Source organism: Lithobates pipiens, unplaced genomic scaffold (assembly GCF_037356315.1).
Source record: "Lithobates pipiens isolate NorthernLeopardFrog02 unplaced genomic scaffold, aLitPip1_a1.2 Scaffold_3, whole genome shotgun sequence".
Classification (NCBI taxonomy): Eukaryota; Metazoa; Chordata; class Amphibia; order Anura; family Ranidae; genus Lithobates; species Lithobates pipiens.
In genome coordinates this window covers 191,645,597-191,717,685 of record NW_027507790.1, presented here as the reverse complement: position 1 = coordinate 191,717,685, position 72,089 = coordinate 191,645,597, and positions in this window count along the sequence as shown.

Below are 72,089 nucleotides of genomic sequence, written 5' to 3'. Positions count from 1 at the left end.
TTTTCTTGCCTTAAAGGAGAATTATCACACTGGTTTGATATAATCCATGTCCTTAGTCTGCTTGTCTTAAGCAAACTGTTTGTGGGCTTTCTTGTGCATCATCTTTAGAAGAGGCTTCCTTCTGAGATGACAGCCATGCAGACCAATTTGATGCAGTGTGCGGCATATGGTCTGATCACTGACAGGCTTACCCCCCACAACCCTTCAACCTCTGCAGTAATGCTGGCAGCACTCATATGTCTAATTCCCAAAGACAACCTCTGGATATGATGCCGAGCATGTGCACTCAACTTGTTTGGTCAACCATGGCGAGGCCTTTTCTGAGTGGAACCTGTTCTGTTAAACCTCTGGATGGTCTTGGTCACGGTGCTGCAGCTCAGTTTCAAGGTCTTAGCAAACTTCTTATAGCGTAGGCCATCTTTTTATGTAGAGCAACAATTTTTTTTTCAGATCCTCAGAGAGTTCTTTGCCATGAAGTGCCATGTTGAACTTCCATTGACCAGTATAGAGTGATAACACCAAATTTAACACACCTGCTCCCCATTCACACCTGAGACCTTGTAACACTAACAAGTCACATGACACCAGGGAGGGAAAATGGCAAATTGGGCCCAATTTGGACATTTTCACTTAGGGGCTTACTCATTTTTGTTGCCAGCAGTTTAAACATTAATGGCTGTGTGTTTAGTTATTTTGAGGGGACAGCAAATTTACACTGTTATAAAAGCTGTATACTCACTACTTTATATTGTAGCAAAGTGTAATTTCTTCTGTGTTGTCAAATGAAAAGATATAATAAAATATTTACAAAAATGGTAGGGATGTACTCACTTTTGGGAGATACTATATATATATATATATATATATATATATATATATATATAAAACTATATATATATATATATATATATATATATATATATATATATATATATATATATATATATATATATATATATAACTATATATATATATATATATATATATATATATATATATATATATATATATATATATATACATATACATATATATATATAACTATATATATATATATATATATATATATATATATATATATATATATATATATATACAAATACACTGCACCTAACTAACCTGCCTGCCTAATCCAGCTCAATCTATCTCTGCCCACAGTCACACACTATACATGGCCGATATGTAAGCAGCCTTATATAGCGTGGAGCGTGGACTTAGTCCCCCTGAGCCATGATGGGCTTATTGACATATATATCCCTCAAACACTGTTTTCACAGTAAAGTGATCGCTGGGCTGCAAAATAACTATTGTGATTTACAGCAAAATGCAGATTTAATGTTCATGAGTAAAAAGCATCCTGAATGCATAAACTGTGAATTTACATCCGATGCAAAAATACAGACAGAGTGTGTACACGAGGAAATTTGCTTTTTTTAGTTACCGAAGAGCTGGACAGGTCTGCAGAAGCAGCTGCTGCATCAGATGGCCTTGTGCAAAAATGCAAGGGCAGAAAAATAATCTGGTAAACTGTTGGAGGACAGCAAACAAGGACTCTCTATCTCTGTTACCGTATTTCACCATAAGGAATGGAAACCTGTATATTGGAAAGAATGTCAAAGCTTTAGAAGAAAATACTGCTGCCGGATACCCTGTTTATCAATTTATTGTATTTATATTCCTCATTCCTCATCTATAATGAGCAATGCTTAACCTCCTTGGTGGTATGATTATGTCAGATTTTTTTCTTTCAAAAAAAGTTTTATTATTTTGTATATGCGAAAGTACAAAACAAAGTCAGATACAGTAATGAACAGAGTTAACTTGGTAAACGAGAAAAGTACAGGATCATACAAATCGTGCCATGAGGCCAAAAGTTATCCAGTACATCAAGAAGGTTGCACATAAGAGAAGCTGGATTGAAGACATAAGTAAACTGCTTGAGCAGGTAAGTCTGATAAAACCATGTCATATGTGCTAACTGACAGACCGTACGGCGAGTGCTAGGGGCGGGGGGGGAATTAGCACTCCCCATTCGCCCCCTAATCTTCACGGCAGAGCAGAGAACGGGAGACCTCCCCAGCCGCCCCAAAAGGGATCTTGCTGCGACTGAGGGCTCCCCCCGTCCTCCATCCCCCACGAGTTTCCCAGCCTCCACCCCAAAAGGGGAGACAAAACAAATGGGTACCCCAGCGTCCCCCGAGAAAGAGGGACGGAGGGCTATCCCGCTACAGCATCTCCACTCAAAGCACAGTAGTGCTAAACATGTGTAGGCCTCATTACCATAAAACAAAAAACAGTGGAGGTGAGGGACAGGGGGAAATACCCCCCCTCCCACCCCAAAAGTGTGTGGCACTGGCAAACCAAAATCGGGTCGGCTTAAACCAACAGGTAGCAGGGATAGGTGGAAGATAGAGAGATCAGCAAGGAAGAGGAAGTAGGGGAAGGTTAGAGAAAGAGGGTGGAAGGTAGGGAGGGGGGGGCGTGTGGGACACCCAGCAGCGCAATCAGCCAGAGAATTTATGGCCCGGGTATAAGGGGATGTGGCAATGTTTGGCCCATGGTTCCCAAATAAGTTCAAAACTGCGCTTCTTGTCCTGAATGATACTAACTATTGGCTCTTGCGCCATGATCCAGGAAATTTTATGTTTTACCTCAGAAAACGGGAACGTCATTTTTTCCCAGTGAGTTGCTATTGTAATTTTCGTGCCTAACAGGATGAAAAAGATCAGTGTTTGTGAGTGCTTGGATATACCTTCAATTTTGAGGTTAAGTAGCGCTATGTCGGCGTCTGAGGGATCTGGGCATACGTAAGTTTGCGTAGTAAAGCGAAGACTTTGTTCTAGAGACCCCTCAAGCGTGGACATGACCACCATATGTGGAGTAAGGTACCAATATGGTTGCACTGTCGAAAGCACATCGGGGATGCGTCGGGATACATTTTTGCGAGGAGATAGGGAACCCTATACCATCGGAGAAGGACTTTGAGACTAGCTTCAATCAGAGACACATTCATTATGCCTCTGTAGGACCGTTGGAGACAGGAGAACCATTTGTCCTTCTCCCATTGCAGGACTAGGTCCTTTTCCCATGCCAGGGCATAAGGCGGTTTATACAATGTCGAGGCCAGGGAGGAATAGATGATGGAGATCCCTCCCCTCTGATCAATGAAATCCGAGCACCATGCTTCATAATTCGTAACTCTTAGGGGGACTGATTTATCCGGCCAGATAGAGTGGAGAAAGTGAGAAATCTGGGAGAAGCGGAACCTTTCCTCATTAGGCATTTTTAATTTCTTGAGGCAATACGTGAGGGAGAAGGGGCCTGAGGGGGTGAAGAAATTCCCTATTCTGAATAATCCTTTATTGAGCCACCACTTGAAGGCTAGAATGTTCATCCCAGGATGGAATTTAGGATTGTGGAAAATATGCGTTCGTGGGCGTATTGGTGAGATCAGGGCCGAATTCTTGTAAAGTTGGTCACAAAGGGACAGAGAGTGGGAGAGTGTGGGGGCCAAAACTGGAGGTCTCATTTTGGGGGGGGACCAAAATGAGGTAGTCAATAGTGTGTCTAGGGACTGCCTGTCTTTCCATAGAAACCCAATCAGGTTTAGCACCTCGGGCATTGACAATAGAAATCTGGGCCAGCCTTGCTGCTTGATAGTACCACCAAATATTAGGTAGGGCAAGTCCTCCTTGTGATTTGAGACGATATAGGACGTGTTTAGAGCATCTCCTTCCTTTGGTACCCCATATAAATTGTAGTATGCTAGTTTGGATTTTGTGTAATTGTGACTTGCGTATCAGGATAGGGAGTGCCCTGAGTAAATACAGAATGCGTGGAAGGAGAGTCATCTTTATTGAGTTGATGCGACCCAGCCAAGAAAGGTCATGCTTGGACCAGGAAGCTAGGTCAGAAGAGAGTTTTTTGAAAGCAGCGGGAAAGTTCGCAGGGAAGAGGGTTTCAAATTTAGGCGTGAGATTGACGCCTAGGTATGGGATGTGTGTCGTGCACCAATGAATCGGGAAGTGGCCCTGAATATTATTCAGTAGTTCAGGAGGGACCGTGATATTCAGGGCCGTGGATTTGGAGATATTAACGAGGAGCCCTGATACTTTACCAAACTGGTCTAGCAGGGAGAGTATGTTGGGCCTTGAGATCTGCAAATAGCGCGCATTTGTGTTCTTGCCCCCCGCAAAGGACACCCTTTATATTAGGGTTATGTTTAATCGCAATGGCTAAGGTCTCAATGGCGATAGCGAAAAGGAGGGGGGAGAGTGGGCATCCTTGTCTGGTCCCTTTTTCTATGGGGAATGGATCAGAGTAGCAGCCCTGCAGACGAATCCACGCACTGGGGTTTGAATACAAGGCACGTAAGATCCCTAGGAATCGTGGACCAAAACCCCAGAGTTCAAGGACATTGAAAAGATAGGGCCAGGTCACTGTGTCAAATGCCTTTTGAAGGTCAATTGATAGAAGGTACCCCACTTGTGGAGGGCCTCCGTCCTATTGTGAATTGAGGAGGGAAATAATATCAATTGCTCTTCTAATTTGGTCTGGTCCCTGTCTCCCCGGGATGAAGCCCGTCTGGTCTTTGTGGATGTATAGTGCAATGTAGGAGGAGAGCCTGTTGGCTAAAACTTTCGTCAAGATTTTGAGGTTATTATTGATCAGGGAGATCGGACGATAATTAGATACTAGAGTCGCGTCTTTGCCCGGTTTGGGTATGACTGATATATAGGCCAGGTTCAGGGCTTCATCCAGGGGAGATTCGGATCTGATATGGTTGAAGAACCTGACCATATATGGGACCAGTTGGGTTGCAAATTTTTTATAATATGCTACTGAGAAACCGTCGAGACCTGGAGCTGAGTTTGCTTTAAGTTGCTTAATTACCTGTGTAACTTCAGCTTCCGTAACGGGGCTATCTAGGAGGTCGGAGTGTTCCGTAGAGAGTTTCGGAAGAGGGATAGTATTCAGTAATTCCTCCAGGGGAAGAGGAGATTCTATGGTGTCTGCTTTGTACAGTGAGGTATAGAATTTCTGAAACGCCTCCATAATCCGGCATGGATTTTGGGTTAGGTCCCCTGTTGGCGTTCGTATCTTGGGGAAATGATAAGTGTGAGGCCTAGGGGACAGTTTTGCCGCCAACTTGGCTCCAATTCTGTCTTTTTGGGAGTAAAAACGAGCACCGGACCATCGTAGCTGTTTTTCAGCCTCGGTGGTCAGGGCCAAGTTTAAAGCCACCTGGGTGGATTCTAGGGACTCGAGGGAATCCTTGGTGGGGTTTTGTTTGTGGGATTTACTGAGGGCTTGATATGTCCTGTGGAGGTTGGAGATGTCCGCCGCTCTTTCTTTTTTGAGTCTTGAGGCAATCTGGATGATTTTCCCCCTAATCACTGCCTTGTGGGTAGCCCACAGGGTTACCGGGGACATTGAGGCTGTATTATTGATGCTGAAGTATTCTAGGATTTCGTGTGCAAGGATTTCACATTGAGCTGGATCGCTTAAGAGGCTCTCGTTTAGTCTCCACGTGAAATGCTTGGGAGAATTGTGTGAACGGAGCAAATATAAGACAACTATAGAGTGGTCTGACAGGGTAGTATCTCTGATGACTGCTTTCTTGGCATCAGGTATGCCCTGTGATTGGATGAAGATATGGTCTATTCTGGAGTAGAGGTGGTGAGGGGCAGAGTAATGTGTGTAGTCTTTAGATCTCAGGTTTAATTCCCTCCATATGTCCACCAGGCCCTGTGCCCGAAGAGTAGGGGCTATTTTGGTACTTTGCTTCGGGGGTCTGCTTGTACTTGAGCCGCCTGGTCCAGATTTGTCTATAGAGTGATCGAAAGGGATATTTGTGTCACCTCCCATGATGATTTTCCCTTCCAGCTGAGGGCCAATGGTGGACATCATGGATGCGAAGAAGGATGCCTGACCTTTATTTGGGGTATAGTATGAGACCACTGAATAGCCCACGCCTTCAATCGTGCCCTTGACCAGGATGTACCTGCCTATTTGATCCCTCACCACCTCCGAAGGAGAAAATTTTAGATGTTTAGCGAAGCAGGTGGCTACTCCCTTGGTCTTATTTTGTGCATTAGACAAGTAAAACTGGGGATAAGAGCCGTGTAGGAAGGGGGGGTTGTACGAGGATGGGAAATGGGTTTCCTGTAAAAGGAGAATATCAAGTCCTTGGGAACTGTAATGGTTGAATAGTTTGCGTCTCTTAATAGGAGAGTTCATCCCTTGGACATTAGGAGAGGCAACTTTTAGTGGGCAAGGATTAGTGATGTCAGAGTGCATTGATCAGAGGGAAAACAAAACGCATCATTTTTAGGGACCTTACCCCAATCAATGGAGGGGAGCGGAAGAGCTCAAAGAGTGTAGACCACGGGCTTCGATGGATCATCTGATGGTCAATGACCACGTCACTGGGTGTCCCACGGGAAGGGAAGGGGAGAGAAGGAAGAAGAAGAGAAGAGGCCGACTCTGTGGAAGAAAAACAACATAAGTCAAGTGTAACATGTTTATCAATCACATATGTAGTAACACAATGTAAAGTCATGAGATCAAGCAAAAGGTATGAAAAGAGCATTTCTGAGTAGGGTATAGTATGGAAAAGAAAAAGAAAAACACACAAAAGGAAAATTTGCGGCTTAGGTTGTATCCAAGATCCCATACGGGGGGGGGGGCAGCCGCTGTCCCTGCCCCTAGGATCTCCCGACCCTGGGAAATTCCCATGGGGGGGCCACAGAGCGTGGTTTCCGGTTGGGCCCAGAAAAATAAACAAGAACCCACTCCGGGACACTGGGAGGCGAAGTGCAGCCGCTCCGGCCATTCCGCCAGAAAAAGAAAGGAATGGGAAGTGAAGGGCCTGGAAGAAAAAAAAAAGGGGGGGGGGGGTTGGGGACTAGTTAGCATTATATAATGTGTGTAAGCGGAGAAATTAAAAAAAGTCTATAAGAAATGAGCTGGAATGACCAGGACAGTCTAAAAGAAAAACTAGGGCTTGAGTAGAGCAGGCCCTAACAGGGGAACCATATTATGAGTGAAGAGTCTGCTTTAAGGTGGGCGTCCGTCTTTAGATTGTTTTGCTTGCTGCTTTTGCCATAGTGGTCTGATGGGGCTAGAAGGAGGGGGTCTCTTGGTGGACATCGGGTTTCTTGCGTCAGGTGTCGTGGCTGGAGAATGAGATATGAGGCCGAGTTGAAGTAAAAGGCGTTCCCCTTCTGCAAAATTGGAGAAGTTGTACGGTTTGTTCTGGAAGGAGAAGTTCAGACGTAATGGAAAAGACCATCTGTAAGCGATCGATTTTTGCAACAGGACTTGTAGGAGAGGCTTGAGCGATCTCCGTTTTTGTATCATGTATGGCGAGAGGTCAGCGAATAGTTGTATCGGGTGACCCTGGATGGAGAGGTTTTCCGCTTCCCTGGCTTTGCGCATGACCTCTTCCTTCACTTCGAAAAAATGGGGTTTCACCACAATGTCTCTGGGTAGGCCATCTTGTCGTGGAGGTTGGAGAGCTCTATGAGCTCGGTCTAGCTCCAGGCGGTGGTCAGGAATATCAGGAATTAAGTTTTTAATGAACGCACGAACAACTTTATCTGTGTCTTTAAATGATTCAGGGAGGCCTCGGAGCCTAAAATTGTACCTGCGAGATCTATTTTCGAGATCATCTAATTTTGCATATGCAATGTCCAGTTGTTCGTGTAAATCCTGGATCCTGTCAGTGTTTTGATTAGCTACGGCTGCCATTTGGTCAGTTTTGAATTCAATTGCCTCAATTCTGGCTCCTAAGTGGAGTAGGTCAGCCTGAATGGTTGATTTTTTTTTGTGATGCAGTTTGGGCAAGTCCTCTGGCTAGCATTTTAGAAAAAGTGTCCATCAGAGATGAGAAATCAGTAGGAGTAATATTGGGACGGATCCTTGGATGCTCAGGGGTGTTGATTATATCCTCCATGGGAGAGAGGGGGGGCCCGTCCAGTGCTCTGCTCAGCAGCAACTCTGTGGATGCGGGCGAGAGAAATGACGGAGCCTGGGAGTTGGCGGGATAGGTCCCGTCTAGCGGTGCCTCCGGGCATACAGAGGGGTTCCCCGGGGCCGTGTGCTGATGGCTGTGTTCGTTATTCGGCCGTCCTCTGCTGATTATCGCTGTGGGGGGAGATAAGGCTGGAGCTCTCAGGGGATGCGTCCGTCCATCGAGCTGCCGCACATGCGCCTCCGATTATGTCAGATTTTTGCGTCTCAAAGCGGTACATTGTTTCGCATGTAAATTTGCCGTTTTATATTGTAAGCCTGTAATTCTTAGGAATAAGTCACTTACAGTGGTTGTAAACCCACTTTAAAATAAAAAAAATAACACCTGCAAGATAAAGGCATAATGAGTTAGTATGCTATGCATACTAGCTCATTATTTAATACTCACCTGAGATCAAAGCCCTCGCTGCAGTGCCTGTACACAGCACCAGCCGGTGACATCACTCCCAGGGGTTACTTCTGTGTATCACGGCTCTGGCTCTGTGATTGGCCAGAGCCGCAATGACATCACTCCCGCCATAGGCGTGCGCAGGGGGTGTGCTAGGTGTGCCCTAATCACTATGTTTCAGGATGACAAGTGGGGGACTAGTAAGTATATAATTCAGTAAAGCAATGGCACATACATACCATTGCTTCAATTTGTGTCAGTGCGCATGTGCCGATGACGTCAGCACATTCAAATACAGGGGATATCTCCTAAACCGTGCTGGTTTAGGAAATATCCTGGGTAGCTACAGGTAAGCCTTATTATAGGCCTACCTGTAGCAAAACGTGGTCTGTAAGGGTTTACAACCACTTTAAATTTGTCCAAACAAGAGTCTAGTAGACATCCCGGGTATGATAAAGTTTGAAATACAAAATCATAAATTATAATATAATAAATAACTATAAATAATTATAACAAATAATAATATAATAATAATACATTTTATTCAATAATTTAATCAAATCAAAAACACAGAAATTTGCTCAGTTGCAGAATTGTCGCTGTTGTTACTTTCAGTGTTTGATGACGAATTTCCCCACAAATCACTATCGCTCAATTCTGCAAGTGATTCTAATTTACTATCGCTGTTGGGATGCTTTTTGGTTGCTATGGAAATTCTCATGTTTCCAGGCAGAAAGAACACTATATATAATATAAAAGTGCATGCAGGGCACTGGACAAAGCACTAGAGACAAAAGGGAGGTGAAATGATTTCATACAGTAATGTAATCTGATTACAGTGAACTGTATGCGTTTTGTTTTTTGCACTTTTTGAATTTGGCACCAGGCTCTGTCCCCATGCGTCACAACGTTGGCAGGGAACGGAGCCCTGCACATCGTACATCGGGTGGAGGACATCGCAGGATCCTGGGGAAAAGGTAATTAACTTTCCCAGGGTACTGCAATGCAATCCCAAGTGTGGCTCGGGGGGGTACCGTTTTCGGTAATGAAAATTCAACCACCGAGCCACACTTGAGAATACTGCCAGGGAGGTTTTTCAAGAATCATACTTGCCTAGCTGGATGCAGCATCTGTCCCTCGCCAGCTCTAAGAGAACCGAGTGATCAAACACAGTTGCTCGCTTATGCCACATACACACGATCGGACTATCCGGGGGACTTAGTCCAGCGGACAAACCACCGGACTTTGCAGCGGAGGTCCGCTGGACTTTCCGAACGAGCGGGCCTGCCAACACATGACCAGACTTTTCCAGTCCTGGAGCATCCTCCAGGACTGTGACATCATAAGGGGGTGGGGGGTCACCATGTGACATCACCCAGTGACCCCGCCCCTTGTCCCTATATAAGTCGCCGCACAATGCGTTCCTGTCATTGCGGCCAGAGAGAGCGTCAAGTCAACATCTCAAGGAGAAGAAGAGAAGAAGAGAAGGTGGTGACAGAAGACCAGGCCACCGCTAGTAAAAGAGCTGGAAGAAGAAAGCGGAGGCCCGGCAAGACGAACCGAAGAGGGGGACAAGACCCCCAAAGTCGGAAGAAGAGAAGAAGGTGACAGAAGACCGGGCCACCGCTAGTAAAAGAGCTATAAGAAGATAGCGGAGGCCCGGCAAGAAGAACCGAAGAGGGGGACAAGACCCCCGAAGAGGGGGACAAGACCCCCAAAGTCGGAAGAAGACCCCCGGACGGCGGCGGCGATGACGAAAAAGAAATCCGGATCCTCCGCTAGTAAAAGAGCTAGCAGAAGATAGTGGAGGAGTCCGGCGAGAAGACCCCCCCAAGACGGAAGACCACCGGAGCTGTCCAATAAATTATTTTAAAAACATGTGTTGTGTTTTTTTCTTTACACTTTCTTTCACCAGGTGAATGGGTAGGGGTACATGGTAAACCAATACTCATTCACATAGGGTGGGGGGCCGGTATTTGGGCCAGATTCTGATAAGATTCCGATAAGCCCCCCGCCCGCAGACCGCGACCAACGGCCAGGGTTGTCGGGAAGAGGCCCTTGTCCTCATCAACATTGGGACAAGGTGATTTAGGGTGTGAGGGCCCCCTTCCCAAAAGCACCCCCCCGTGTTGAGGGCACACGGCCTGATACATCTCAGGAGAGGGGGCGCTCGCTCGTCCCCACCCCCTTTCCTGACCGGCTGGGCTGTGTGCTCGGATAAGGGTCTGATATGGACTTTGGGGGGGACCCCCATACCGTTTTTTCCACGTAGGGCTTCACCTTTAAGTCCATACCAGGTGATAGGGCCAGCGACGTGTCAATCTCGCCGATGGAGGTGCCGATATTGTCCTCCTTCGCTAGTCCCATCTACCTGGAGCCGCATTCAAAATGAACGGACTTTTCTCCGTGTGTGGGAAAGTCTGTTAATTTCAAAAGTCCGGCGGACTAGCACACAGCCGGATTGTCCGCCGGACTTAGCAGTTTTTTTTGAGTCAAAACTTCTTTCTAAGTCTGACGGACTTTTGGAAAGAAAAAGTCTGCCGGAGCCAACATATGGGCAGATTGTCCGGCGGACTCTGGTCCGCCGGATAGTTTAATCGCGTGTACGCGGCGTTAGTTCTCAGAGCTCTGTGAGCAGCGAGCTAGTTACTGGTGATCTGGACAAAAGCACCTCTCACTGGTTCCTTCACACACACTGATCCCTTCGGGAGGGTGGGGCTCTGAGCTCTAGCTCTGGCTCCTATATGAAGTTAGCACACACGTGTGCCATTAGTGTGCTTGCTTCTTACTAAATCTGGTGTAAACCACCACATTAGACAGTGGCATGGGCTCGCCCTGTCACAATATATATATAAATATATATATATATATATGTATGCCTTAATTGTTCATGCTATAAATTCAACAAGGTGTTGGAAACATTCCTCAGATTTTGGTCCATGTTGACATGATAGCATTACGCAGTTGCTGTGGATTTGTCGGCTGCACATCCATGATGCAAATCCATGATGCGAATGGATTGAGATCTGGTGACTGTGGAGGCCATTGCAGTATAGTAAACTCATTAGCATGTTAAAAAAAAAAAACGTTTGAGATGATTTGAGCTTTGTGACATATCCTGCTGGAAGGAGTCATCAGAAGATGGGTACACTGTAGTCTTAAAGGGGTGGACATGGTCAGCAACAATACACGTAGGCCATGGCATTTAAACAATGCTCAATTAGTACTAAGGGGCCCAAAGTGTACCAAGAAAATATCCCCCACACCATTACGCCACCAGCCTGAACTTTTGATACAAGGCAAGATGGAGTCCTGCTTTCATGTTGTTTACGCCAAATTCTGACCCTACCATCTGAATGTCACAGCTAAACGCAAGACTCATCAGACCAGGCAATGTTTTCCCAATCTTCTACTGTTCAATTTTGGTGAGCTTGTGAAAATTGCAGCCCCAGTTTCCTGTTCTTAGCTGACAGGAGTGGCACCCGGTGTGGTCTTCTGCTGCTGTAGCCCATCTGCCTTAAGGTTTGATGTGTTGTGCATTCAGAGTTGGTATTCTGCACACCTTGGTTGTAACGTAACGAGTGGTTAATTTAGTTACATAGTTAGTCAGTTTGAAAAGACACAAGTCCATCTAGTTCAACCACAAGTTATTGTTGCCTTTCTATCATCTCAAACCAGTCTGCCCATTCTCCTCTGACATCAACAAAGCATTTTTGTCCAAACAACTGCCGCTCATTGAATATTTTCTCTTTTTGGACCATTCTCTGTAAACTGCAGAGATGGTTGAGCGTAAAAATCCCAGTGGATCAGCCTTTTTTGAAAAACTCAGACCAGCCCATCTGGCACCAACAACCATGCCAAATTCAAAGTCACTTAAATCCCCTTTGCTCCCCATTCTGATGCTCGCTTTGAACTTCAGCAAGTCATTTTCACCACATCTAGATGCTTAGTGATTGCTGCCATGTGATTGGCTGATTAACAATCTGTGTTACCAAGCAGTGAACAGGTGTACCTAATATATATACAGTATCTCACAAAAGTGAGTACACCCCTCACATTTTTGTAAATATTTTATTGTATCTTTTCATGTGACAACACTGAAGAAATGATACTTTGCTACAATGTAAAGTAGTGAGTGTACAGCTTGTATAACAGTGTAAATTTGCTGTCCCCTCAAAATAACTCAACACACAGCCATTCATGTCTAAACTGCTGGCAACAAAAATGAGTACACCCCAAGTGAAAATGTGCAAATTGGGCCCAAAGTGTCAATATTTTGTGTGGCCATAATTATTTTCCAGCACAGCCTTAACCCGCTTGGGCATGGAGTTCACCAGAGCCTCACAGGTTGCCACTGGAGCCCTCTGCCCCCTACCCACCTCTGAGCACCGTTCCTTGGTTCCACCCCTACCCACCTCCCAGAACTACACCATTTAAAGAATACAGAACCAAGTAACATTTGTGGCACTAAGTAATTTGTAGGGAATGTAATGTGTTAATGATAACAGGAAAAGCAGTAAAATAGATCCCCTGCAGCGGGCAACAATAGATCCATCCCACCCCCCAGCAACCATGGACCACTCCCAACACCCTAGACCTGTAGCAGCAACAACAGATCTCACTGCAGACAACAAGAAATAGACCCTCCGGGAGCCAGAAACAGTAGACCCCTCCCAGCAACAACTGACCCCCCAGCAACATAAGACCCCCTGTAAAAAGAAATAGGCCTCCCCAGCAACGATAGACAACCAAGACCCCCAACCACCACCCCCACAGAATTAGATCCCCTCCAGCGAAAATTGACCTCCAGCAATAACTCCTTCTCTCCTGCAAAAACAGATCCCCCTTGAAGCCAGTATCAATAGACTGTGCATCACAACCAAGCACTCATTGCCATTACATACATTCAGTGCTTGCTGGAGGTGCTGGAACTGCGTTCCCCATATATATATATATATATATATATATATATATATATATATATATATATATATATATATATATTAATACACTAATACACTGCCTGAAGTGTATTAGAAACAGAGATAAACAAAGATAACACCAAAGACACCAAACTGTGGTCACATAGATGGGTTTCACACATACATCTTGTGCTTAATCAATGATTAAGCACAAGATGTATGTGTGATACATGTGTACGTGACCACAGTTTGGTGTCTTTGGTGTTATCTCTGTGATCAATAAAAGGCAATCAGAAGTTCTGGATGTGCAGCCATTTCTTTCTTCTTTCCAAGTTCCCCACGGAGGCGGGCCGGGGCTGGCACTCCAGGAGATATTCCAACTAGTTCTATCTCATACACCTGGAGCAGTGGTTCTTTTTCTTGTATCCATCTGTTTTTGCCAGACAGGATGGAAACGGATGGTGGCAGGTGTCAATGGACATCCACCGTTCCGTAGAAGAGACTGGAGGGTCAGATCAGGTCTGTCTGAAAAAAGAACGGACAGTCCGTGTGAAGGCCTAAAGCTTCACCTCATTCACTGTAAATACAGCCCAGTGATTTCATTGGAAGATTTTCCTTCTATTCCTATTCTGGGGACAACCCAAAATTTGGGATGGATTTTCTTTCACTTTCATTCTCAGTGATAACAAATAGAGAGGGTGAATCCCCTTTCACAGCTGTCAGAGAGGTTACCTTGATGGACACTGTGTTGGCTGCCCTGGTGTACGCCAGTGCGCGCTGACGTGCACACTCCTGTGGGCACTAGTGTGCATGAGTGTGCCTGGTGCGTGCCGATGTCCAGGCATGTTAGTGCGCTAGCACGCTTAGCCCGGTGGGCACTGGTTTGCATGATCTTGTGGGCACTGGTGTGCGCACTGGTGTTTGGGCGCATGCCCTATTTAGGTGTGCAGTGCACTCTGATCGGTGCTGCCTGGTCATCAGCTCCCTGTGTCTTTGCTCCTGTTACCTGTTCCTTTTGTTCCTGACGACTCGGCTTGCTACTTGAATACCCCTGACTTCTGCCTGCAACTGACCTTGGCCTGTTTGACTCCGCTTCTGCCTGCTCCTCTGTACCATGCTGCCCGCCTATTGCCGAACCCAAACTGCACCCAGACCTGCCTGCTCTGCTCCAGCTCAGCACCTGTTGCCTGTGCTCCAGTCTATCTACCTGCTGTTGAAGATCACCATGGGTGGCACAGTGGTGTAGTGGGTAGCACTCTCGCCTAGCAGTAAGAAGGGTCGCTGGTTTGAATCCAAACCATGACACTACCTGCCTGGAGTTTGCATGTTCTCCCTGTGCCTGCGTGGGTTTCCTCCGGGTACTCCGGTTTCCTCCCACACAAAGACATGCAGGTAGGTTATTTGGCTTCTGTCCAAAATTGTCCCTAGTATATGAATAGGGACCTTGGATTGTGGGCTCCTTGGGGGTAGGGACTGAAGTGAGTGTGCAATGTACAGGGATAGGGACAATTGTAGACACTCACTCAGGTTGAACTGGATGGACTGGTGTCTTTATTCAACCTTACTAACTAGGACTGGGACTACTAGGACTAGGACCTACCACCCAGCATTTGGATCCTCATACCATTCCGTACTCCCATGCCTCCTGTTTATTATACCTGGGGCCACAAGTCAGACACGTAAGGGAGACCACCCTCTGCCCAAACTGACTCACCGGTCAGGTACATAGAAGTCTGACAACAGCAATGCACATTTTATTCATGCACAGACAACAATAAAATCCTGACAGATGTTCCAATCCCCCTCCACAATACAAAAAAAAAAGGTTTGGACCTACTTGTACTTTAAGTGTGAGTGGTGTCACCCACCTGGCTGTGCTAAGTGACAAGGCTGTGTAAATCTCAGGACTGTATGGACAGAAGAACAAATACTTTGGCCGGTAAAGAGCTTCCTTAAAGAGAAACTGCAGTCTTCTCACATAATTTGTAATAAAAACATCTTTGCCATTCTGAAGCTTCCCTTCAACCACTATGCATATTATTTTATATATACTGTGATTATGTACTTGCCAAAATATGCTGAAGAAATCTGAGTCTGAGTCTGGCTGCAACCATTTTAACTGTGGGCATCTGAAGCTGGTGCCTGTTCACTTCCTGGATTTACACAGACACACAGAAACACACCTCCAGCTCTGCAGCTCTCATTGGCCATCTTATGACTCATCCCCCCTCCCTTCCTGGCAAACTTTCATGAGAGCGAGAGAGAGTTGTACATGATGTCATAAGCCTTGGCTTTTTACCAAACAGGAAGTGGGCTGTATATGGTAGAAGGCAGAAAGAAAATGCGTTACTATCAAAAATGAAAACAACAAGGGCGGAAGATTTAATAGATGGAAAGTTGAAAAAATGACGGACGTTCCGCTTTAAGTTTATTTAATAAAATGTTTGCCTGGGATTTATACTTTAAAAAGCTGCACAAGAATAGGAAGTCTTTGAGGGCAGTGAATGCTGTTTACACAGTTTATTAGTTTATTGTCTTTCTCTATGATATCAAACTTGAAAACTGAGAGACAAAGCTAAATCTGCAGGAGACAGCGGTGTATATAATCCGTAAGTTTTAGTGTGTTTCTGTCAGAGAACAATATCAAGGAGACCTGCATGCAGGTGATTTCTCTTCCACGTTCCCGCAGAATAATTCAACCTTGACTGCGTGTCATAGTCACACAAACAGCTGTTCTCTGCTCTCCCTAATGGATTCTGTCAGGGGCCCTGATGGCTCCCACAAAACAAAAACTCTGCAGCCAGGAGAACTGCGATATTACTTCAACAGTCAATATTGTACAGCAGCCAGCATATTACAAATTTTAATAGGGTACACTGAATAATCCTGTAATCTTAGGTGTCCTGACAACATACGGTGCTCATCACATTTAATACATATTGAAATGGGGAAGAAATATGAAGAGGAATTAAAGGTGCAGACAAAGCCATCTCTGTAAAAAAAAAAAAAAAAATGCACACATTTAAGGGAAAAGTATCTGTATGCTGGGGATTTTTTATTTTTTTTGCCTATACTAAATTTTATATTTTAAGTATAATATTTCAAAACTTCAATACAAAAAGGGACCTGGTATTCAGCTTGCACATATGTGATTACATAATTCAATAACAATTCACAGTCATCCCAACCTGCAAAAAATTATTTCAGGGAGGTGGCGCTTTGCACCCGCAAACGCCATCCCCCCACACACCCCCTGTGGCAAAATATTATTTAAATGTCTTTCTCAATATTTTTTACAGTGCTTCTGGGGAAGGGGGTGGGGGGTGGGGGGTGGGTGGCAGGGGACGGTGTCAGTAGTTTTTTTTACTTTTAATAATTGATTTTTTTACATTTTAATTTGTTTTAAAAAACAATTCACAATGCTTTTTTTTATTTTTTTACACTTTTTAATTTTTTAGAATTTTTTTACAATATTTTATTTTTTATTTTTGGGGGGCTTTGGTGAGATGTCAGGAGTCTAAACAGACCCCTGACTTCTCCCCTTTGAGACAGACAAAGGGACTGAGGACACACATTCCCCAGTCCCTTTCTCAGCACTAAAGATGAATGAACAGGAGACAGAGGCTCTGTCATGGATATGCAGTGATCTTCCTGTTTGCTTACCTCCCCTCATGTGTTCAGACTAAGAGGCCAGCCACTTCCACCTGGTGGTTTTTATAACCTCTCCTCTAAGCATGGCTCCACCCCAGGCCCTATCAGGGAACCTTATATTAACCTGTGCACTGCAAGCCAACAGGGCTGATCAACCATTGTGCATTCCTTTGTGTGTTTAGCTTCCTGTTACCTGCCGTGTGCTCTTCTGGTGTTCCGTTACCGACTTTAGCGTGTCTTTGACTATCCCTGTTTGCCTGTGATCCTGACCTTTTGGCGTGTCCCTGACCATTCCTGTCTGCTTGTGGCCCCGACCTTGGCTTTGTCCCTCACCATCCCTATCCTTCTGTTGCCTACTGTGGGTGTGAGCTGGGGGACCCTGGGGGTCGCGACCTGGAGCCAGTTGCAGCCAAGTCCATCCTCACCACTCGAGGCTCTGAATCTTATACTCTAACCCCGGTGGGACCTGTCTCCCGTCCGCAGCAGTCAGCCGTAGGGTCCACAACCTTGCGGTGCACTCCTGATCCCTACGGTGTACATCTGTCACCTCGCCTCAAGGTGACCTGACAGGCTCCTGTCCATTCATAAACTGAGCAAAGGGGGTGGCGAAGAAGGACATGGAGGGGGACGGGGGAGGAGTACACAGAGAAGCTGGGGTTGATCGGTGCACAGCAGGAGGGACAGCCGCCTCAACGATCAGAGATTGGGAGGCACTTGCGGGTGTGCGGGAGCCACAGCAGAAATGCAGGAGTCTCCTGCACGTTCCAGGAGACTTGAGATGTCTGAATGCTCTGCTTACTCATAAAAAATAGCTTGTACAGGTATAACCTTAAATAGCATGGTACAGCAGGCAACATAAGGCACCTTCATCTAGAGCATTGATTCTCAACCTTACTGAAACCAGGGCCTGACAAATTCCTCCAAAACCATCCATTTTTACTCACATAAGACAAGTATAGAAATGCAAAATGGTTGGCTCTGGATGGAGCTGGGTGTTACTGTGGAGTGGTTTAGGGCAGTGATTCTCAACCTCAGTCCTCAAGTACCCCCAACAGGCCATGTTTGCAGATTTTCCTTGATTTAGCACAGGTGCTTTAAATTAGAGTCAATGGCTTGGTATTTTGGACAGCTATTTATAAGAGAAATTCCCAAAACATGGTATGTTGGGAGTACTTGAGGACTGAGGTTAAGAACTACTGGTTTAGGGGACTCTGCAGAAAGCGTGGTGGTCCTTTAGGGGATTTCTGGACAGGGTTTGAAGGCACTGTGGGACACTGTTAAACTGCGTACACACAATCGGATTTTCTGATGGGAATTGTGTGATGACAGGCTGTTGGCGGAAAATCCAACCGTGTGTATGCTCCATTGGACAATTGTTGTCGGATTTTCCACGGACAAATGTTGGATGACAAGCTTTAAATTAGACATGCTATCTGCCAATAGAAATTAACCAAAAAGTGCATTCAATGCATCCAAAAAAACAATGCATGTGTCCTGCTTCTTAATATAGGGTGTCAACAATGTAATGAGTTGGTGAAAGCAGGGGTCCGTCATCCGGAGGTAAATCCAAAAATCATCAGAATTACTCTTCTGGAGCTCCCGCAGCAAAGGCATATCACATAATTGGTCATGATTAATAAAGCAACCAATTTTTGGTTCAAGAAATTCTCCTCCTCCTGTTCCTGGACTTGACTTGGTTCAAAGCAATAACTTCAAGGCTAATAATAAATAACACATTATCTCCTCCGATTCCGCAACATGTCTAGTTGACAAACAGGCGTTCAGAAATGAATTGAAAAGCATGAAATGAAAAGCGCAAACTGAAAAGCGCTAAATGAAAAGCACAAAATGAAAAGCACGAATCAACACTCACCAAACTTCTACTGACACGAAATTAGCGGAAGGAGCCCAAAGGGTGGCGCTAAGGAGCTGAAAAACACGTAGTATGTGTTTGTTGGCTAACAATTCCTTGCTGTCTGTATGCAAGACAAAATACAGGCACACGCCTTTGGACAAATATTCAAGGTTTTGTCTGCGGAAAATCCGAGAGTGTGTAGGATGCTATAGAGGTTGGGGGCATTATGGAGGGCTGGGGGCTCTGGGGCAGGGTGGGCGACACTGGGAAAACTGAAGGCTCTTTCAAGTGGTCTTGGGGCACTGTGGCCACTGTGGGAGATTGTGGGGCACTATGGAAGCTGGGAGGAATTACAAGAGTGACCAGCAGTGGGCCACGGTCAAGAAGTTTAGAACCACAGGTCTAGAGCAGTGGTCTCCAAACTGCACCCAGGGGCCAAATGCAGCCCTTTGCTTGCCTTTATGCAGCCCTTTGCCACTAATTCTGCCACTGGGGCACTATTCCTGCCACTGATACAAACAAAAGGCACTATTCCTCCCACTGATACCAATAATGGGCACTATTCCTCCCACTAAAACCAATGATGGGGTATTGCTTATGCACATTGATGGCAGGGCATTTTCACCGTCCACCAGCCACAGTCCAGTCCCCCTAAAGCCTGAAATACAGTAAGCTCGCCCTTTTGTTCCGAAAGTTTGGAGACCCTGGTGTATATGATAGAAACCCCCCCGTGGCGTACCAAGGGTGTATGGGGGAGAGTGCTGCCCGCACCAGGTACTGCAGCTCTAAGGGTACCACTGCCGATCAGGTCTAAGTGTTAATAAATACATTTTTTCCTAGAAAAGGCCTGTTTGTGGCACAACATATGCTAATGTGTCTAAAATGACCAGTGAAGAGCGACAATTCGCTCCTTCAGGTCCAAATGCCATTTTTAACACAAAGTTCTTTCTTGCGGCTGAAAACAAAAGCCAGTACACTCAATGATTCCCATGCTGAATGTTAAGTATGAGAGGTGGTGTGAGTGACATCTAATGGTCAAACACAAGAATTACATATGGGATTTTGAGACTATTTAAAGCGGTTCTGCACCTTTAAAAAAATATATTAAAAGCCAGCAGCTACAAATATTGCAGCTGCTGACTTTTAATAAATTGACACTTACCTGTCCCAGGGTCCAGAAATGTCAGTGGCAGATGACAAGCGATCGCTTGTCTCTTTGCTGCCCCCGCCGCCATCCTCTGTCAGGGAATCGGGAAGTGAAGCTCTGCGGCTTCACTGCCCGGTTCCCTACTGCGCATGCGCGAGTCGCGCTGCGCGTCTCTGCTGGTCCCCGCTGTGTCCTGGGAACTGTGTGTTTCCCAGAACACAATGGGGGCGGGGCATCTGCGGCGGTCTTGTCCCGGAAGTTGGTTATCCATGTAACTGCACCCCCTCCCCCCTGAAAGGTGCCGATTGTGGCACCGGAGGGGGGGAGGGATCAGATGAGCAAAACTTCCACTTCAGGGTGGAGAACCGCTTTAAGCCCAGCTGCCAAAACCCCTCCCAGCTCCGAGGAAACTAGCATTGATTGGCTAGTGAAGCGCGTCAGCGTGACGTTAAGCATGTTGGATGGGGGATTGACTGTTTTGATGCACATGTAAAGCAGTAAGATAGTGGAGGAGCGGCGGCTTCTAATCTAGTGGCTGGAACTAACAGCCTGCATGAACGGCACTCTGTATACAGCAGAAACCTCAAGGCATCAGGATATCAGCTCATTCTGAGCATGGCTCAATTCGGACCAAAGGGTAGAGGTACAGGAAAGTAATCGAGATGTATGACATGATGAGAGTGTCTTGAACTGAGTTTACTTTACAGAGTTTTGGTGTTCCTGTCCCTGTTTTGCCTCCCCATCTGATAGCCTTTTGAGATGTATCCATGCTGCTAAGTGACTCTATGCGTTATGCCACGTATACATGAGCAGAATGTCCAACAGAAAAGGTCAGAAGCTTTTCATCGCATATTCAGATCATGTGTATGCATCATCAGACTGTTTTTATGAAAATTCTGACGGACCTAGAAATAGAACATGTTTTAAATATTTCCGACGGAACCAATTCCTATCGGCAAAAAACGCTCGTCTGTATGCTGTTCCGATGGACCAAAAAGACGCATGCTCTGAAGCAAGTAGGAGACAGAAGCTAATGGCTACTTAACTTCCTTTTTCTAGTCCCATCGTACATGTTGTATGTCATTGCGTTCTTGAGGATCGGACTTTGGTGTGATCATATGTACGCACGATAGTTTCAGAGGAACTCTGTCGGAACTCCGTCGGAAAAACCTTCAGAGTTTATTCCAACGAGAAAACCGGTCGTGTGTACAGGGCATAAGTCTGTTCCGTTTGATTATTTCAGCCGCAATACAATCACCTCCCTGTTTCACCAGGTGTAAGCTGTCTAGCTATTCAAACTCAAAGGGGATTGATAATTATCCCCATGTGGACAGTTAAACGATACTCTGTATTTTTTGAGTAAATGACAGCAACAATCTCACCAACCCGTCCAATAACACCCATGTTTAAACAGGCTCTTTGACTCACTTTTTCTAATCTACAACAAAGCTGCACTGTAATTGCAACTAGTATACCAATCTTGGCTATTTGAGAACTGAGCTTTATACTACTGTATAAGTCTGTAATTACAGGTGCTAAGGTTTGACTAAAGTGACTGTTTCATTGTGTGTATTGAGCATGTGTGTGTGAATGGTATGTGCAGCTGTGATCCCCCTTCTTTTTAATGACGTTGTTTTATTTTTAAACTACCTGTGAGGCAAACTACTAGTCTCTTTTCATAAATTTGTTGTGTGATTTTTCTATTTAATAAAACTTTTTGAATCAAACACTGTGTCCTTAAAGTGGCACTCTTGGGAGAACTATATGTATACAATGTGTCTCAGTGCTCATTAGACATGTGCAAAAGGAAAAAATTTGTTTCGTTTCGTTTTAATTAATTAATTAATTAATTTAATTCGTTAAATTTGTTTTCGGATTTCGTTTAGTTTTCTACCAAATTCGAAAAATCAGTCACAATTGAAAATATTTCAACCAAATTCGAAAATATTTCTACCGGATTCGAAATGATTTCAACATGATTCGAAATTATTTCAACCGCAATCGAAACTATTTCAACCAGATTCGAAAATATTTTGTGACCCGAATTTAGAGCCATGTATCTCAGAGTAACTTTGTGCTAGAAACCCCACATTTGGAGTTGTTGTAGTACTAGTTCTATTGTGTTTGCATACCAAATTTGGTGTTTCTAGCTCTAAGTGGACCCGAGATACTATGCCCCAAAGTTGGGTCGCAAAATGTCATTCTCTGCTGCAGAAAAGTACTTGGCATATTGCCCATATCTGGGGTCACTTGGTGGCAGGTGACGTGGCAAGTGGACAATCCACAACTTGGTCACGTGGCACTCGTGGAAGGTGTTGTGGCAAGTGGACAATACACAACTTGTGGCAGGTGACGTGGCAAGTGGACAATACACAACTTGTGGCAGGTGACGTGGCAAGTGGACAAATACAATACACAACTTGTGGCAAGTGGACAATGACATACAGCATATGCACTTGCCTTGCGATCGACATTCGAATGTCGGAAAGAAATATATATATATATATATATATATATATATATATATATATATATTATAAAACCACCATCTTCCGAAATTCGAATTTAGTATATAATGATTTTGATTCTAATAGAAAAGATTGTAATAGAATATAAAAGAATAGACTAGAAAAACAATAGAACAGAACAGAATAACATATAATATATTCTGTTCTGTTCTGTCCTATCGTTTTTCTAGTCTATTTTCTATTTTATTATGATCTTTTCTATCCAAATTTTAAATTAATTAATTAAAAAATTTGAATTCATACTATTCGAAATTCATATTTATTCTATTTGAAATTTGAATTTCAGAAGATGGTTGTATATTCTTTCTATTTTATTCTATTAAAGGGGTTGTAAAGGTAATTTTTTTATTTTCTACATAGCTTCCTTTAAGCTAGTGCATTGTTGGTTCACTTATCTTTCCCTTCTAAATGTTTTTTTTTCTTTGTTTTCTTTGTCTGAATTTCTCACTTCCTGTTCCTCCTCAGTAAGCTGTTCAGTAAGCTGTTCTGGCTGACTAACCACCAGCTCGAATGATGGTGAGAAGTTTACTGAGGAGAAACAGGAAGTGAGATATTCAGACAAAGCAAAAAAACATTTAGAAGGGAAATAAAAAGACAAAGGTAAGTGAACCAACAATGCACTAGCTCAAAGGAACCTATGTAGAAAATAAAAAAATTACCTTTACAACCCCTTTTTAAATCATATTTTTTTCTAATCTTTTCTATTTTAATTAGAAATTTTGGAAGATGGTTAGTTACTTACTTATATACATCTGTCACATCAACTTCTCATACTTGCAGTGTACCAGTGCAAAAAAACACACACATCTTATTTCATTTATATTTATCACATCAATGAAGTTGTCAGCATGCCTGATTGAAGAAGTCACGGATGTCGATCGCAAGGCAAGTACATATGCTGTATGTCATTTTCCATTTGCCACGTCACCTGCCACAAGTTGTGCATTGTCCACTTGCCACATCACCTGCCACAAGTTGTGTATTGTCCACTTGCCATGACACCCGCCACGAGTGCCACGTGACCTGCCACGAGTGCTACATGACCAAGTTGTGGATTGTCCACTTGCCACGTCACCTGCCACAAGTTGTGGGGTTCCTAGCACCAAGTGACCCCAGATATGGACAATATGTCAAGTACTTTTCTGCAGAAGAGAATGACATTTTGCGACCCGACCACTACGGGGCCACTTGTAGCTAGGAACCCCAAATTTGGTATGCAAACACAGTAGAACTAGCACTCCAAAATCACCAAATCGAAATGATTTCAACATGATTCAAAATTATTTCAACCTCATTCGAAAATATTTCAACTGGATTCGAAAATATTTTGCGACCCAAATTTAGGGCCATGTATCTCGGGGTTACTTGGTGCTAGAAACCCAAAATTAGATGTTGTAGTGCTAGGTCTACTGTGTTTGCATACCTAATTTGGGGTTTCTAGCTATAAGTAGCTCCGAGATACGTGGCCCCAAAGTTGGATCGCAAAATGTAATTTTTCTAATTTGATTTGAATTTCGTCCAAATTCGGTTGAATTCGTTAGCATTGTAATTCAGTAATTTGGATGCATCCAAATGTCTGAATAATGAAAATTCATCCGAATTTAAATTCAGAATGAAACGAAATGCACATGTCTAGTGCTCATCTGAATGAGCCATTAGCATGGCAACCAATCATAGTTACATAGTTGGTAAGGTTGAAAAAAGACACCATTCCATCCAGTTCAACCTATGGCGTGTGTGTGTGTGGTTGTATGTGTTTATGTCAATGGTGCATTTTATGTCCATGCATGTTGTGATCGTTAAGGTTGCAATCTAATAGTTTTTTTAAACTATCAACACTCCCTGCTGATACCACTGCTTGTGGAAGAGAATTCCACATCCTTATCGCTCTGACAGTAAAGAAACCTCTACGCAGTTTAAGGTTAAACCTCTTCTCTTCCAATTTCTGTGAATGGCTGCGTGTTTTTTTAAATTCCCTTTCACTGAAAAGTTTGTTCCCTATGTTAGGGTCACCATTACGGTATTTGTACATCACTATCATATCCCCTCTCAAGTGTCTCCTCTCCAGATAGAATACGTTCAATGCTTGTAGTCTTTCCCCATAGGTGAGATTCTTTAGTTATTAACTTTGTTACCCTTGTCTGGACTCTATCCAGTTCTAGCACATCCTTCCTGAGGACTGGTGCCTAGAACTGGATGGCATACTCAAGATGCGACCTGACCAGTGTTTTAAGAAGGAGAATTATTGTTTTATCTCTGGAGTGAATTCCCATTTTAATGCATGCCAATATTCTGTTGGCTTTGCTTGCGGCTTGGCATTGCATGCCATTGCTGAGTCTGTCGTCTTCTAGGACCCCCAGGTCCTTTTCCATCCTAGATTCCCCAGAGGTTCTCCTCCTAGCAAGTAACTTGTGTTCGTATTTTTAGCACCCAAATGCATTACTTTATATTTTCCAACATTAAACTTAATTTGCCATGTAGTTGCTCACCCCATTATTTTATTTGGGTCTTCCTGTAAGGTTTCCACATCCTGCGCAGAAATTATTGCCCTGCTTAAATTTCTATCATCCGCAAATACTGAAATTGAGCTAATTATCGCAACCTCTATATCGTTTATGAATAATTTAAATAGAATAGATCCTTGGGGGACCACACTGGACCATTTTCAGTACTCGCTATTTATTACCACCCTTTGGACCCATCCCTGTAACCAGTTTTCATTCCAGGTATTCATCCTATGGTCCATAACGACAGACCTCAGTTTGTAAAGTAAACGTTTGTGGGAAACTGTATGAAGTGCAAAATCTAGATACACCACATCCACAGGCCTTCTAGATGGCAGCTCATGTCTTAATAGAACGTTAGTAGATTGGTCTGGCAAGAATGATTCTTCATGAATCCATGCTGATTACCACTAATATTACAGTTTTTATTACTAAAATCTTGAATATAGTCCCTCATCATCACCTCTATTAGCTTACCTACTATCGATGTTATGCTGCCTGGTCTGAAGTTTCCAGGGATATATCTCGGTCCTTTTGTAAATGTTGGTACCACATTGACTTTTCTCCAATCAGCTGGTACTATTCCAGTCAGTAAACTGTCCATAAAAATTAGGAACAATGGTCTAGCTATCACCTGACTGAGTTCCTTAAGGACCCTCAGGTGTAAGCCATCTGGTCCTGTGACTTATTTATGTAAATTTTTTTCAAGTTTTTCATCATAATTGATGATGTCAGTTATGATGAAACTAGTAAAGTGAAGTCTATGCTCAACTTACCACGCCAGTTTGTGATCTGCAATATCTTTTAACCCAGGATATTTTTACTTTTGTTGGACTTGTGGACTCAATAAATAGCACGGTTTTACACTATGTGGCGATCGCTCTCTTCCTTTATATCACTTGCATGTGAGAACAAGGAAAAGGAAAAAACAGCAAGGCTGATTTCAATGCCATCTTCATCTGCTTTCCATGGATGGATCTATCCAGTAAGGTAATGGTCTATCTATCTGGTAAGGGCACAATCTTTTATACTTCATGGTGGAAGATGCACTATGGGTGTCTCTGTTATCCTTAATTCCAGGAATCAGGAAGAGCATTTGGACACTTATATTGACACTTTTGTGTATTTATTTTCCAGTTTTATTAATTAGACACTAGAGCGGCAACCTTTAGTTAGTTTACTTGCTGTTCCACAAATGTTCTGTTGTGTGATTGCCAGCTGCTTCTTTTTTGATTCATGATTATTTTATACCTGCGCAGTTACTACATTTTCTTTTCTATTCTATTTATGATACTGTCTTCTGTTAGTCATGAGGGTGCATTCTGTGACATTTTATTAACATTACAGTCTTGGTTTTCCTTTGTGAAAACTGAGGAGAAAATGCATTTAGAACATTTGCCTTCTCTTTGTCTTTTGTAACCAAATTCCCTTAATAATCATTTATGGGGGCCAATATGTACACGATACACATCTTGTAGCTGCTGACTTTTAATATTAGAACACTTACCTGTCCTGCAATCCAGCAATATCGGCACCCCAGCCAATGTTTCCATCTGCTCTCAGTTGCTGCCGCCGTCATTGCCTGTAAGGGAAACCGGCAGTGAAGTCTTGCAGCTTCACAGTCGTTTCCCTGCTGCACATGCGTAAAGCACGCTGCACTCTCTGAATGGCCCGGCGGTGGGGGAAGGAAACTTTTGAGTGATCTCGCTGGGGAGAGATCTCTCGGAAGTGGGGACGGGTATCTGTCAAAAACCGGTACCCGCTCCCCCTGAAAGGTGCCAAATGTGGCACCAGAGAGAGCGAGGCGGCAGATAAGAGGTCTTCCACTTTTGGATAGAACTCTGCTTTAAAACGTTGTTTTTTTTTAATACATAGTGTGCAGCACAGGAGGTGGGGGGAGGAAATATTTTTGGAAATAGTTAGGCTTTACTAACACTTTAATTTCATAGTGAAGATCTGCAACTATGTGGCTGTAGGTGCTGTAGTGCTTAGGCAAACTTTCATACTGGGAATTGCACTTCTATTCCTCAGGAGAATTTCAGACAAAAGATACATTTTTTTCTGGGTACTTTATTGGGCACAATTAACATTTCTAAATTTTCCCTATAACATATCAAATTGTCACTTTGTGACCTCAGTTCCATGTAAAGAATATACAGTATGTGAGAATATTTTTTAACATTTTGTTATGAATCTTCCGCATCTGTGTGGTATTTTTGCAAAATAATGCGCACTGCATTAAGAAAGTCAATTCATGTGGAATAGGCTGCTAGCAATCAAAAAACAAATCCAAGTCTTTTTTTTTTTTAACACAGCATGCCGCAATGTGTGGTACTTATGTTTGCGTGGCAGCGTGGGTTAATGCACTACCACTACAGAGTGGTACATTAACATTCCAGTAATGCGAAGGGTGCCTCACATATTTAGTGCAGGGAGCTGTGATCTTTATTATTATTCTTTGTGGCAGCACGCAGGCAAAGTCACCTGGTTGTATCCAGGATGGGAAATATGTGTGCCCTAAATTCAGGCTTTATGCAGACCTTTACAATTAGAGGGGAAGAGTTAATGAGCCCAGCTGAAGTAAGTGGGCTCATTAAGACCTCTACAAAAAACCCCAGCATGCTTAGGGAGATGCTCCATCCTGGAACCAGTTTTGTGTGTATAGACTGGGGAGTCTGAGATCTGTTCTGTTCTGTTCTGTGCGGTGAGTTAACGCCTGTGTGGCAAACCCCTACAATAGAGACAGGGACTGGGGCAGCACAAGGCTGCACCCAGTTGTTAGATAGGGAGTCTACGTGTGTAGTTAGAGGTCAAGCTGACCAGGATTTATTTTCTTGTTTATTTTGTTTGGCTGTTATATGTATCACTGCATGTAGCACAAATAAACCGGATCTTTTGTTTTTGAACCTACACCGCTGTCTGCTGTGCCTGACTTTGTGTTGTGAACCCATCCAGGGGGTCACACACACCCGCTACCGAGCAAACCCCTCACAGTTGGTGGAGAATGCGGGCAGTTTTTTTTTCAATTTTTTTTAAAGGCCAGCATGGAGGAGATACTGAGACAGCTGGCTCTAGCAAATGCAAACCAGCAGCAAGCAAATGCAAATCAGCAGCAAACAAATGCAGCTTTACAAAAGAGCCTTGCAGCTCAACAACAGAGCCTTGCAGCCCAGCAGAAAGCTCACCAGCAGAGCCTGGAAGCTCAGCAACAAGCACTGCAGCAATCTGAAGCCCGCTTTATAGACCTATTGCAGAAACAAGAGCAGAATTTTCAACAGAAAATAGAGACATTAATACAGCAACGTCCGCAGACCAATGAAGCAAGTGGTTACAATAATACCGCATCCTTTGGTGTGAGCCGTTTATTGACAAAAATGACTGGAGAGGATGATCCGGAGGTGTTTTTGACCACATTTGAAAGGACTGCTGAAAGGGAAAAGTGGCCTAAGGAGCAATGGGCTGGACTGGTGGCCCCTCTGTTAACTGGGGAATCGCAGAAAGCTTATTATGACCTAGAGCCTGACCAAGCAAAAGACTATGTGGTGCTAAAAACAGAAATATTGGCACGGCTGGGTGTCACCCTGGCCGTCCGGGCTCAGCGTGTGCATAATTGGACTTTTCAGGTTGGAAAACCCCCCAGGTCTCAAATGTATGATCTCATTCACCTGAGCAGGAAGTGGCTGCAGCCAGAGACTTTGACCGCACCAAACATTGTGGAACGTGTTGTTATGGATCGTTTCCTGAGAGCTCTTCCTACTGCCATCCAAAAATGGGTAAGCCATGGAGACCCAGAAAATGCAGATAAACTTGTGGATCTGGTTGAGAGGTACTTGGCTACAGAGAACCTGACCACCTCTTCCAGGGACTCACGGACTTTCCACCCTAAGACCAGATCATTCCCAGTGGTGGGTAAGATGTCTCCAAGGGGTGAGGGTGGAGAGAGTGAGAGGGTGGGAGTTCTACCTAAGGTCTGGCGGGAGCCGCCCAGGAAGCCCATGCTGCAAGAGACAGCGAAAAAGATTATTTGCTACCGCTGCCGGCAAGAGGGACATATTGCAGCCAATTGCCCCGTTGTGGATGAGCCTATGCAATGTGACTTTATAAGGGAGAGACGTCAGTCGCTGTTTGCGACAGTTGCATGCACTGCCATTCAGGGACCTGAGAAACATTTATGTAAAATGTGTATTAATGGTAGAAATGTTGATGTGTTGCTGGATTCAGGTAGCCTGGTAACATTGATAAAAGCTGAATTAGTTACTACAGAGGTCTCTGGGAGGAACAGGGTGGCTGTTATTTGTGTGCATGGGGACACCCGAGAGTATCCTGTAACTTCAGTATTTTTTGAGACCCCCAAAGGTAACCTCTCTCATCAGGTGGGGTTAGTGTCTCACTTACCACATGATGCTATTGTGGGAAGGGATTTTCCAAAATTCTGGGAACTCTGGGATTGTCCTGAGCCCCCCACTGGTGCCCCTATAAACCAGGAAGATGACCAGAATTCCTCTGGGAGTGGTGAGGACTCTCCTGAATTTCCCTTGTCGGTATTGGCGGGGGAAACTCGAGAAACTGGGGGGGAGCCAACATCCTCAGATGAAAACATGCCGTCTGTGGAGTTTTCGGATCTTGAGGTTCACAAGGAAAATTTTGCCACAGAACAGTTAAAAGACCCCACCCTAATAAAGGCACGGGAAAATGTGGTGAAAATAGATGGCGAGTTAGTGAACCCAGATAAGACTTGCCCTTATCCTTACTTCACTATGGAAAGGGACCTGCTGTATCGAGTGGCTCAAAGGGCAGAAGAAACCATTGAGCAACTTGTAGTGCCCAAACCTTACAGGAAGTTGGTGTTAGAATTGGCTCATGGGCACATTCTGGGAGGTCATCTGGGGACAGAGAAAACCAGAGAGAGGGTATTGCAGAGATTCTATTGGCCTGGGGTCATGAAGGAAATAGAAAATTATTGTTCCTCCTGCCCTGTTTGTCAGAAGTCGGCACCTATGCCACATTTCCGTAACCCGCTGGTACCTCTTCCTATCATTGAGGTCCCCTTTGAAAGGATCGCAATGGATTTGGTAGGTCCGATAATGAAGTCCGCCAGGGGCCATCAGTACATTTTGGTTATATTGGACTATGCCACCCGTTATCCGGAAGCAATTCCTCTCCGAAATACCTCGGCCAAAACCATAGCCAAAGAGCTATCTCTTGTTTTTAGCCGCGTGGGTATTTGTAAGGAACTGCTTACGGACCAAGGTACACCCTTTATGTCCCGGGTTATGAAAGAATTATGCAAGTTGTACAAAGTGGCGCAATTGCGTACATCTGTGTATCACCCCCAAACAGACGGGTTGGTTGAAAGATTCAACAAAACCCTTAAACAAATGTTAAAGAAGGTGGTGGATAGAGATGGAAAGAATTGGGACTGTCTAATACCCTATCTAATGTTTGCCATTAGGGAGGTACCCCAATCCTCTACGGGTTTCTCACCCTTCGAGTTGCTCTATGGGAGACACCCAAGAGGGCTGCTGGATATCGCCAAGGAAACTTGGGAAAATGAGAGTTCTCCTCACAGGAGCGTGATTGAGCATGTCGCCCTGATGCAAGACAGAATTGCACAGGTAATGCCAATCGTAAAGGAACATTTAACCCAAGCGCAGTTAGCACAGCAGAGAGTGTACAACCGTGGGGCCAAGACCCGTACTTTTTCCCCGGGGGATAGGGTCTTGGTGCTAGTCCCTACGGTTGAAAGCAAATTTCTGGCCAAATGGCAAGGTCCATATGAAGTAATTGAAAAAATTAGTGAGGTGAACTACAGGGTTAGACAGCCAGGAAGGCGAAAGCCGGAGCAGATCTATCACGTCAATCTGCTGAAAGCCTGGAGGGATAGGGAATCCCTAGTCGCAGAGACTTTGTCACAAGTACAGCCTGATTGCTTAGTTCCTGAGGTTGGAATAGCAGACACCTTATCGAAACCCCAACAACAGGAGGTTAAAGAGTTTGTACTTCGTAACAAAGAGATTTTCTCTGAGCTTCCGGGACAAACATCTGGCGTAGAGCATGACATTATCACCCCGCCAGGAGAAAGGGTAAAATTAAAACCTTATAGAATACCAGAGGCCCGACGGGAGGCAATACGTGGGGAGGTTCAAAGGATGCTGGAATTGGGTGTGATAGAGGAGTCCCAGAGTGACTGGTCCAGTCCTATCGTACTAGTGCCCAAACCTGATGGGAGCTGGCGGTTTTGTAACGATTTTCGACAATTAAATAAAGTTACAAAATTTGACACCTACCCCATGCCACGTATAGATGAGTTGATTGACCGGCTGGGAACAGCCCGATATATGACAACTCTTGATCTCACCAAAGGCTATTGGCAAATTCCCCTGGCCGAGTCGGCCAAGGAGAAAACTGCGTTTGTAACCCCAGATGGGGCATTCCAATATAAGAGAATGCCGTTTGGGTTACAGAATGCACCGGCAACATTCCAGCGGAAAATGGATAAGATTCTGAGGCCCCATCAGAAATATGCTGCAGCTTACCTGGATGATGTGATTATCCATAGCACAGACTGGGTCTCACATTTGCCGAAAGTACAAGCAGTCCTAGACTCTATCCGGGAAGCTGGGTTTACGGCCAATCCAAAGAAGTGTACCATTGGACAGGAGGAGGCCAAATATCTTGGGTACACTATTGGGAGGGGGGTGATAAAACCCCAAGTAAATAAAGTCGAGGCCATACAGAGTTGGCCACGTCCCAACAGCAAGAAACAGGTACGAGCCTTTCTGGGAATCGCTGGCTATTATCGACGATTCATTCCCCATTTTGCTTCTCAGGCTGTGCCCCTCACCAACCTGACAAAAGGGAAAGAGTCGGTCATGGTTAAATGGTCCCCAGAGGCTGAAGAAGCATTTCAGTCCTTAAAAACAGCCTTATGTAGCCAGCCAGTGTTGTACTCACCAGACTTCTCTAAGGACTTTGTTGTACAAACTGATGCATCAGACGTTGGGTTAGGAGCAGTGTTATCCCAGGTCTGGAACGGGGAAGAGCACCCAGTCATTTACCTCAGCAGGAAGTTGAAGTCCCATGAGGTAAATTACTCCACGATTGAGAAGGAATGTTTAGCAGTGAAGTGGGCTCTAGATTCCCTTCGGTACTATCTGCTAGGTAGGCACTTTGACCTGGTGACTGATCACGCTCCTTTAAAGTGGATGGCTCAGAACAAGGAGACCAATAGAAGGGTAAATAGGTGGTTCCTGGCCCTACAAGAATTTAACTTTACAGTTAAGCATCGCCCTGGTGTTAAAATGGGGAATGTGGATGCTTTGTCTCGGATACATGCGTGTCTGGCTGCTTGTGTTACAACCCCAAGGTTGAAACAAGAGGGGGGGGTATGTGGCAGCACGCAGGTAAAGTCACCTGGTTGTATCCAGGATGGGAAATATGTGTGCCCTAGATTCAGGCTTTATGCAGACCTTTACAATTAGAGGGGAAGAGTTAATGAGCCCAGCTGAAGTAAGTGGGCTCATTAAGACCTCTACAAAAAACCCCAGCATGCTTAGGGAGATGCTCCATCCTGGAACCAGTTTTGTGTGTATAGACTGGGGAGTCTGAGATCTGTTCTGTTCTGTTCTGTGCGGTGAGTTAACGCCTGTGTGGCAAACCCCTACAATAGAGACAGGGACTGGGGCAGCACAAGGCTGCACCCAGTTGTTAGACAGGGAGTCTACGTGTGTAGTTAGAGGTTAAGCTGACCAGGATTTATTTTCTTGTTTTATTTTGTTTGGCTGTTATATGTATCACTGCATGTAGCACAAATAAACCGGATATTTTGTTTTTGAACCTACACCGCTGTCTGCTGTGCCTGACTTTGTGTTGTGAACCCATCCAGGGGGTCACACACACCCGCTACCGAGCAAACCCCTCACATCTTGTAATTTGGAACTATTTTTCAAGTATCTTTATTCAATGTTATTATACTTTCTTTTTTTTTTTTTTTATAAACTCTAGGTTGATTAACTGTTTCAAACATAGTACAGTTAGTAAACAAAAATGTATGGAAAACTCGGACTGGAGCATGTATTTTCTCAATAAGCAGCTTAAACAATTGTGACACAACAGAAAAAGTATAATAATAAAGGAAGCAGTGCTAAATAAATAATCAAGTGATTCAATATTAAACCAATATAAAATGAAAAAACAAATAAAGTGTAAAGTTAGTTATATACGGTAAAGTGACACCAAACTTATTTTGTGATAAATATAAAATAAAAATAGTCCATAAAAGCCCATCCACGAGGGCATTCAAATATATATATATATATATATATATTTAAAGCAAAGTTCAAAAAGAGATAATTAAACCACAATTCAGTTGTCATATGGGTGTCCCCACACTCCCAATTTTCTGTGCTTTAACCACCGAGTAACACCAAATAAATGAGCCTGAATCCAGTGTACCATCACATAAATGGTCAGATGCGCTTATTAAATCTCTATGAACAGGCTGATTCCAGATGCCAGGCATGTGTCCAATCGGGGTTACTCCATTAGCATGATGACAAATAAAACATATATGCACCCATAGTGTAATCAGTTAAAATTATTTATTAAAAAAGCATGATAACAAGCAATGCAATATTTTTGAACAGAACCACGCTCCAAGATAGGTGGGCAGTGAAGTTTAAAACAAAATGCTTTCCCAACGCAGCAAGCTATGTGGCCGCACCAAACTCCACACGCTGGTTGGCGAGCATACATGATGACATTACGTTGTAGCAACGACTAACGCGTTTCGTCAGAGAGATAACGTTGTCGGGGGAATGGCTTAGACTCCATACATCACGTTCAAGTTTATAAAACACTACTCATACCTTAGCAACCAACACAGGCTCCAGGGTGCTCATTACCATAACAAAGCACCCCTCCATGATGACAGAGTTTCAACATTAGCTGCCTATATATGTAAAAACACCCATAGGCAAAAGGACTCCATCTAGTGAGGAAAGCAAAATATTGCACTAAAATTTTTTATTTTTTTATTTTAAAGATCAATAAAAACAAACAGCCTGCTGCTTTGGGTTAGAAACAAATGCAGATAAATTAGAGCAGAGGACGATAACCAGATGGTTATTTACATGATTATACATAACAAAAAATACTTTTACAATAATTGTGCATACTACATAACCATGCGTGTATAGAATAAGTCAGGAAATGGTTTTTATTTTATATTTGTCACAAAATAAGTTTGGTGTCACTATATATATATATATATATATATATATATATATATATATATATATAAAACTTTACACTTTATTTGATTTTTCATTTTATATTGGTTTAATATTGAATAACATGGTTATTTATTTAGCGCTGCTTCCTTTATTATTATAGTACAGTAAGTAAAAGAAAATACCATCTGCCGCCTGCTCAGCTCAGAGGGGGGCCCTGACCCAGTAAGGTTTCTAATTAGGTTTAATGCTTAATATTCATTCATGCTTTGAGGAATGCCATCAGTTCCAAAAACACACTTTTTTGCTGTTGGTATTACTGTGACTACATTGGCCTTGATGGACCTCTAGTGAATCAAGCATATCAAAGTACTATAGGTTTAGCCTTTTATTCTTCAATAGAGAATTGCTGGTACTTTGTATTCATTAAATAGTCCGTTCATAACTGTGACAGTTGTGATTAGGGCTCATGAAAAACGCTTGAGATAGGGGTAGCATTTGACTTTCATATATAAATAGCCTAAAAGGCAATTGCCTCTGGGTGATCTATGTACATTGCAAGGATTTTAGCAAATTTTGTAGCAGAGTTCTACCTTTTGTAGGAGTTGCAGCACAAAGTATTTACACAAAGTTTTTTAGGCATGTGTGGCATGCCCAAAGTCCAAGATTAGTTAAGGAAGAATATGCAAATAATGTGAAGGTAAAACATTTAAAAGAAAACATGGGTATAGAAAATATAATTTTGTAAATTTCAACATTTTATGACAGTTAAAGTGGTTGTAAAGCAAAAGGTTTTTTTTATCCAGTGCATTCTATGCATTAAGATAAAAAGCCTTCTGTGTAGCAGCCTCCCTCAGCCACCCTAATATTTACCGTAGCCCCCTCTCTATCCAGCGATGTCCAAGAGTGCCTTGGCCGTCCTTGCCTCTCCCTACTGATTGGCTGAGACACAGCAGCGGTGCCATTGACTCCCACTGATGTCAATCAAAGTCAGTTAGCCAATCAGGAGAGAGGGGGCGGGGCTGAACCACAGCTCTGTGTCTGAATGGACACAGGGAGCTGTGGCTCGGGTGCCCCCATAGCAATCTGCTTGCTGTGGAGGCACTCAACAAACAGGAGGGAGGGGCCAGGAGAGTCAAAGCGGGACCCGAGAAGAAGAGGATCCAGGCTGCTCTGAGCAAAACCATTTTACAGAGCAGGTACCGTATATACTCGAGTATAGGCCGACCCGAGTATAAGCCGAGGCCCCCAATTTACCCCCAAAAAACTGGGAAACCTATTGACTCGTGTATAAGCCGAGGGTGAGATATGCCTGTCCATCCCTGTGTGTGTGTCCATCCATCCATCCATCCCTGTGTGTGTGTCCATCCATCCATCCATCCCTGTGTGTGTGTGTGTCCATCCATCCATCCATCCCTGTGTGTGTGTGTGTGTCCATCCATCCATCCATCCCTGTGTGTGTGTCCGTCCATCCATCCATCCATCCATCCCTGTGTGTGTGTCCATCCATGTGTGTGTGTGTGTGTGTGTGTGTGTGTGTGTGTGTGTGTGTGTGTGTGTGTGTGTGTGTGTGTGTGTGTGAGGCCTTGTGTGTCCAGCCTACCTGTGTCCCCAGCCTCCGTCCGGTCCCGAGCCTCCGTCCGGTCCCGTCCCGTCCCGAGCCGAGCCTCCGTCCGGTCCGGTCCCGTCCCGTCCCGAGACTCCGTCCGGTCCCGTCCCGTCCCGAGCCGAGCCGAGCCGAGCCTCCGTCCGGTCCCGTCCCAGGATCACCGCTCTTCGTCGGCGCCCATTTTCCTGTTCAAATGCCGCGCCTCCCTGTCTGTGATAGGCGGAACACAATTTCCCAGCAGTCTGTGTTCCGCCTATCACGGCCATCCTTTCATCCTCGTCCGTAGTACGAGGATGAGCGGATGTCCGTGATAGGCGGAACACAGGCTGCTGGGAAATTCAGTGTTCCGCCTATCACAGGCGAAGGCGGAGCCGGAGGCGCGGCTTTTGAATTAGAATAGAATGGCCGCTGTCTGTCTGCTCGACACGCTGATCGAGCAGGCAGACAGCGATGACTCGAGTATAAGCCGAGGGGGGCACTTTCAGCCTCAAAAAAGAGGCTGAAAATCTCGGCTTATACTCGAGTATATACGGTACGTATACCATGTTTGTTGTTTTCATAGAAAAAAACTGAGACTTTACAATCACTTTAACATTTAGGGCAATGAAGGGTTAATTTACTAAAGGCAAATAGGCTGTACACTTTGCAAAAGAATTTGCCCCAGTGAATGTGGTGAAATATGACATTGCAAAGAATACCCAATCACGTTCAGGAAAAAAAAAAGTGTTTGCTTACACATGATTGAATGATGGAAGTCAGCAGGGCTTCTCCTCATTCACTAAGCTCTGGGGGAATTCCCCTTGCAAAGTGAACAGCCTATTTGCCTTTAGTAAGTCAACCCCATTGTTTATAGCAGATTATGACAATAATCAAGTTTTAGTGGTACAAGTGGTATACAGAAAAATGTTTGTTCTCATATATTCTCTTAACCTCCTTCAAGGTCTCGCACAGTCCTCCCAATGGGATTTTATATGTTAGCCCAATTGTTTTTAGGAATTTACTCAACGCATTTTTCAATTTTATTTCAGTGCTATTACACACCTCTCTGATCGTATGGATATAATCGTAAATCTGAGTGTGCAAAACAGCGAGTTTGTCTAACTTGCTATTTTGATCTTAGTTTCTCATACGTTAACACTACTTCTCCAGCTCAGGCTCCAAACTATATATATATATATATATATATATATATATATATAGAGAGAGAGAGAGAGAGAGAGAGAGAGAGAGAGAGAGAGAGAGAGAGAGAGAGAGAGAGAGAGAATCCCTTTCTTTTGTCTCCAAAAATATTGCCATGCTTTAAGTGTATCTCTGAAGAACCCAGACATCACAGCTTATTTCCTCTGATATGTGGCAAAAGGGACATCAAAAACCCCTCCGCAATATGTTGTTCTAGTTTTGTATTGGAAAAGTGTCCATTTCCCAGTAACCATGCCAAAGGGAATCCAAATAATGATTCAATATTATAGGAAAAGATGTCAGGGAATTTCAAGCTTACCAATCTTGAAAGTAATACACTGATGTATAGTCCTAATCTTTTCCCTTTCCATATAAATACCAATATTACTTTATTTAATCTTTTCCGATCTCTTAGGGATATCATAAAGGAATATTCCAGAGGTTATACAGTACACCACTATCTGTATATACTTATTTTTTAGTCCAACTCTCCTACTGAGGGGCAGCGGGGGGGGGGGGGGGGGCTCCTATTGTTGTCACATTCCTAATACTGCATCAATTCTCAGGATATAATTCAATGTATTTATTCTGTTTACATCCCATCAATATACAGACTATTTACTGTATACAGTCAGTAGCTAAGCATGAATTTTTCTTATCTCCAAATAGGTTTTGTATGTTCAAAGCAATGCTTTCATTACTCATTGAGAACATTTCATTTATTACCACACTGAAGTTTTAAAAACCTTAAAACCATGTATTAGAAACTGGGACTATATTTGATTTCCAATATATTATTGATATGAAAATAATAAATAAAATATCTACAGGGGTGTGTTTTGGATGGGGGGGGGGGGTATATGATCACTTTTTTTGTATCGATTAATCCAATATCTGCTAAGCTTAGGGGAGATGAATCATTATTGTTTAAATGAACCTTGGTTTCATCATCCAGTTGAACATGTTAATATGCCATCACAGTTTATGTTAGCTTATACTTTGGGATAAAAACAACTATAAATGATTTTAAAAATGAATAATAAAATAATCTGCAGGGCTGTGTTCTTTGTCTTGGATTTGATTTTTTTTTTTTTTTTTTTTTTATTTATGAGATTTTTCAATAACATGATTTCAATATCTGCTAAACTTAGGGCAAGCCAATTCTATATGTTTAAATTAACCTTGGATTAAACATCTACTTCAACATGTTCATTTACCACCAGAGCTTACAGTGGCAAAAATAATTATCTGATCCCTTGTAGATTTTTTAAGTTTGCCCAATTACAAAGAAATGAAGGGTCTATAATGCTTATCATAGGTGTATTTTAAATGATAGAGATAGAATATCAACCAGAAATACATAAAAAGCACATGATACAAATGTTATAAATTGAGTTGCAGTTCAGTGAGTAAAAAAGTATTTGATCCACTACCAACCAACAATAATTCTGGCTCCCACAGACTAGCTACAGTATATGCTCATGTGGTACACAGATTAGTCCTGTCAATTTTTTTTTTTTTTTACAAAGTGTTTATTGAGTTGAGAAGATCCACAAGTACAGGGTACAAAATACATACAGTAGGCAATTAAAGCAGAAATACATCAAAAATACATCATGCTGGATGGGAGCAGGAAGTATCAGAGACCAAACGGATGGAGAGGGTACATCGCAGAGCTGCTAACAGGGTCACAGAAATAGGAGTTAGAGCACTGCACTGGGGCAGATCGGTAAAGGAGCTACAAACCATCAATGCGGTAAGTCCTGGGGAGGGGAGGGGAAGGAGGGGGGAAAACAAACAGGCTGGACACTCTAAAGGGCTAACACATTTGGGATCAGGGATTGACCTCGATGGCGTTGCAAGTAGCTGCATTATTTAACCATATGTCCCAAATTTTCCCGTATTTAGCTGGGCAGCCCCTGTGTGCGTATATTTCCTTCTTATATGGAAGGACACCATTAATGGTAGCTATCCATTCTTGCATACTCGGGGGCGTCTCTCTCATCCATTTCCTTGCTACCAATAACCTGGCAATAAATAGTACCTCCTGTAGAAAGGTAATATGGGGCTTGTCAAAATCTGGATCTGGGAATATCCCCAATAAACATTGTTTGGGGCACATGGTCAGGGGGGATCCCATCTCGTCGTGTATGAATTTAACAATGTGGGACCAGTAGTCATGTATTACCGGACAGGACCACAAAAGGTGAAAAAAGGTACCGGGCGATCCGTTGCACCTAGGGCAGTTGGGGTTCTGTGCCGGATTAAACTGAGCGAGGCGGGATGGGGTTATATAGGCCCTGTGAATGATGTATATTTGGGTCAGGCGATCAGAGAGTTTGGTAGACACCTTTTTACATGTATTCAGTGCATCCTCCCATTCCTCATCCTCCAACAGTCCCACGTCCCCGACCCATTTATCCCTCAGTTTGTATGCAGAGGCGGTTGCTACGGGACGGAGAAGATCATTGTAGAAGAGGGAGATTAGTTTAGAGGGGTTCTGTCCCAGTAAGGTATCTAGAATGCTCGTACGTTCCAGATTTGGGGGATGGTCCCGAAATTGGGTCTGAAGGGCGTGCCGAAGCTGGAGAAATCTAAAGAACATGTGGTTGGGGATGTGGAATTCATCTTTAAGCTGTTGGAAAGATTTAAGAACCTGATTACTATAAACATCTGAGAGGTATGCCACACCCCTGGATAACCACAGGCCACAGTCTGGTATTGACAATAGTTCTTGTAGTCCCGGATTGTGCCATAAGGGGGTATGCGAGTGCGTAGAGGGTCGTCCCAGCCTGCGCCTCACCAATTCCCATATTCTGCAATGGGTATGTAGCAGACCCCGGCGATTTTGCAGCGCCTCTGGGTCTATTCTAGTTTTAAATAGCACTTGATAGGGGTGGGTGTACACAGCAGACAAGGAAGAGCACACTAGGGTCAGATACCGTTCCTTGTCCTGTTTGTCTAAATGAAAAAAGTGAGAAAGTTGTGCAGCCAGGTAATACAGGTTGAAGTCGGGTAACGCCGCGCCGCCTAAATTGGTGGGACGCTGTAATGTTTGCCAGGACAATTTATGCCGGTTCCGCCCCCACACAAAGGAGTTAAGGATCGCTTTAATATGTTTAAAGGTTCGAAGGGGTAAATATATTGGAGCATGCCAGAGGACATATAAAAATTGAGGGAGTATAATCATTTTTATCAGGTTGATACGGCCCAATACCCCAAGGGGGAGTTTAGCCCATGTTTGTGTTTTGGTTTTAAGGGTCGCAATCAAAGGTTCTATGTTGAGCTTAGTAAAATCTGCGGGGGAGCGGGTAATCATGATACCCAAATATTTCAGGGAACTTACCCGGATAAGGGGGGAGGAAGCCTGTCCCGCCGTGGGAGGGCCAAAATCTATGGGGAGGATCTGGGATTTATCCCAATTAATGCGCAGCCCCGAGTAGTCGGCGAAAACGCTAATGGTGTCCAGGGCTGCCTGTAGAGATGGGCCAGAGTCCGCAAGGTACAGCAGCATGTCATCAGCGTAGAGACTAATTTTGTCATGTAGCTGACCATGCCGCAGGCCTCCTATACCAGGATGCGTACGCAACGTAGAGGTGAGGGGCTCCACTGCAATCGCATACAGGAGGGGCGATAGAGGGCACCCTTGACGCATCCCCCTGGACAGGGGGAAAGCATCCGAGACCCTGCCGCTAACAAGAACCCTGGCACTATGGCTCTGGTATAACAGGCGTAATTTGGGCCCAAAACCGAATCTCCCCAGGCAGCCCCATAGGTACCTCCACTCCACGGAGTCGAAGGCTTTGGCGGCGTCCAACGACACCACCACCCTGGACCCCATCTGATCGTGGGTAGCCTGCAGGTGCATATGGAGCCTGCGGAGGTTATGTGCAGTATTGTAGTAAGGCATGAACCCCGTCTGGTCCGGGTGAATGAGGGTCAAGATCACCCCATTCAGGTGGAGCACCAGGATTTTGGCAAGGATTTTAATATCCAATTGGAGGAGGGATATTGGGCGATAGTTTTCCGGGAGTTCGGGATTTTTGCCGGGCTTAGGTATCAATACGATATATGCCTCGCGCATGGTCTGTGGTAGGACACCGGTGGAGTAGATGTGGGAGAATAGTTCCTGCAATCTAGGGAGAAGTGCCGCCCGGTATGTAGTGTAAAATTCAAGGGGCAGGCCGTCCGAGCCAGGAGCCTTGGAGGGCTTAAGGTGAGATATGGCATTAGTGATGTCATCCTCAGTAATGGGGGCGTCAAGCAAGTCTACTTGGGGTCTTGTCAATGTGGGTAGTTCTATACCAGCTAGAAACGTTTCAATGTCCTCCTGGGATCTGTCATTAGTAGAGGAGTATAGGGATGCGAAGAAGGAGCGAAACTCTCCCGCCACCGCATCGGGATCTGTAATCAAGTCTCCGGTCGGGGAGCGAAGAGAGACCACCGTCGGCGGCCTGTGGTCCAGGTGCGCCAGGTAGGCCAAGAGCCGCCCCGCCCGCTCCCCAAACTCATACGCCCTTTGCTTATTGTAAAAAATCTTCCGTTCGGCTTTTTCAAATAAAAGATTATTCACAATACGGGCCTGCAGTTTTAGTTTATCGGCATTATGGGGGGAGGGGTCATTAGAAAACTCCAGCTCAGCCGTTGTTAGAGCCTGTTCCACCTGGTGAACCACTTGGGAAGAGGTCTTCCTGTATCTGGCTATGAGGTGGGCTAGTGTCATACGGGCGTGAGATTTAAATGCGTCCCACACAACCTCAAAAAACACATCCCACTCATCGCCAGCCTCCTCCAAATCTGGAACTACTGTTAACCAAAAGGGATTGAGTCTCCAACTATATGTCGAGGGTAGGGAATCAGTGGAGAGCTCGATCCAGTAGGGTGAGTGATCCGAGAGCACTCGGGGGCAGAACCCCACCCCCCCCAGCAATGGAAGAAGGGACCGGGAAATAAGGATAAGGTCAATACGGGACATGCTGTTGTACGTCGCGGAGAAACAAGAAAAAACCTTATCAGTAGGGTGACAGTGTCTCCAAGTGTCCGCTAGGGACAACTCAGTGAGAAATTTTCCAAAACGGGTGCCCGAGTGTGTAGATGGGTTCATCGGGACCGCCTGCAACCTATCCAGCTCTCTGTCCATCACATTGTTAAAATCCCCCAGCCAAATAGCTGGTATTGAGGGGAATTGAGCCATGAACGGCAGGCCTTCTGTGAGAACAGCCAACTGGAAAAGCGGCGGTATGTATATCGCCAGTATCAATGTCTCTAGACCACCCACCCTAGCGTGTAAGAAAAGGAACCGGCCTTGCGGGTCAGATTTGATAGTAAGCAAAGAGAACTGGACGGTCTTGGCCACCAGCACCGCAATCCCTCTAGAGTTAGTGGCATACGGCGCCTGGTACACCCAGCCCACCCACGGTTTTTTGAGGGATAGCATCAATTGGCCAGTCAAGTGTGTCTCAACTAGCACCATCAGATCAGCCCTTTGCACCTTCAGGTACGATAAGACTGCATTTCTTTTGGGCCTGGCCCTAATATCCCTCACATTCCAAGTTATGCATTTCAGTACAGACATTCTTAAATAAGAACATATAGAGCACCCCCCCCCATCCCCGCGTCACCACACGTCCTCCGTACCCAGCCCCAAACGGAGCCCTGGGGCCCTCCCGCAACTGCGTCACAGAGCACTCCTCCCGCACACCCGCATCCAGCATACCATACAAAGAATATACATAGCCATAGGTGACGTACCATACTGTACTTCTCAATACCAAAAATAAAAATCAAAAAAAACGTGCAAAACTTATAGCAGAACAGAAACTTGAACTTTAACTCACTGTCCGGGTCGGATAGCCAGCGTCCCCCATCCACAACCAGGGTGAGTCGCCGGGTCCGATCAGTCCAGGGAAACATTGCTTGCGCTCTAGGACGAGCAGAACCTAGAAAACTATAATAAGCAGGGCCAGTTACTGCACCCTCGCCTAGGGGGGCGATTTGTCGCTGCAAAGCAGGCAGCAGCACAGGGAGGGTGGTCTCCAAGCCAAGGACTCCAGGATGCTGCAGGATCAGTGTACAGGAGTATGAAGAACGTTGAGTCCATGTCACGGATGCCACAGTGGGTATTAGCTTGCCATTCAGGTGGGGGGGGGGGGGAAAGCAAGGGGGAAATATCTGCAGGATTGCACAAGAGAAAAAAAGAAAAAGAAAAAAGAAGGGGGGGGAAACCCCCCGGGGAGGGGGAGCACCCGGTGAGAACGGTAAGGACGGGAGAAAAGCATCCAGGGAGCACAAGGGAGCCCTCTATATACCACAGGTCATTTATGGCGTCAATAGATGACAGGAAGAAGATAGGGTGTAAGACATTACCTAGTGAGCGGAGCAAAGCAGTGTTCAGCGCACGAAGGAGTCCCGAAGATTGTCAGGGAAGCATTCCAGAGGATCAGGCTTGGTCTCGTACCTGCTCCACTCTCCCCTCAAGCCAGGCAAACACCGCTTCTGGTGTGTCAAAAAGGTGTGTCTTGCCCTCTCCAACGACCCGGAGCCGAGCGGGAAAGAGCATTGCGTAGGAGTAGTGGCGGATGCACAACTGTCGCTTGGCCTCTGTAAATTGCGCCCTCTTCTTCTGCACCTCAGCGGAGAAGTCGGGGAATACTCTAATGTCGCCGTTTGGGAAGGGTATGTTCCCCTTCAACCTGGTAAGGCGAAGGACCACGTCCCGGTCACGAAAGTTCAGCAACTTCGCAATGAAGGTACGTGGAGACGCGCCCTGGGGAGGCGTTCGTCCCACCAGCCTGTGGGCTCTCTCCACCACGAACGATGAGGAGAATTCGGTCCTCCCGAACGTAGTGATCAAAAGATCCTCCAGGAACGAGGCGGGGTCCGAGCCCTCCGGACCCTCCGGCAGGCCCACGAACCGCAGGTTGCATCTACGGAGGCGGTTCTCCATATCGTCTTGTTTGGAAAGGACAATGGTAAGTTGGTGTTGTAGCCGTTCGGTGGTAGTATGAAGCGGTCGAAAGTCGTCCTCCACCTGGGATATGCGGGCCTCCGTTTCAGTGACACGGTCCCTAAGCTTCTGCATGTCTTGACGGATCAGGGAGACATCGACTTTCACCTCATCAATCTTGCAGGTCAGAGCACTCTTACAATCGGAGATAGCTTCCAGCACCCGGGCAGTGTCAGCAGCCGCCGAACCTTCCGTGGGAGGCATGCCGGCGCCATGTTCTTCCAGACCCCCCGCCTCGCTGTGACGGTATTTGGGCAGTTTAGCCGCCGGATCAGTCGCCCTCTTTGGTGGTGACATGTTCCCCAGTGTATAGCCCACGATTTGAGGCAGAAAAATATTAGATTTGTCCCCAGGATATGATAAAACGGAGTTTAGGCAAGCGGAGCTCCCGTCTAACACTCCCTACACCATGCCGGTTCAGGCCACGCCCCAGTCCTGTCAATTTAAGAAGGTGATACTAATGACATTTCGTTGTGTGAATAAAAGACACCTGTCCACAGAATCTCTTTCTTCCATTCAAACCTCACCATCATGAGCAAGACCAAAGAGCCATCAAAAGAGTTCAGAGACAAGATTGTAGACTTGCAGTAGGCTGTAATTGGCTACAAGAACATCTGCAAGAAGCTTAAAGTGGAGGGCCACCCTGAAAACAAAAAAAATATAAAAAATTACAAAAAAATATAAAAAAAAAAATGAAAAAAAATTTTTTTTTTTTACTTACCAGAAATGCCTGTTGCTAGGCACTTTCTCCTAATCTTCCTCTTCCTCCTCCGCGGAGATCTTCTGTCTTCTGTCTTCGTCGCGGCGTCTTCTGGGTAATGAGTCGCGCTGTGTTCTGGGAACTGTGTGTTCCAGAACACAGCGCGTCCCATTCAGAAAGCGCTGCGGAACTCGCGCATGCGCAGTAGCTGCGGGACTCTCGCATGCTCAGTAGGAAACGGGCAGTGAAGCCGTAAGACTCCACTGCCTGTTTCCCTTACAAGGAATGGCAGCACCGGGACCCGAGAGCCGAGGGATGGGTCGGCCTCCTGCGGCCGACATCGCGGGCACCCTGGACAGGTGAGTGTGTTGATTAAGTCAGCAGCTGCAGTGTTTGCAGCTGCTGACTTTTTTTTTTTTTTTGTATAACCGGCCCTCCTCTTTAATGACAAGGAGACAACTGTTGAAGCAATTATTCGCAAATGGAAGAAATACAAAATAACCATAAATTACCCTCGGTCTTGAGCTCCATGCAAGATTTCGCCTCATGGAGAAGGGATGATCATGAGAAAAGTGGAGGATCAGCCCAGAATTCCATGGTAGCAGCTTGTGAATGACCTTAAGGCAGTTATGACCACAGTCACCAAACAAACCATTGGTAACACAATACTCTGCCATGGATTGAAATCCTGCAGCGCCCGCAAGGTCCAACTCTTCAAGAAGGCACATGTACAGGCCCATCTGAAGTTTGCCAATGAACATCTAGAGGATTCACAGAAGGATGGGGAGAAAGTGCTGTTGTCAGATAAGACCAAAATTGAGCTCTTTGGCAATAACTCGACTAGCCATGTTTGGAGGAAGAAAAATGCTGCTTCTGACCCCAAGAACACCATCCCTACAGTTAAGCACGGAGGTGGAAATATTATGCTTTGGGGCTGAGGCCAACTTTGCAGCATTAAGGGGCAATGGACGGGGCCATGTATTGTAAAATTTTGGATGAGAACCTTCTTTCCTCAGCCAGAACCCCCGAAGATTGGTCATGGATGGGTCTTCCAGCATGACAATGACCAAATACATACTGCCAAGGCAACAAAGGAGTGGCTCAAGAAGAAGCACGTTAAGGTCATGGAGGGGCCTATTCAGCCTCCAGACCTTAATCCAATACCACTCCTTAATCCAATAGAAAATGTATGGAGGGAGCTGGAAATTCGAGTTGCCAAGCGACAGCCAAGAAACCTTTAGGGTTTAGAGAAGATCTGTAAAGAAGAGTGGACCAAAATCCCTCCTGTGAAAACCTGGTCACCAACTACAAGAAACGTCTTACCTTACCTTGCTTGCCAACAAGGGTTTCTCCCCAAAGTACTAAGTCATGTTTTGCTTGGGGATCAAATACTTATTTTGCTCACTGGACTGCAACTCAATTTATAACATTTGTATCAGGTGTTTTTTCTAGATTTTTGGTTGATATTCAGTCTCTATCATTTGAAATACACCTATGATACAAATTACAGACCTTTAATATCTTTGTAAGTGGGCAAACTTACAAAATCTGCAGGGGATAAAATAATTATGTTCGCCACTGTATGTTAGCTTGTTCTTTGGGATCAAGATAACTAAGATGGATTTTAAGAAAGATTACTTTAAAAAATCTAAAAAATATTGGTTAAAACAATGTTTAAATCACTACCCTACCCAGCTGGCTGTAGGTCCTATTGAGATCCAGCTGTCATGGACAAAACCAGGCCTGGACTGGCCATAGGGTCAGGGCCACATGTCCTAGCAAGAGCAGCCTGTTGATGACTGGGCCACACAACATGAGGTAACCGGTAACTGCAATCCTGAAAGGTCTAACACAGACCCGCTATGCGGCCATGCCTGTGTCTCCACTTCCGACTCTTCATCCCAATGATGTCATCCTATCAGCAGAGCAGAGGATGGGAGGAGCTTGAGATCTACACAGAGAGCGGGAGTCTTTTCATATTAACAAGCGGGTAATCAACCAATTGTAAATATGATCCAGATCTGCAGTTCCTCCTGTCCCCTGCACTGAGAGGACACATAGGCTGAATCCGGCCTCAGCCCTGCCAAAGGTAGGATTGTGCAGGGCAGGCAGAGAGTAAAAGGAGCACTGTGATTAGAGAGATTGCAAGGGGCACTGTGATAGGGGGGCTATGATTGCTCCTTTACAGTGCAGTCCCCTTTATATCACAGTGCACAATGTGGAGGACCAACTCTGTGATTATTTTGTCACTGACCACCCTTGTGAATGCCTTGGCTGCTCAGTCCTAAATGCTCTGGCCTATTTTTTGTCATAGTCCATGCCTAAACAGCACCCCAGGGGTGCTTCATCTCTCACCCTGGGCCTGAAAAGCACCCCAGGGGTGCTTTATCTCTCACCCTGGGCCTGAACAGCACCCCAGGGGTGCTTCATCTCTCATCCTGGGCCTGAACAGCACCCCAGGGGTGCTTCATCTCTCACCCTGGGCTCACAATACAATTGTGCACAGAATGGCCCTCACATGTGAAAACTGAGCATCGTTTTCTGTAGCACTGATAACTGTTCCACAACAGACACTGTAAAAGAAGAGGAAACAACTCACTAGTACGGTGACCAGTCAAAAGAAACGTGAAATCTAGGTATGTACAGTATATGGAAAATGTTTTGAAAATGTTACTGCAAGGGGGGCTCTGGGGGAAAGGGGACAAGTGTGGTGAAGTTCTAAAATTGATGTTTAGTATATATAGACTTTTTTGTGGTACAGCAGCAGAAATATAATTATCTTCTGTTAATAGGCTGTATATCTGAGATTTAATTGGTCTACAATTGGAGAATCACAACGTTTTTCAAAATGAGTATAGTCTAATGGAACTTCTCAAAACAATATATAATATAATAATATATATTTGGAGAAAGTTGTTTTTAGGGAGTCAAGACTGAATTCTAGTTTTGCCCTGTTTGATGGAAGGTAGCTAAGAGTGTTCATGACTTCCATTTAAAGAATGTGTAACACCTCTCAGAACAAAATACGGCTTCTCCATTAGATGAAATTCTTCTTTAAAATTGAATTGAATTCAGAACTATTGGGAGAGATTGTCTTGTAGTTTCTCATTTTTCCACCCGATGCACTTTGGGAGAAGGGGGAGGATATTCACAGCCTATACATTTTTAATAAAAAAAGAAAAAAAAAAGAGACTGCAGAATTTTAGTGCTAATACCAGCTGTGTTATAGGCAGCAGCAGAAGATGAATTACTTGTGCAATGGTGGATAGCTCTATCCTTCACTAACATTCGCTACCTTAGGCTTATAAAGCACCTTCATTATTAGATAAATTGAGAAAGATGACAGCTGGGTAATGTTGTCAATTTATTGGCACAGGTCCTAAACATCTTTCTGGACTTTGAGGGGTCTATTCAATTTTCTTCCTCCTTTTCCAATATACTGGAAAATAAATAAAAAGCCTGTTCTGCAGCCGTGGGATTATTTTTACCTTGAACACAGACAGATATGCAGCCCATGTGGCCATAGCAAGACATGTAAAGTCATTAGCGTGTCTTGTATTTTCCTCTGCGGCCTTTAGAAATCACAGGAGGATGATAGCAACAAGAAATATTAATGTGTTTGTTAAATATATAGTCACTGTATTATTCAGATCGTATTATTATGGTTTGATGGATGGCAGGAATACTGGGCAATGGAATATTGTCTTGAAAACCGAAAACATGCAATGTGAAAGGCTTAAAGCTGTTATAAAACCAATATGAATTCCCTATGTATCTATCTATCTATCTATCTCATTTTACTTTCCTCAAATTAAGTCTAGATTAAAGCCCAAGTAGACGTTTAGTTTAAAATAGCTGAATACATTCCAAGTAAATCCTAACAAAAGGTGTGCAATGCCTTACAGTTGGTTTTCTCTAGAAAGCAGCCACATTATGGGTAGATAAGACTGTCCCCTGCCAGCATGCTGCAGAGACAGACACTTGCTCACTGTGTGGAAGCAGTAGACTCTCTGCAAAGATATGATGCACCTTCTGTAGAGTCACAGCAAGAGCGCTCCACAGTGAAAGCGAACACAAGTGCTTCTCTGGAGCATGCTGGCAATGTAGAAGGCTTCTCCTCAAGCTGTGGATTCTTTATGTAGCACTGACCCCCAAATGAGATGCTGGTTTTATTGGGCTTACCGTTACCTTCTTGAGTGCTTCTCCGTCTTGGGTTTCCCGTGGTAGATGACCCAAAGAACTGTGGAAACTGACACTGAATCTTCTTTTGGGTTATTTATTTGAAGCAGAAACAGAGTCTCACAGGTTAAGGGAGAGGGTTAGGAATAAGTTCAGGTACTTTGGATTGCAAAAATAGAAAGTCTCTTATAGAAAAAATCCAGAGAGTAGCAACCGTTTCACAGCTGGATTTTCCAACCCCCGGATAGACCTCCTCTCACTAGGCCTAGCAGCTGGCAGGGTGCTAAGAAAAGTCTCTGCCACAAACTTGAGCGTAGAATACTTGAGTAAAAGTCTCTGCCACAGACTTGAGCGTAGAATACTTGAGTAACAGAGGGACATAGACGAATTTAAAGAGCTATCATATGGTACCAGTATCTCTCAGCCGATTTGGCGATACTGTATGAGTGTAGATCCATGTAGTGTCCTTCAACTGAGCCTCCAGGCCCCTTCAGAGAAACCAGCCTTGTGCACGGCCTTCTCCTGAAGAGTCCTCCCCTGGGATTTCTCCAGTTGCTGGGCCTCTCCCTTAGATGAGACGGCACCGGACCACCTTTGAATCAATAGGCCCCAAGATCCATTCAGGCCTGTCCCTGCAGTTGCGTTGCCTCGGGCTAGCCAGCCCCGAGACTTGGAAATGCATGGTTCCGCACCCCAGGCCAGGAGGGCTATTGGGCTGGTCAGGAGGACCAGAACTAAACAGACAGAAAATATTCTCCGGAACAGAACCAAACAGACAGGTGATTTCCATACCTTAAATATCACCTCCCAGAATACACAGTAGGAGAACACTCCCACTGGGCTGGTTCCGAATGAAAAGTGGCATTCAATACACCCAGCTAGACTGCGTTCTTACCCTTGCCGGTGGTGACAGCGACACCTGCGGCCAAGGAGGCACCCAGTGCAACCCAGCTAGACTGGTACTGAAACCATAAATTTAGTAAATTAGCCCCAAAACCAAACTGTGGTTTCAGGAAAGTTAACTTTGAAAAAAACATATCGCTTGCTCGTCAGGAGCCAGCGCTACATTTATTTAAAAAAATGAACTGTAAGACTTTACACACATTCTGTTTAATTGCACCTAGAATGTATTTAGCTGATGTAAATGAAAAGTTCAGCTAGGCCTATAGTTTTATATAATACAATCCAGAATCAGCAGGCATTTCACAGGCTTTCTATAGTGCTCCAATGACAGGCTTGTAATGTGTTTTTCTTTGAGGACTAAAGAGGGTTGTGACCCATATAGGGAAACACTTGGATTTCAACCACCTTGGTAGCTGCATTTTTCACCCCCTTTATTAACAGACATTTTTTTTTTAGTTTTCAGCAATGTGATACTTTGACCGACTGAAACTCTGTCGTGCAACTATATAAAGGAACAAGGACCAAAAAATTGTAAAAAAAAAATTCCCTTACTTTATGTTTTAAAACATAGAAAATTAAAATGGCAAGACAGTACGAAAATCCCAACAAATTACCCCTTTTTGTACACCCCCAAGGCTATCTAATTTTCTTCCACAATTTTTTTTTTAAATTAAGAAACATGCTGGTACTGATGGTGTTAAAACGTGGAGTTTGGTAATGATGCATTGAATACATTAAATATATAGGTCATACGCAGAGGATTCAGAAGGTGAAGGGATTAATGTACAGGTCACATACAGTGGAAAGGATGGAGATAAAGGGGGCTAATGTGCAGGATAAGAAGAGATGTGCAGGATAAGAAGGTGAGGTGTTAATGTACTGGTTAGATCTGTGACAGGATGGGGCTGACATATACAGTACAGAGGTCAGAGATAGCAGGGCTGGCTATTTAAATGAAGAACAAAATTCTAACACTCAGCATTACACTGATTGCATAGGAAAAGGTTTTGGTACAATCTGGTTGGATGGTGTATGTGAGTGGGACTATACAGTATCTCACAAACACCCCTCAAATTATTTGTAAATATTTTATTCTATCTTTTCATGTGACAACACTGAAGAAATGACACTTTGCTACAATGTAAAGTAGTGAGTGTACAGCTTGTATAACAGTGTAAATTTGCTGTCCCCTCAAAATAACTCAACACACATCCATTAATGTCTAAACCGCTGGCAACAAAAGTGAGTACACCAAATTGGGCCCAATTAGCCATTTTCCTTCCCTGGTGTCATGTTACTCGTTAGTGTTACAAGGTCTCAGGTGTGAATGGGGAGCAGGTGTGTTACAAGCATCTCTCCGCTCTACCTAGTGACAGTGTAACTGATCTCTGCTTCCTGTCATCGGGAGCAGAGATCAGTGATGTGTCACACACAACCACGCCCCCCCCCCCCCACAGTTAGAAACACGCCCCAGGACATACTTAACCCTAAACTGCCCCCTAGTGGTTAACACAGGAATCAGTGCATTTGTATAGCACTGATTGCTGTATAAATGCCAATGGTCCCAAAAATGTGTAAAAAATTTGTAATGCGTCCACCATAATGTCGCAGTCATGATAAAAATCGCTGATTGCCGCCATTACTAGTAAAAAAAAAATTATTAATAAAAATGCCATAAACTATCCCCTTTTTTGTAAACACTATAACTTTTGCGCAAACCAATCAATGAACGCTTATTGCGAATTTTTTTTTACCAAAAATATGTAGAAGAATACGTATCGGCCTAAACTGAGGAAAAAAAAGCTTTTTTATATATTTTTGGGGGATATTTATTATAGCAAAATGTAAAAAATAATGCGTTTTTTTTTCAAAATTCTCGCTCTTTTTTTGTTTATAGCGCAAAAAAAAAAAACCGCAGGGGGGATCAAATACCACCAAAAGAAATCTCTATTTGTGGGGAAAAAAGGACGTCAATTATGTTTAGGAGCCGATTCGCATGACCGTGCAATTGTCAGTTAAAGCGCCGCAGTGCCGAATTGCAAAAACTGGTCTGGTCTTTGGCCAGCAAAATGGTCCGGGGCTTAAGTGGTTAAAGGAGAATTGTACAAAAAACAAGATTAGTTAAGCTCACAAGTGCTTTTTTACCACCACTATTCCTTTATATTGGCATTTGGAATTTACAAATGCAGCAATTTAGAAATCAGATGAAAGGTTTAGCGCTGGAAAACACTTTTTGATAGATAAAAAGTGCATTTTATATACATCTATATAGATCAGATCAAAATGAGGAACAAATGAGGAGCGAAGGACAGAGGGACATTGCTCGAAATCAGGGACAGCCCCTCAAAATCAGGGACAGTTGGGAGCCATGGGTTCACACTTGTGCAATGTGACTCGCCCCTGCATTGCAGTGCGATCTCTGTGCAATGCAAGTTCGGCATACAGTTGTGCTGAACTCGCATTACATTTGCAGGAAAATAGTGCAGGGACTTTTTTTTCCCGCACTGAAATCGGATTGTGTTCTCACCTATGCAATCTGATTCCTGTGCAAGTTCACAGTTTGCACTGACCTAGGGGTGTAATTAACATTGTAATGACACCCGCAGTGGTTCGCAGAGGGCAGTGTGAACTGCCTGTAGGAGAGATGCAATGCAGGAACTGGTGCTGGAATCAGGGCTCGTTTACACATGTGCTGCCCTCTGAAGAGCAATCCAAACATGGGAATTTGACAGAAGAGGTGTTATATCTCCTCCTCACCACCTGTTTAAACCCCACAGCAGCATCCCACAACTGAATGCATTGCACACGGATGCAGGAAACCCCCATTCACTTGGATGGGCCACATTCAGCAATACTGCTCGCTGAACCCAACAGTGCAGATAATTTTTGCCACACTGTGAATTTTGGCTATTGCGTGTGCACATCCCCCACTCTGCTGCCTTTGCAGCTTAAGAGGAACAGTTGGGTAGCAGTAAAAACACAGCTCAACCTTTATTTTTTACTGTCCCCCAACCACAGGTGCAAACGAAGTCGCAGAACACTCTGAAGAGTAATCCAAAGTGGATAATTTTTTAAAAGTATTGGACAGGTGATGAAGAAGCGTTATGTTTTCTCCTCACCACCTGTTTTCAACCATCCCATGTCACTGTGCTGTAGCCATGTGCATTGCACACATTTACTGCACAGTCCCATTCAGTTGAATGGGTCGCGTTAAGCAAGCGCAGTGCCATACACTAGTGGGCTCTTTCACATGGGTGATCCTGCCGGTGAAGCTCCACTTTGCTCAGCGGGGCATTGATCTGCCGATCTCCGCTGAGCAGGCAGATGACAGGTCCATCTCCGCTCATTGTGCTGAGATGGACCTGTCAGAGCCCTGTTCTCTATTTTCATCCAATCCCATCTGATCCACCAGATGGATGGAAACTGGATTTCACGGGCAGAATCTGATTGCATATCGGCGGGTGTCAGCGAACATGTCACCGCTAACATCCGCCGCTCCATAGAGGTGAACGGAGGCTCTAATCAGGTCTGCCTGAAAAACTGATAGGCAGACTTGATCAGAAAACCCATGTGAGAGGGGCTTTAGTGTTCGGTTTGGCTTGAAGAAAAAGTGTCAACCCTAGGTCAGATCCTGGCAATGCTAAAAAACAGAAATTCTAAAAGACTTTACGATGGCCAATTACAGCCATTAAAATGCCAGACTTCAGACACCAGACTTCAACCACATCAGCCCCAGAAGGATTTACTCAATTCCTGACCCGGCCATTTTTTGCGATACGGCACTGCGTGGCTTTAACTGACAATTGCGCGATCATGTGACATTGTACACAAACAAAACGCATGTCCTTTTTTTCTCCACAAATAGAGATTTATTTTGGTGGTATTTGATTACCTTTGCATTTTTAATTTTTTGCGCTATAAACAAAACAGTTTTGAAAAAAAAATTTTTTTACTTTTTGCTATAATAAATATCCCTTCAAAAAATTAAAAAAAAACTAATTTCTTCATCAGTTTAGGCCAATATGTATTCTTGTACATATTTTTGGTAAAAAAAAATCGCAATAAGCATATATTGATTGGGTTGTAAAAAGGTTATAGTGTCTACAAAATAGAGGATATTGTTATAGCATTTTAGTATTCATTTTTTTTTACTAGTAATGGCGGTGATCAGCAATTTTTAGTGGGACTGCGACATTGCGGCGGACAGATCGGACACTTGTGACACTTTTTTGGGACCATTGACATTTACACAGCGATCAGTGCTATAAACATGTACTGATTACTGTGTGAATGTCACTGGCAGGAAAGGGGTTAACACTAGGGGGCACTCAAGGAGTAAATGTGTCCCTTGGGATGTGTTTCTAACTGTGGGGGGGGGGGGGTGGGACTGACTAGAGTCTTAGAGAGATCGCTGTTTCTGATCATTAGGAACAGCAGATCTCTCTCTCCTCCCCTGACAGAATGGGGATCTGTCTGTTTACATTGACAGATCCCCGTTCTGGCTCTCTGTGGAGCGATCGCGTTTGGCCGGCTTTAGGAGCATCTCCCAAAGCTCTTAAAGTGGCCGACGTACACCTACGATGGTTTTCGCTGCCATGCCACCCTACCGCCAACGGAGGCTGGTCGGCAACAGGTTAATGACTAGGCCATTTTTTCCCAGAAGCTCTGCATTATTTTAACTGACAATTGCACGGCCATGCGACGTTGTACCCAAACAAAACTGATGTCCTTTTTTCCCACAAATAGAGCTTTCTTTTGGTGATATTTGATCACCTCTGCGGTTTTTATTTTTTGCTCTATAAACAAAAAAAGAGCAAAATTTTTTTTTTTAAACTATAATTTTTACTTTCTGCTATAAAACATATCCAATAAAAATATGTAAAAATCAAATGTCTTAATCACTTTAGGCCAATTTGTATTCTGCTACATATTTTTGGTAAAAAACATCCCGATTGGTGTATATTGATTGGCTTGCAGAAAAGTTATCAAGTCGACAAACTATGGGATAGATTTAGGGACTTTTTTTTTACTAGTAACGGCGGTTTTAGTGGGAATGCAACATTGCGGCGGACAAATTGAACATTAAGTGACACTTTTTGGGGACACCAATACAGTGATCAGTGCTAAAAAAATGCACTGTCACAGTATAAATGACACTGGCAGGGAAGAGGTTAACATCAGGGGCAATCAAAAGGTTAAATATGTTCCCTGGGTGTGTTTATTAACTGTGTGGTGGATACTGACACTGGATGGATACTGACACTGAACACTAGGAATCACAGATGTCTCTCTTTGTCTGTGACAGAATGATGGTCTGCCTTGTACACATAGGCAGACCGCCATTCTGTCATTCCCGAGAACGATTGTGGGTGGACGCTGACCCCGCTGATTGGCTCCACTGTATCCAGCCACAGCAGGAGCGGGTTGGTGATGGCATGCATGCGCCACAGACCAGGGAGCGTGGACAACATACAGGTACGTTGTTTCACCCAGCCAGGGCGCCCTGCCGCTGTATATCAGTACTGATTAAAATGGATGTAAACCCACACACTTGTACCTGGTAGCACTGCCCCTGCACTGAACTCTTGTGACGTTACCGACCAGTGCATGCTGGTTTGGTGATGTCAGAGGGGGTGGTGCCACCAGGCGCAGGCTCCAAGTATTTTTTGTTTTGTTTTTTCAGGTCTAGCCGTGGAGGCAGCGGGGTGATTGATGATGGATTTACATAGGTGGACTTTTTTTTTTTTTTTTGAATAAAGGACTTGTCAAAAACCTGTGCACTGTTACTGTTTTTATTTATTTTTGACACTTTTTTTGGTGAATCAGTAGAATTACAATGTACCCCATACTCATTTACATGGGGGGGCTGGGATCTGAGGACCCACTTGTTAAAGGGGCCTGCAGGTTTTGATAAGCCCCTGCCCGCAGACCCCTACAATCACAGCCCAAGGTTGTCAGGAAAAGGCCTTTGTCGTCTTGCTTGTCCCCCTTTCCTGACCTGCCAGGTTGCATGCTAAGGGTCTGATATGGATTTTGGGGGGGCGCCTTTTTTTCCATTTTTGTTTTGTTTCAATAACTTGCAGCCGCAAAGTAGGATTAAATTCATTTTATTTTCTTTAGAAATGTCAGTTTTGCTACAGCAGCTTTTATATACTGTACAGATGTGCCACTTTACAGGCAGATTTGTGGACTTCCCAGACACTATATTTAAAGGAACTTTTCATTTTAATTGTTTCACTTTAAGAATCATTAAAATCACTACTCCTTTAAAAAAAAAAAAATGTTTTATTGTGCATTGGTGCATGTACTCCAGGACCTCATACCTTTTTTATGGCCAATAACTTGCATATAAGCCTTCAGAATTGGGAATTTTGATATTTAATTTTTGGTTCCCGTAGACTTTGATTGGGGTTCGTGGCTCGGGGCCTAATTTTTTCCTTGTTTAGGGGGTTCTGGTGCGAACCAAAAAAGTGGGTGTTTGTCACATCTCTACTTATGTCCTTACTAGATGGATTCTCAAATGGGAGAGTCTGAACTGATTATAACCAGCTAGTGATCTTGCCCTGTTCTAATGAACAATTCATCTAGTATCTCAACAAAAATATCATTTCTATTGCAGTCGATGCCTAAAATATTGCTTGTATTTTTGTGCAGACACAGAAGTAGGAAATCAAATCTCTGGTGGCTTTCTATACAATAGTGGTATACAGAACATGTCCAAATTAACACACTACGTTACAGTTTTTTGCAGTTTTAGAAAATTACAATGGCTGCAGAATAAAATATAAAGGTAACATTTCATAACATTAAATTTGAAATGGCCTGTGTAGCAATTTTATATGTCATATTAATTGTGAAGATAGAGGAGTTCTCCTTTTAAAAACAAAGAATCGGAATGCCCTGCCTTCAGTCCCTTTTTTCTCTTCAAGAAATCTGGGGTAATTTTGTTTTATGGCTTTGTTTTGATAATAAGCGTTTTAATATCTTTACACTGGCATAAATGTAGATATATTTCTTTTGGTTCTTTCAAGATAAAATCATTTTTTAGTCCTAGAAGGGTCATTATATAAAGTATTCTTTATATAATAATGATATTTTAAAGCAGAGGCCTATCCAGTGTACATGATTTATATAGCCTCCTGATTAATTATGGAGGTTTTGTCACTTCATCATATTGGATCTCTGGGGTGACTGCTTCTTACAGCAATTTATTGAAGTCTCTGTTGTGTGCACATTTTGTCCTGGACAGTTCTGCTCTTCATTTACATTCAAGCAATGTCTGAAATTATTAAAATGTGCAGATCCCATGTAAGTGAAAGCATTCCTAATAACCCCATTCCCTGCTGGCTTCATTATTTCTGCTTCTTTGTAAGCCACATGACAGTGCCTTGTCACATTTTTACATAAAAAAAAAAAAAACTTCTGTGAAATCAGTCAAGTATAGGTAGCCCAATCTGCTGCAACAGTTTTTGGAAGGGTTGCATTTTACTAGGGGGTGTGGGCATTTCTGGCAAATATGTCATACATATTTAGAAAGATCTTAAAGCAATTATAAGGGCAAGAACCGTCCTTCGTTAAAGCCCAGTTTGAGTTTTTGTTCCCCTTAATTTTATGTTTAACATCAGGCTGCATGAAACCAAAAGTATTTTTTTTTCCTTTTTACTACTCCAGCCCAATTCTTATCTGAACCTCCGTGGTATCATGTTTTGGATCTGGACCAATGCACTGTGTTAGAGCAGTGATCTGGCTCATCAGTGGTCCCACCACTACCTGCAATTTGCTTCAATGCTGCTCAGGGAATGTGAGCATCCATCATTGGAGCACTACGCAGAAGACATGTGGGACAGTTGGAGATCCAGACCACCATCTAGTGGTCCAGATTTCAAGCATGATCAGTGTTAGCTATGAATCACTGATGTTTAAAGTGCTTATTGATCCACGCTCACTTGGCCTAACTCATGAATGTTTGTAAAAGCAAACTTTATGGTTTGCCAATAGCAGCCAAGTGCCAGTCCTTTCTTCTGGTCAAGAGCCTTGCTGCTGTGGGAATCATTCAGCTCTGAAAGGTTTGCCCCCCCTTTTTGACCAGGTAATTTTTTTGCTATACGGCACTGCGCTAATTTAACTGACAATTGCGCAGCCCTGCGATGTTGTACCCAAATAGAATTTATGTCTTTTTTTTCCACACAAATAGAGCTTTCTTTTGGCGGTTTTTATTTTTTGTGCTATGAACAAAAACAGATGTACAATTTTTTACTTTCTACCATAAAACATATCCAATAAAAAATTTAAAAAATCTAATTTTTTCATAAATTTAGGTCAATATGTATTCTGCTACATATTTCTGGTAAAAAAATCCCAATAAGCATATATTGATTGGTTTGCGCAAAAGTTATAGTGTGTACAAACTATGGGATATTTTTATGGAAGTTTTATTTATGTATTTATTTTTTTACTAATAATGGTGGCAATCAGAGTCTTATAGTGGGACTGCAATATTGCAGCAGACAGTGGGGACAATAACTGACACTTTTTGGGTACCAGTGACACCAATACAGTGATCAGTGCTAAAAAATATGCCCTGTCACTGTACTAATTACACTGGCTGGGAAGGGATTAACATCAGGGGTGATGAAAGGGTTAACTGTGTGCCTAGACTGTGTTTTACTAAACTGTAAAAAGTGCTTGTACTAGGGAATGGCGGAGATCCGTGTTCCTGCTTATTAGGAACACAGGATTAATGTCTTCTCTGCTGACATAATGGCGATCTGCCTTGTCAATATAGGCACTTAGGCAGACTGCTGTTCTGCCTGTCTAAGGAATAATCAGCGGGTGCCAGCGCACATCGAGTCCACGGTACCCACTGATTGGCTCCTGCTATAAATAATCACAGCAGGAGCGGGCTGCCGGCGGCGCACCTGCACACCCCCAACCTGGAGGTGCTGGATCACATAGTAGGTACGTAATCCAGCGCAGAACGGCCACCTTGCCACCATATATATACAGTATATGGCAAGCGGTTAAAGTACTTATTGATCTAAGCTCACTTGGCCTAACTCATGAATGCTTGTAAAAGCAAACTTTCTGGGTTGCCAATAGCATCCAAGTGCCAGCCCTTTCCTCGGGTCAAAAGTCCTGTTGCTGTGGGCACCATATTTAACTTTTAGTCATCCTTTCTATATAAAAACAAATGTTTAGATGACAGCATCTGACATAGATAGATGACTGCATCTTCTATAGAGTCCATAATGGCCGAATTATTATTAAAACCTAGTTAAGTGCAGTTTTTTTCCAGTCAATTACACTTCATTAAACATCTTGAGGACAGTAAAACTGCTTTCCAAATAAATATTTCCTCTTCATGGTATTCATGAATCAATGCTTTGTTCCGAGTTATCTCTCTACACAACAAGTGCTTTGTCTCTGTTGAATAGTGCAGAAAGAATTTTTTCTCTAAGTCTCATGATATTATCTACAGCAGAGTTTTTAAAGGACATTACATTACCGGCCCAGAGCAATTTACGGGAAACATACACAGACCTATTTTCATGAAATATAGCATGGTTTCACATATATTCTCTTTATTATAAAGGACTAAATTACACTTTTTTTTTTTTTTTTAAGTAATTCTTTTTACATTTTTCTTTGCCATATGAATATGAGATATTGCATATGAATACAATGTGTTTCATCAGTTAAACCAGCAGATGGGACTTTAGTTTTGTTCTTTCGCACATAGAGAACTCAATATTTCAAGCTGAAAGTTACATACACAAGTCAAAGCAATGACTTATCTCTTATCAGATAGTCCTGTCCGTGATGGATACTGAACCTGAAAGGAACAACTTCTGCTGTGTTCTTGCTTTAGCAAACCATCCTGGAATACTTTCTTGTGTACTCAATGTTTATTTATATTTAAATTAACTATATATATATATGTAGTGGTGGCTCCTGAAGAGCACGCGCTATGCGTTTTTTTGCCTAAACTGCAGTTTGGTTTGGGTGTAATTATCTAAATTGGACCTCTGCATCAGTCTGACTGGACTGTGAGATGTTCAGCCTGGCCACAGGGGGCACTGTCTCTTGTGGCAGGCATGGAACTATGGTCTGGTTAGGTGCTTAAGTTACTCTCTTTCAGAGCCAGGTCAGTGGGAGTGGCCCCCTCGCTGTGCCCTCTGGGAGAGGGTATTTAAGATGCGTACGTCACGTGCTTCGGGGTTCCGGTCCAGTATGATGTGCTGATTACATGGTCCTGGTCCTCCTGACCAGCCCCCAGGAAGGCTATGGCCTGGGGTGTGGATTCACCTGACTTTAATGTCTTGGAGCTGGCTAACTCAAGGCAAGGAAACTAAAGGAGGATTCTGAGGTGGTTGGGTGCCGTCTCTGGTTCGGGAGAGACCCAGTGTACTTCAAGCATTCCAGGGGAGGACTCTTTAGAAGAACACCATGTATGGACTGATTTTCTTAACAAGAGCCTGGAAGGGCTGAAGTAACCGGGAGAATCCGGTCTTGTGGATATCGCCAAGCAGGCTGAAAGATCCAGGTATCCTACAAGTGTTTCAAGTTTAGTTTCCATATATGTTCTGCAGCAACGTCTGTTGTAAAGACTTTGTTCCTGAGTAAGCACCAAGTTGGCTGCTAGGCCTTGTGAGAGAGGGACTGTCCAACCTGAGTGATCATCGAGCTGCGAAGGGCTATTCTCTGGATGCAAAGTAAGCAAGTTCTTTAATGTTTTTGGACTTTGACGTTAAGAGTACCCGTACTTCCTTTTCCAACCCTCTGATCCCAAGTTGAAAGAATGTCTGAGTTTTGCAAATAAAATCCATTCAAGTGGATCTATTGTCAGTCTCAAGTTACTGGGCCATCTACCACGGGACATCCCCTAGACGTGCAACAAGGAGAACGAAGGGTAACGGTAAGCCCAAAAATAACCAGCAGCTCCTTCGGAGGTTAGTGCTATATATATATATATATATATATATACATACAGGGCTTTTTTTTCTAGCGGAACGCCCCGGAACTGCGTTCTGCCACCTATTTCAGGCATTCTCTCTGTAAAATTCTAATCTGTATAGCCTGCGCCCTGCCTCCCATGGAGGGAACACAGATAAACCTCTGTACAGGTGGGCAGTCCTGTGCCGGCTCCTCCTCCTGCTACACGCTGCTCTGAGGGATGAAACATAGCATGTGAGAGCAGAAGGCAGAGTGATCTGTACTCCACGGCTCTGCCCCGCCCCTCAGTGCTGTGCGGGAGATTGGTTTGGCACGTCTTCCTTCACCTCCTCACTAGCCCCTGGTGTGGTGTAAAAAAAAATCATGCTCAATGGGGTTGTGCTGTGTGGTCTCCTGACTGGTTTGGGCACTCTCTTTCCCTGGGCACTGTTTGCTGGGCACTCTCTTTCACTGGGCACTCTTTGCTGGGCACTCTCTTTCCCTGGGCACTCTTTGCTGGGCATTCGCTTTCCCTGCGCACTCTTTGCCGGGCTATCCCTTTACTGAGCAGTCTTTTTGCTGGACTAAGTTGGGCAGTCTATTTGCTGGGCAGTCTCTTTGCTGTACTAATCTGGATGGTCTCTTTGCTGGGCTGGGCAGTCTCTTTCCTGGGCAGTCTTTTTGCTGGACTTATCTGGGTGGTCTCTTTGCTGGACTAAGTTGGGCGGTCTTTTTGCTGACAGTCTCTTTGCTGGGCTAGATGGTCTCTTTGCTGGATTATGCTGGGTGGCCTCTTTGCTGGACTAAGCTGGGTGGTCTCTTTGCTGGGAATGTCTCTCTGCTGCACATTTGGGAATGTCTCTTTGCTCAATATATGGGGATGCATGCTTTGATCTATGTGAGTCGCAGGTCTAAACTGAGCAGGCTCTTTGCTGGACAGTCTCTTTGCTAGGTAGTCTTTTTGCTGGACTGTACGGTCTCTTTGCTGGGAATGTCTCTCTGCTGCACATTTGGGAATGTCTCTTTGCTCAATATATGGGGGCAGTTGCATAGCGTGATTTGTCAGCGCCCGGGGCGAGGCAAGTAATTTGCGCCCCCTTGACCCACAGACTTACCTAATTTCAGCTAGCGCCAGTCTGGTCACATGATCCCCTGTGCAAGACAGTGGTGGTTGTAGGGGAGAGGAGAGTGTACTTGACAATGACGGGTAAAGCCATGAATGGTGACATCATGCATAGGTTCCTATGTCCCATCTGTTGTTGGCGCTCCCTCCTCTCTCCTACATACACCACTGGCTCACACAGGGGATAACATGACTAGACAGCCTGAAAATAGGTGTTTACATCTTTTCTACACATGTTAGCCAACATAGGCATTAAGTGGGGGATTTTATAATATTTCAGTTAATGGGGCCACATATGTCATTTTCACACTATCATACTTGTTGCAGCACCGTGCCGTTGGGGTCAATAACCCAACGGCACGGTGCTGCAACAAGTATTATAGTGTGAATATGACATACTGTATGTAGCTCCCATTAAATATTATGAAAAAAAAAACATACTGGGTAGTGAATCCTAATCACCAGTGCTGCAAGAAACCTCAACCTCATTGTGCAAATAAAGCACAGAAAATGTCATATAACAATTCATCAAATACAATCATTCTAAGATAGCCCTACTGGGTAGTGAATCCAAATCACCAGTGCTTCAAGAACACACAATATTGTGCAAATATATAAAGAAACAAATTTCATATAATAATCAATGAAAAGCATCCAAAAAACATGGCTATGAATGGACTTTATGGCTATGGATGAACTTTTTATTGATTATTATATAAAATGCGTTTGTTTATTTATTTATATATTTGCACAATTGTGTGTTTTTGCAGCACTGGTGATTTGGATTCACTGAGAGAGAGACATTGGGATTAGAGAGATGGTGGAGCTGAGAGAAAGGGAGGGGGGGGGGGCTGAGAGAGGAAGAGGGGCCTGAGGGGGAGATGAGAGAGACTGCTAGCCCTACCTTCCATGCCAGTCTGTCTCCTTGATCCGGGGGTGCTTTGATCCTAGTGGCTCCCTGGCAACGTGCGCCTCCTCGCAATTCCTTTGGGTCCACAGTCAGCCTGTTCTCCGGGCCTCATGTTAGTGCGGAGACAAAGTTCGAGCAATCCATGCCCTGGAGGCACGGGAGATGCTGCGTCCACCATTCTCATCTCTTGGGGGGGCGGGGTCAGGGGGGCTAGGTCAAGGAGGAGCTGGCCATGTTGGAACTATTTACCCCATTCCCAGGCTCTCAGGCGGCCAGCCTATCTGTCCTTGGCTCAGCCCCTCGCTGATCACCACCGTGATATGGATCCCCCAGCTGTCTGCCCCAAAAGAACGGCCGCTGTTGCTGAACAACGTGGATTCTCTGGCATCATAAGTTTAACAAGGGGCATTTATCCCCAGTCCAAGACAGCGCCCTTCTAAATTTTGCGCCCGGGGTGGTGGCCCCCCTCGCACCCCCACGTTACACCAATGTATGGGGGTGCATGCTTTGGTCCATGTGAGTAGCAGGCCTAAGATGGGCAAGCTCTTTGCTGGATGGTCTCTTTGCTGGGTGGTCTCTTTCCTGGGCTGGATGGTCTCTTTGCTGGACTGGGCGGTCTCTTTGCTGGACTGGGCAGTCTCTTTGCTAGACTGTGGCTGTCTCTAATGCCCTGGGGATGTCTCTGTGCTGCACATTTGGGAATGTCTCTGTTGCACATTTGAGAATTTCTTTGCTGCACATTTGGGAATGTCTCTTTGCTGCACATTTGGGAATGTCTCTGTGCTGCACATTTGAAAATGTCTCACTTGCACATTTGGGAATGTCTTCTTCCTGCCCATTTTGGAATGTCTTTGCTGTACATTTGAGAATGTCTTTGCTGCACGTTTGAGAATGTCTTTGCTGCACATTTGGGAATGTCTTTGCTGCACATTTGGGAATGTCTCTTTACTGCACATTTGGGAATGTCTCTTTGCTGCACACTTGGGAATGTCTTTGCTGTACATTTGAGAATGTCTTTTCTGCACATTTGGGAATGTCTCTTTAACCACTTTCAGACCGGACCAATTTGCTGGTCAAAGACCAGACCGCTTTTTGCGATTCGGCACTGCGTCACTTTAACTGACAATTGCGCGGTCGTGCGGTGTGGCTCCCAAACAAAATTGACGTCCTTTTTTTCCAACAAATAGAGCTTTCTTTTGGTGGTATTTGATCACCCCTGCGGTTTTTATTTTTTGCGCTATAAACAAAAATAGAGTGACAATTTTGAAAAAACGCATTATTTTTTACTTTTTGTTATAATAAATATCCCCCAAAAATATATAAAAAAACATTTTTTTCCCTCAGTTTAGGCCGATACGTATTCTTCTACATATTTTTGGTAAAAAAAAATCGTAATAAGCAATTATTGATTGGTTTGCGCAAAAGTTATAGCGTTTACAAAATAGGGATAGTTTTATAGCATTTTTATTAATAATTTTTTATTATTATTTTTTTTTACTAGTAATGGCGGCGATCAGCGATTTTTATTGTGACTGCGACATTGTGGGGGACCCATCGGACATTTTTGATACATTTTTGGGACCATTGTCATTTATACAGTAATCACTGCTATATAAATGCACTGATTCCTGTGTAAATGACACTGGCAGTGAAGGGGTTAACCAGTGGGTGGCAGTGTAGGGGTTAAGTGTTCCTAGGGGTGTGTTACTAACTGTGGGGGGGTTGGGCTTTCATTTAGTGAACACTGATCTCTGCTCCAATCACATGGAGCAGAGATCAGCGTCACTAGTTGCTAGGCAGAATGGAGAAATGTTGTTTACAACGGCACTTCTCCATTGGGCCGCTCCGTGAGACGATCGCGGGGATGCCCGCGGCGATCGAGTCCGCGGGTCCCGCGACCGGACTCACGGGGGTCCCGACCAGCGCGGGAGCGTGCCAGCGGCGGCGCGCTCCCGATGGCAGGGCGACAAATTTAAAGGGACGTACATGTACGCCCATTTGCCTGCCCGTGCCATTCTGTCGACGTACATCGTTGTGCGCTGGTCGGCAAGTGGTTAATGCAGGCTTGGGAATGTCTCTTTAATGCAGGTTTGGGAATGTCTCTTTCTGCTGCACGTTTGGGAATGTCTTTGCTGCACATTTGAAAATTTCTTTGCTGCACATTTGGGAATGTCTCTGTGCTGCACATTTGGGAATGTCTCTGTGCTGCACATTTGGAAATGTCTCTGAGCTTACTTTTGGTAAGTATTCCAATTATTTTGCACATTTTACTGCATTTCTTTTTATTTAATTCCATACAATTACTTTTATAACCCCCCCCCCAAATTTTACTTGCATCCCTGTTCTCTAAAGGGGTGGTTCTAGGGGGCGGTCCTAGGGGTGGGTAGGGGTGTGGCCAGGGGAGGGGGGAGAGTTCCACCACCCTTTCTCTGAGAAAAAAAGCCCTGTTGCCCAGTGGCAACCTGTGAAGCTCTGGTGAACGCCATGCCCAAGAGGATTAAGGCAGTGCTGAAAAATAATGGTGGCCACACAAAATTTTGACACTTTGGGTCCAATTTGGACTATTTTACTTAGGGGTGTACTCACTTTTGTTGGCAGAGGTTTAGACATTAATGGTTGTGTGTTGAGTTATTTTGAGGGGACAGCAAATTTACACTGTTATACAAGCTGTACACTCACTACTTTACATGGTTGAAAAGTGCAATTTCTTCAGTGTTGTCACATTAATAGATATAATAAAATATTTACAAAAATGTGAGGAGTGTACTCACTTTAGTGATATACTGCACTGTGTGTATATGTGTATATATATATATATATATATATATATATATATATATATATATATATACAGTACCCTATCTCACAAAAGTGAGTACACCTCTCACATTTGTGTAAATTTTATTATATCTTTTCATGTGAGCTGCAGAACGGTGGCAACGTGTTCACATGTGACAGCACTGAAGAAATTGCACTTTTCAACCATGTAATGTAGCGAGTGTACAGCTTGTATAACAGTGTAAATTTGCTGTCCTCTCAAACTAACTCAACACACAAAAATGTGAGGGGTGTTCTCACTTTTGTGACAATACTGTATATATACTGTATATATATTTTGTAAATATGCCATGATGACAACTTACATTTTTGGATGTCCCCTAATTTTCTCTCTCAGTGTAAATGATTGGCAGAACAAATAGAGGGGAACCAGCAATTGAAAACTTGACACAGTGTGCATTATTTTATCCATATTGTCAAAGACATGTCAAGTCTCAGGATGGCCATTTTTCTGTTCAGCAGAAACATTCAATTTAAATTTTTTTTTTTTTTGTGTGTCTGGATAATCATAGGCTATAGTTGTGAAGTTACCCTAGGCTTCCACAAAGCTCTCCACACCTCAGTGCCCTTGGTGCATTTTTTTTTGTGTGGATTGTTATAGGCCCGTGATGGCAAACCTTGGCACCCCAGATGTTTTTGAACTACATTTTCCATGATTCTCATGCACTCTGCAGTTCAGTGGAGCATCATGGGAAATGTATTTCCAAAACATCTGGTGTGCCAAGGTTCGCCATCACTGTCATAGGCTATAGTTGTGAAGTTACCCTAGGTTTCCACAAGACTTGCCACACGTCGTGTCCTTGGTGCATTTTTTTTTTTTTGTGTGTGTGTGTATTATCATAGGTTAAAGTTGTGAAGTTACCCTAGGCTTCCACAAGGCTCTCCACACCTTGGTGCCCTCGGTGCATTTTTTTTGTGTGTGTGGATTATCATAAGCTATAGTTATGGACTTGCCCTAGGCTTCAACAAGACACTCCACAGTTCGACGCCCTCAGTGCATTTTAACAAACTTTAAACTAAAGATAAAGTGCATAGAGAGTTTTATACTATTATTTTTAACTTGAAAGGTCCAATGAATGTGGTTAAAGTATTTGTGTTATTTAAATCGTGTTTATGTTCAGCAAATTAAGATTGGGAAGGGGACCTTGCTATTTAGGTGCAATGTCCATTAACCACCTTCAGACCGGACCATTTTGCTGGTAAATGACCAGAGGTCTTTTTACACTTTGGCACTGCGCTGCTTTAACTGGTAATTGCGCGGTCATGCAATGTTGTACCCAAACGAAATTTGCGTCCTTTTCTTCCCACAAATAGAGCTTTCTTTTAAAGGTATTTGACTGACTCTGCGATTTTAATTTTTTGCGATATAAACGTAAAAAGACCGCAAATTTTGAAAAAAAAATGATATTTTCTACTTTTTGTTATTAGAAAAATCCAATAAACTCAATTTTAGTCATACATTTAGGCCAAAATGTATTCAGCCACATGTCTTTGGTAAAAAAAAAGTCAATAACTGTATATTTATTGGTTTGCGTAAAAGTTGTCACATCTAAAAACTAAGGTACATTTTCTGGAATTTACGCAGCTTTTAGTTTATGACTGCCTATCTCATTTCTTGAGGTGCTAAAATGGCAGGGCAGTACAAAACCCCCCCAAATGACCCCATTTTGGAAAGTAGACACCCTAAGGAAATTGATAAGAGGCATGTTGAGCCCATTGAATATTTTATTTTTTTGCCGCAAGCGATTGAATAATGACAAAAAAAAAATTATTTTTTTTTTTTACACAAAGTTGTCACTAAATGATATATTGCTCACACATGCCATGGTTATATGTGGAATTGTACCCCAAAATACATTCTGCTGCTTCTCCTGAGTACGGGGATACCACATGTGGTCGACTTTTTGGAAGCCTAGCCGCGTACGGGGCCCCGAAAGCCAAGCACCGCCTTCAGGATTTCTAAGGGCATACATATGTAATTTTACTCCTCACTACCTATCACAGTTTTGAAGGCCATAAAATGCCAAGATGGCACAAAACCCCCACAAATGACCCCATTTTAGAAAGTAGACACCCCAAGCTATTTGCTGAGAGGCATGTTGAGTCCATAGAATATTTTATATTTTGCCACAAGTTGCGGGAAAATTACAAACTTTATAAATTTTTCACAAAGTTGTCACTAAATGATATATTGCTCACACATGCTATGGGCATATGTGAAATGACACCCCAAAATAAATTCTGCTGCTTCTCCTGAGTACGGGGATACCACATATGTGGGACTTTTTGGGAGCCTAGCCGCGTACGGGGCCCCGAAACCCAAGCACCGCCTTCAGGCTTTCTAAGGGCGTAAATTTTTCATTTCACGCCTCACTACCTATTACAGTTTTGAAGGCCATAAAATGCCAAGATGGCACAAAACCCCCCCAAATGACCCCATTTTAGAAAGTAGACACCCCAAGCTATTTGCTGAGAGGCATGTTGAGTCCATGGAATATTTTATATTTTGCCACAAGTTGCGGGAAAATTACAAACTTTTTTTTTTTTTTTTTTTTTCACTTAGTTGTCACTAAATGATATATTGCTCACACATGCCAGGGACATATGTGAAATGACACCCCAAAATAAATTCTGCTGCTTCTCCTGAGTACGGGGATACCACATGTGTGGGACTTTTTGGGAGCCTAGTCGCGTACGGGGCCCCGAAAACCAAGAACCGCCTTCAGGATTTCTAAGGGTGTAAATATTTGATTTCACACCTCACTACCTATCACAGTTTTGAAGGCCATAAAATGCCAAAATAGCACAAAACCCCCCAAAATGACCCCATTTTGGAAAGTAGACACCCCAAGCTATTTGCCGAGAGGCATGGTGAGTATTTTGCAGCTCTCATTTGTTTTTGAAAATGAAGAAAAAAAAAATAATGTATATTTTTCAAAACTTTGTGACAAAAATGAAGGTCTGCAAAATACTAACCATACCTCTCGGCAAATAGCTTGGGGTGTCTCCTTTCCAAAATGGGGTCACTTGGGGGGATTTTGTGCTATCTGGGCATTCCATGGCCTCCGAAACTGTGATAGGCAGTGAGGAATGAAATCAAAAATTTACACCCTTAGAAATCCTGAAGGTGGTGCTTGGATTTTGGGGTACCGTACGCGGTTAGGCTCCCAAAAGGTCTCACACTTGTGGTATCCCCGTACTCAGGAGAAGCAACAGAATGTATTTTGGGGTGTAATTTTACATATAACCATGGCCTGTTTGAGCAATATATCATTTAATGACAACTTTGTGCAAAAAAAAAAATAATAATGTATTTTTTCCACAACTTTTGTCAAAATATAAAATATTCCATGGACTCGACATGCCTCTCAGCAAATAGCTTGGGGTGTCTACTTTCTAAAATGGGGTCATTTGGGGAGGTTTTGAACTGTCCTGGCATTTTATGCACAACATTTAGAAGCTTATGTCACACATCACCCACTCTTCTAACCACTTGAAGAAAAAGTTCTTTCTGACACTTTTTGTTTACATGAAAAAATATTTTTTTTGCAAGAAAATTACTTTGAACCCCCAAACATGAAGTGTTTTTTTAAAGCAAAAGCCCTACCGATTAAAATGGTGGGTGTTTCATTTTTTTTTTCACACGGTATTTGCGCAGCGATTTTTCAAACGCATTTTTTGGGGAAAAAACACACTTTTTTTTATTTTAATGCACTAAAAATCACTATATTGCCCAAATGTTTGATGAAATAAAAAATATGATCTTAGGCCGAGTACATGGATACCAAACATGACATGCTTTAAAATTGCGCAGAAACGTGCAGCGGCGACAAACTACGTACATTTTTAAAAGCCTTTAAATGCCTTTACAGGTGACCACTTTAGATTTACGGAGGAGGTCTACTGCTAAAATTAGTACCCTCGATCTGACCTTCGTGGTGATACCTCACATGCATGGTGCAATTGCTGTTTACATATGACACCAGACCAACGCTTGCGTTCCACGTTGCGCCTTAGCAGGGGGGGACAGGGGTGTTTTTTTTTATTTTATTTTTTTTTATTATTTTTTTTGCTTTTTTATTTTATTTTTAAACTGTTCCTTTCATTTATATATATTTTTTTATGATTTTTATTGTTATCTCAGGGAATGTAAATATCCCCTATGATTTCAATAGGTAGTGACAGGTACTCTTTTTTTTTTAAAATTAGGGTATATCAGACCCTAGATCTCTCCTCTGTCCTCAAAGCATCTGACCACACCAAGATCGGTGTGATAAAATGCTTTCCCAATTTCCCAATGGCGCTGTTTACATCCCGCAAAATCTAAGTCATGAAATGCTCGTAGCTTCCGGTGTCTTAGGCCATAGAGATGATTGGAGCCATTCTGGTCTCTGATCAGCTCTATGGTCAGCTGGCGGAACCACCGGCTGCATTCTCAGGTTCCCTGTTGGGACAGGAGAGCCTGAGAAAACCATGGAAGATGGTGCGGGGGGGGGACATTCCCTCCCACTGCTTGTAAAAGTAGTCTAGAGGCTAATTAGCCGCTAGGATTGCTTTTACATAAAAGCCGACCGCTGGCTGAAAAGAATGATACCAAGATGATACCTAAACCTGCAGGCATCATTCTGGTATAAGCACTCAAAGTCCCGCAACATACCAGTATGTTGCTGGAACTGGTTGGGCATATATTGTAATTTTTTTTTCATGCAGCCTGTGGGCTGAACGAAAAAAAAATATTGATCGGTGGGTATGCCCACCATTAGATACCTCCCTTCATCCACCCACTTCTAATGGTGGGCATACATGCACCATTTATATATGCCGAAGCATGGGGGCATCCTCCACCCCGTATGCCCCCATGCTTCGGCATATATGCTCTTTTTTAACTGTGGTGGTGAAATCACCCCCGACAGTGCTGGAGTCGCGGCTTTATGTATCATGGGAGCAAACGCTGTTGCTGTCAAGATAAATAAATCCGCGCTGCAACTGAATGGCGTACCTGCTAAGCAAATGATGGTTAACAATAAAACAAAGTAACATTACAGTATAACAGTAAGACGTACCATACCTGCAAAGCAAATACAAAAAAAATAGCAAAAAATAACACATTTAACACAATCTGTGCCTAAAATATATATATGCCGAAGCATGGGGGCATCCTCCCGCAAAAAAGTTATGCCGCGTACATACATTCAAACTTTTCCACGGGCAAGCCCTCCGTCGGAATTTTGACTGCATGTACGTGGCATTAGGAGCAAAATCGCTCCTCCACCCCTTATGCCCCCATGCTTCGGCATATATGCTCTTTTTTAACTGTGGTGGTGAAATCACCTCCGACAGCGCTGGAGTCGTGGCTTTACGTATCGTGGGAGCAAACGCTGTTGCTGTCAAGATAAATAAATCCGCGCTACAGCTGAATGGCGTACCTGAAAACAAAAAATGGTTAACAATAAAACATTGCAGAATAGAATACAGTACAAAGGAGCAGAACAATAGAGAGAGAATAGAGAGAGAGAGAGAACAATAAAACGACAACTATTTTTTTTTTTTTTTATTTAATATTATATATTTTTTTTTTTTTCCTTTTTTTTTTTTTTTTAACACTTTTTTATGTAACTTTAACACTTCTGTTGTAACGGTTCCAGCGGTTTGGGTCTCTCAAAATGTGATGGCATCTTGGGAGACCCTGTGAACGTGTGCCTAGCCTGTGCAATGCTGTACCCTACGCTAATACTCAACTAGTGTGTGGTAGCGTTCAAAACACTCACCCTGACAAAGACCAGGATTGCCAGGACAGCGTGGACAATAAGAACGGGTGTCACGCCTAAATCCGCGCTTTCTGCAGACACGACATTTTCTTTGGGGGGCTCGTTGGGTAGGGGTACTCGGGAGGACATAAGAATAATGCCTCTCATGCAGCCGGCTTACTGCATCTGGTAGGGGAAGGTGAGGTGGAGCACCGCCTGGATACAGAAGGGCTCTGACGATATCCTCCTGGAATTTGAGGAAGGATCCAGTCCGTCCTGAAGCTTTGTGTAGTACATAAGCATTCAGTATAGCCAATTGGAATAAATAAACAGACACTTTTTTGTACCAGCGTCTGGACTTACGGGCAACTAGATACGGCGCCAACAACTGGTCATTGAGGTCCACCCCTCCCATGTTAAGGTTATATTTGTGGACACAGAGGGGTTTCTCCACAATACCAGTCGCCGTAAGAATTTGGACCGTCGTGTCTGCATGAAGGGAGGTAAGAACGAAAACATTCTTATTATCCCTCCACTTCATAGCGAGCAAATTATTACTGCGCAAGCAGGCTCTCTCCCCCAGCCTAAGACGGGACTCTACAAGCCGCTGGGGAAAGCCCCGGCGATTAGGTCGCACGGTGCCACATGCTCCAATCTGCTGATCAAACAAGTGACTAAACAGTGGCACGCTTGTGTAATAATTG